Source organism: Tachypleus tridentatus, chromosome 6 (assembly GCF_004210375.1).
Source record: "Tachypleus tridentatus isolate NWPU-2018 chromosome 6, ASM421037v1, whole genome shotgun sequence".
Lineage (NCBI taxonomy): Eukaryota > Metazoa > Arthropoda > Merostomata > Xiphosura > Limulidae > Tachypleus > Tachypleus tridentatus.
Window position 1 is genome coordinate 121,052,602 of NC_134830.1, and position 72,089 is coordinate 121,124,690.

A 72,089-nucleotide genomic window follows, 5' to 3' on the forward strand; every position below is an offset into this window, starting at 1 on the left:
GGACAAGGTGACTATATAAGGTGTTTTTATCAGGGACAAGGTGACTATATAAGATGTTATCAGGGACAAGGTGACTATATAAGACGTTGTTATTAGAGACCAGGTGACTATATAAGATGTTGTTATCAGGGACAAGGTGACTATATAAGGTGTTGTTATCAAAGACAGGGTGACTATATAAGGTGTTGTTCCCAGGGAAAAGGTGACTATATAAGGTGTTTTTATCAGGGACAAGGTGACTATATAAGATGTTATCAGGGACAAGATGACTATATAAAATGTTATCAGGGACAAGGTGACTATATAAGACGTTGTTATTAGAGACCAGGTGACTATATAAGATGTTGTTATCAGGAACAAGGTGACTATAAAAGGTGTTGTTATCAAAGACAGGGTGACTATATAAGGTGTTATCAGGGACAGGGTGATTATATAAGGTGTTGTTATCAGGGACAAGGTGAATATATAAGGTGTTGTTATTAGGGACAAGGTGACTGTATAATGTGTTGTTATCAGGGACAAGGTGACTATATAAGACGTTGTTAACAGAGACAAGGTGACTAAATACGGTGTTGTTATCATTGAAAAGGTGACTATATAAGGTGTTATTTGAGACAAGGTGACTATATAAGATGTTATGAGGGACAAGGTGACTATTTAAGATGCTTTTTTGAGGGACAAGGTGACTATATAAGATGTTGTTATCAGGGACAAGGTGACTATATAAGATGTTATCAGGGACAAGGTGACTATATAAGACGTGTTTATTAGAGACCAGGTTACTATATAAGATGTTCTTATCAGGGACAAGGTGACCATATAAGATGTTCTTATCAGGGACAAGGTGACCATATAAGATGTTGTTATAAGCAGGCCAGGTGACTATATAAGACGTTGTTATTAAACATTAGGTGTCTATATAAGACGTTGTTATTAAACACCAGGTGTCTATATAAGATGTTGTTATCAGGGACAAGGTGACTATATAAGGTGTTGTTTTCAGGAACAAGGTGATTACATAAGGTGTTGTTATCAGACACAAGGTGACTATATAAGATGTTGTAATCAGGGACAAGATGACTATATAAGACGTTGTTATTAAAGATCACGTGGCTATATAAGATGTTGCTATCAGGGACAAGGTGACTATATAAGATGTTGTTATCAGAGACACGGTGACTATATAAGGTGTTGTTATCAGGGATAAGGTGACTATATAAGGTGTTTTTATCAGGGACAAGGTGACTATATAAGGTGTTGTTATCAAGGATAAGGTGACTATATAAGGTGTTGTTATCAGGGACAAGGTGACTATATAAGGTGTTGTTATCAGGATAAGGTGACTATATAAGGTGTTGTTATCAGGGTCAAGGTGACTATATAAGGTGTTGTTATCAGAGACAAGGTAACTGTATAAGATGTTATTAGAGACAAGGTGACCATATAAGATGTTGTTATCAGGTTCAAGGTGATTATATAAGGTGTTGTTATCAGGGGCAAGGTGACTATATAAGGTGTTATTAGAGACAAGGTGACTATATAAAATATAATTATCAGGGAGAGGTGACTATATAAGATGTTGTTATCAGGGACAAGGTGACTATATAAGATTTAGTTATCAGGGAGAGGTGACTATATAAGATGTTTTTATCAGGGACAATTTGACTATATAAGATGTTATTAGAGACAAGGTGAGTATATAACATGTTATTATAGACAAAGTGACTGTAAGATATTGTTATTGGAGACAAGGTGACGACATAAGATGTTATTAGAGACGAGATCATTATATGAGATGTTATATGGTGTTTTTATCAGGGACAAGGTGACTATATAAGGTGTTGTTATCAAGGACAAGGTGTCTATATAAGGTGTTTTTCTCAGGGACAAGGTGACTATATAAGGTGTTGTTTTGAGGAACAAGGTGACGATATAAGATGTTGTTATCAGGGACAAGGTGCCTATATAAGGTGTTGTTATCATGGACAAGGTGACTATATAAGATGTTATCAGGGACAAGGTGACTATATAAGACGTTGTTATTAGAGACCAGGTGACTATATAAAATGTTGTTATCAGGGAAAAGGTGACCATATAAGATGTTGTTCTCAGGGACAAGGTGACTATATAAGGTGTTGTTATCAGGGACAGAGTGACTATATTAGGTGTTGTTATTAGACACAAGTTGACGAAATAAGATTTGTTATTAGAGACAAGGTGACGGAATAAGATTTGTTATTAGAGTCAAGGTGACGAAATAAGATTTGTTATCAGGGACAAGGTGACTATATAAGATGTTATCAGGCACAAGTTGACTATATAAGATGTTGTTATCAGGGACAAAATGACTATATAAGATTTAGTTATCAAAGAGAGGTGACTATATAAGATGTAGTTATCAGGGAGAGATGACTATATAAGATGTTGTATTCAGGGACAAGGTGACGACATAAGATGTTGTTATCAGCAACAAGGTGACTGTATAAGTTGTTGTTATCAGGAACAAGGTGACTATATAAGGTGTTGTTATCAAGGACAAGGTGACTATATAAGGTGTTGTTACCATGGAAAAGGTGACTATATAAGGTGTTCTTATCAGGGACAATGTGACTCTATAAGATGTTATCAGGGACAAGGTGACTATATAAGACGTTGTTATTAGAGACCAAGTGACTATATAAGATGTTGTTATCAAGAACAAGGTGACTATAAAAGGTGTTGTTATCAAAGACAGGGTGACTATATAAAATGTTGTTATCAGGGACAAGGTGACTATATAAGGTGTTGTTATCAGGGACAAGGTGACTATATAAGGTGTTGTTATCAGGGACAAGGTGACTATATAAGGTGTTGTTATCAGGGACAAGGTGACTATATAAGGTGTTGTTATCAGGGACAAGGTGACTATATAAGATGTTGTTATCAGGGAAAAGGTGTTGCTATCAGGGACAATGTGACTATATAAGATGTTATAAGATGTTGTTATCAGGGACAAGGTGACTATATAAGGATGTTGTTATCAGACAAGGTGACAAGGTGACTATATAAGATGTTGTTATCAGGGACAAGGTGACTATATAAGATGTTATTAGAGACAAGGTGACCATATAAGATGGTTGTTCAAGGTGATTATATAAGGTGTTGTTATCAGGGGCAAGGTGACTATATAAGGTGTTATTAGAGACAAGGTGACTATATAAAATATAGTTATCAGGGAGAGGTGACTATATAAGATGTTTTTATCAGGGGCAAGGTGACTATATAAGGTTTTATTAGAGACAAGGTGACTATATAAAATATAGTTATCAGGGAGAGGTGACTATATAAGATGTTTTATCAGGGACAAGGTGACTATATAAGATATAGTTATCAGGGAGAGGTGACTATATAAGATGTTTTTATCAGGGACAAGGTGACTATATAAGATATAGTTATCAGGGAGAGGTGACTATATAAGATGTTTTTATCAGGGACAATTTGACTATATAAGATGTTATTAGAGACAAGGTGAGTATATAACATGTTATTATAGACAAAGTGACTGTAAGATATTGTTATTGGGGACAAGGTGACGACATAAGATGTTATTAGAGACGAGATCATTATATGAGATGTTATATGGTGTTGTTATCAGGGACAAGGTGACTATATAAGGTGTTGTTATCAGGGACAAGGTGTCTATATAAGGTGTTGTTATTAGAGACAAGGTGACTGTGTAAGATGTTGTCATCAGAGACAAAATGACTATATAAGATGTTATTAAAGACAAGTGGACAATATGACATGTTATCAGGGACAGGGTGACTATATAAGACGATTTTATTAGAGACCAGGTGACTATATTAAATGTTGCTATCAGGAACAATGTGACTATATAAGATGTTATTAGAGACAAGTTGACTATATAAGATGTTGTTATCAGGGACAAGGTCACAATATAAGATGTTATTAGAGACAAGGTGACCATATAAGATGTTGTTATCAGGGACAAGGTGATTATATAAGGTGTTATTAGAGACAAGTTGACTATATAAAATTTTAATACGGACAAGGTGACTATATAAAACGTTGTTATTAGAGACTGACTATATAAGATGTTGTTATCAGGAAAAAGGTGACTATATAAGATGTTATCCGGGACAAGGTGACTTTATAAGATGTTATTAGAGACATGTTTACTCTATAAGATGTTGTTATCAGGGACAAGGTGGACAAGGTGAGTATATAACGTGTTGTTATCAGAGACAAGATGACTATATAAGGTGTTGTTATTAGAGACAAGGTGACTGTGTAAGATGTTGTCATCAGAGACAAAATGACTATATAAGATGTTTTAATCAGTGACAAGGTGAGTATATAAGGTGTTATCAGGGACTAGGTGACTATATAAGATGTTATCACGGACAAGGTGACTATATAAGATGTTATTATCAGGGACAAGGTGTTGATATCATTGACAAGGTGACTATATAAGATGTTATTAGAGACAAGTTGACTATATAAGATGTTAATAGGGACAAGGTGACTATATAAAACGTTGTTATTAGAGACTGACTATATAAGATGTTATTAGAGACAAGGTGACCATATAAGATGTTATTATCAGGGACAAGGTGATTATATAAGGTGTTGTTATCAGGGACAAGGTGAATATATGAGGTGTTGTTATTAGGGACAAGGTGACTATATAAGGTGTTGTTATCAGGGACAAGGTGACTATATGAGGTGTTGTTATCAGAGACAGGGTGACTGTATAAGGTGTTGTTATCAGGGATAAGGTGACTATATAAGGTGTTGTTACCAGGGACAAGGTGTTGTTATCAGGGACAAGGTGATTATATAAGATGTTGTTATTAGAGACAAGGTGACTATATACGATGTTGTTTTCAGTGACAAGGTGACTATATAAGATGTTTTTATCATAGACAAGGTGACTATATAAGACGTTGTTATCAGGGCAAGGTGACTATATAAGATGTTCTAATTTGAGACAAGGTGACTATATAAGATGTTGTTATCAGGCACAAGGTGACTATATAAGATGCTTTTATCAGGGACAAGGTGACTATATAAGACGGTTTTATTAAAGACCAGGTGGCTATATAAGATGTTGCTATTAGGGACAAGGTGACTATATAGGATGTTGTTACTAGAGACTGACTATATAAGATGTTGTTATCAGGGACAAGGTCACTATATAAGATGTTATTAGAGACAAGGTGAATATATAAGGTGTTGTTATCAGGGGCAAGGTGACCATATAAGGTATTGTTATCTGGGACAAGGTGACCATATAAGATGTTGTTATCAGGGACAAGGTGACTATATAAGGTGTTGTTATCAGGGACAAGGTGACTATATAAGATGTTGTTATCAGGGACAAGGTGACTATATAAGGTGTTGTTATCAGGGACAAGGTGATTATATAAGAGGTGTTGTTATTAGAGACAAGGTGACTATATAAGTTGTTGTTGTCAGAGACAAGGTGACTATATAAGATGTTTTTATCAGAGACAAGGTGACTATATAAGACGTTGTTATCAGGGCAAGGTGACTATATAAGATGTTCTTATTGGAGACAAGGTGACTATATAAGATGTTATTATCAGGCACAAGGTGACTATATAAGATGTTGCTATCAGGGACAAGGTGACTATATAGGATGTTGTTATTAGAGACATGGTGACTATATAAGATGTTGCTATCAGGGACAAGGTGACTATATAAGATGTTGTTATTAGAGACAAGGTGATTATATAAAACATTGTTATCAGAGACAAGGTGACTATATAAGATGTTGTTATTAGAGACAAGGTGACTATATAAGATGTTGTTATCAGGGACAAGGTGACTATATAAGATGTTGTTATCAGGGACAAGGTGACTATATAAGATGTTGTTATCAGGGACAAGGTGACTATATAAGATGTTATTATCAGGGACAAGGTGACTATATAAGATGTTGTTATCAGGGACAAGGTGACTATATAAGATGTTGTTATCAGAGACAAGGTGACTATATAAGATGTTGTTATTAGAGACAAGGTGACTATATAAGATGTTGTTATCAGGGACAAGGTGACTATATAAGATGTTGTTATCAGGGACAAGGTGACTATATAAGATGTTGTTATCAGGGACAAGGTGACTATATAAGATGTTATCAGGGACAAGGTGACTATATAAGATGTTATCAGGGACAATGTGACTATATAAGATGTTATCAGGGACAAGGTGACTATATAAGATGTTATTAGAGACAAGGTGACTATATTAGATGTTATTTAGACCAAGGTGACTATATAAGATGTTGTTATTAGAGACCAGTTGACATATAAGATGTTGTTACCAGGGTGATAACAAGGTGTTGTTATCAGGGACATGGTGACTATATAAGGTGTTGTTATCAGGAACAAGGTGACTATATAAGATGTTGTTATTAGAGACAAGGTGACTATATAAGATGTTGTTATCTACAGTACACCTAGTGTGAAAACTTGTTATGGAGTGATTTATATTAACTACATTTTGCTTCCAATAAAAACACCAACAATATTGTATAAATCTTTATGAAAGTACATATTAGTAACAAGGTTCAACAAAATTCTAACACAATAATAGTGTTGCTGTAAACACAGTAATAGAGAATGGCATATAGTGTGCCTGATTTATAGTGTCGCAATATAAGATGCTATTAGAGACAAGGTGACAATATAAGATGTTGTTATCAGGGACAAGGTGATTATATAAGGTGTTGTTGTCAGGGGCAATGTGACCATATAAGGTGTTGTTATCAGGAACAAGGTGACCATATAAGTTGTTGTTATCAGGGTCAAGGTGAGTATTTCAGATTTTGTTATCAGAGACAATGTGACTACATAAGATGTTATTAGAGACATGTTTACTATATAAGATGTTATTATAGACCAAGTGACTATAATATGTTGTTATTAGAGACAAGGTGACGATATAAGATGTTGTTACCAAGGGGATAACAAGGTGTTGTTATCAGGGACATGGTGATTATATAAGGTTTTGTTATCAGGAACAAGGTGACTATATAAAGTGTTGTTATCAGGGACAAGGTGACTATAAAAGATGTTATCAGGGACTAGGTGACTATATAAGATGTTATCAGGGACAAGGTGACTATATAAGATGTTATCATCAGGGACAATGTGACTATATAAGGTGTTATCAGGGACAAGGTGACTATATAAGATGTTATCAGGGACAAGGTGACTATATAAGATGTTATTAGAGACATGTTTACTATATTAGATGTTATTATAGACCAAGTGACTATAATATGTTGTTATTAGAGACAAGGTGACTATATAAGATGTTGTTATCAAGGTGACAAGGTGACTATAGGGACATGGTGATTATATAAGGTTTTGTTATCAGGAACAAGGTGACTATATAAGATGTTGTTATCAGAGACAAGGTGACTATATAAGATGTTGTTATTAGAGACAAGGTGACTATATAAGATGTTGTTATCAACAGTACACCTGGTGTGAAAACTTGTTATGGAGTCATTTATATTAACTACATTTTGCTTCTAATAAAAACACCAACAATATTGTATAACTCTTTATGAAAGTACATTTTAGTAACAAGGTTCAACAAAATTCTAACACAATAATAGTGTTGCTGTAAACACAGTAATAGAGAATGGCATATAGTGTGCCTGAATTATAGTGTTTTGTACTTATAGTTTAGGAACACATTAAATACACAGAAGGATTCAGAGCCACTGTGTCTCCTAACCTGTAAAAACTGATATAATTTCACTTTTTATGTAATGCATTCCGTCTAATTAGAGACACTATTTTGCAGTTAGACTCAGTTTCTTTCTACTCTTACCACGAAAGATATTTCTTCATCAATAAGATTTACTTATATAAATATATCAGGGACGTATGTAACAGACCACATTCGTCAGATCTGTAAAAAGATTTCCAAAAGCTTAACATAGATCAAAAAATAGAAAGGAAGAGAGCACTGAATTTATTTTATTCTTTGAACTTTGACTTAAATGATAAAATAAACAACTTGTTAGTGGTGAAAAATGTTATACGACCAATTAAATTTTGTAAGATCCTATGTCTTAGAAATTGTTGGTATGTTTTCCTACAGATGTATTACAAATAGTCAGCCATCATAATAATTCATCTTGTGAAATTATTGACTGTAATACAGACTTTATATTATCAATGGAAAATATATGGGTGTGTAGAATTCTCTAAATATCCCACTTCTTACTGGAATACTTTTTATAAATTTTTATGTATCGAAACTACAAATTATCCACTAATATTTTACTCTGACAAACCTTCCTTATTCATTTTCATTCCTAAAAGTCATATGTTTAGTTTCTTCTCCAATAAAGTTTTCCTCACATTTTCTGGGAATCTAGCGACCTCTTGAGGCATGGAACTGCAGATTTGCACGATCTCCTGTTGAGATTGGAACTTTACTACAATCGCCATCTTTTAGATCAACAATTCTCTGACGACGAGATAAAGAGCAGTATATCTTGGTAAATCCATTTTAAAGTATTAACAATGTTTCCTAATCACTCTAACACTTGATAACATTCCATCTTTTTCAGTAATTATTTTAAAGTGTTAACAACGTTTTCTAATCACTCTAACTCTTAATAATATTCCATCTTTGTCAGTAATCTTCTACCTTAATCTTTTAATTAAATATATTTTAACCGTTCATGCATCAAAGTGAATTCTTTTCACATAACATTGACAAATATTAGAGCATTATTGTGTCTGATAAATAGTTCTCAGGTTACCTAGCTAAAGTATTAAACAATATTGTATACAATAAATAGTTTTCATTTTAACTTGTTAAATACATCAATAATATTATATCTCTTGCATAATTTTCACGTTACTTTAGTCAGGACTTTAATAGTATTGTCGTTAATCAGTAGTTCTCACGTTACCTTGGTAAGGACAAGTTCATGACGAAGTTACCACCTGATCTACGAGACTGCAGCTAACAGTTTCCACGTATACCACCAACATAGTTCATCAGTTTCTTTTTCTTTTCTTTTTTTCTTTCCTTTCTCTTCCCAGCTACTTCCGGGCACGGTCTGGGTAGATTATCCGGCGCCCAGGCCGTGAAAGTGGGTTTTCTCGGGGTACTCCCGTTTCCCCCCACAGCAAGATCTCTGGCATCGGACCTGTAGGTCCCAGCCTCATTCTGAAAAGGGCCGTTTACCTAGTCACAGGGTATCTAATCAATCATAGTAAATTTTAAAAATCAATTCGCCAGCCGCCAGTGTACTCGGTCCTCGAGCCAAGGTCTGGCTCACTTCACTTTCTCTGCTCTCGTCCAGTTCTCCCGTCCTTCCTCTCACTCACAAATACCCCACTCCATTTTTGAAATATTAAAAAATAAAGTAAAAATTCCACGGATATTTTAAAAATTTATCATGTAAGGGTACGAAGAGGAACTACAACGTTCCTGAACACCCCAGTTGGAGAGAGAACTCTTCTGATTTCTCTCTCTCTAAACTAAACCCCTGCCACGTTAGTTTGCGTTTTTGGTAAGGACTTTAAGAGTATTGTAGCTAACAAATATTTCTCATGTTACGATAATATAAGAAACTGGTAAATTAGTTTCACTCAATTAAAACTTTGATAAGGATACAGCTATCAGATACAGCTTACAAACTACCACTGGGTAGGAATAGTCGTTTGATGTGAAAATATAATTTTCTCAAACCTCTCAGCCTCTGTGAAATTAATTATTTCTATATTTTACCAAAAAAGCCACCAAAATTGTCCAAATACAACTTTTGTTCACTATTATCTGTTTAGTTACGATCCAACTTCTATTCTTGCAAGCTGGGACGTCATTATCATTCCTACTAATCTGTTTGTTATAGGAGGGGGGTGAACCTGTCGTCCCTAATGGAACAGCCGCCAGAGCACCAAGAGCCATATGATCGGAAAATTTTTGACATTTACGAAGGTAAGTAAAGAAAGACGTCTAAAAACACAGCGATCACAGTTTAGCTATTTCGTACAATATTGAGGTGTGTATTTAGAGTTAGCTTTTATATTGTTCTAGTTTAATGCTTTTCGCCGTGAGTTCATCTGTGTGTGTGTGTGTGTGTATATATATATAATATATACATGACGTAAGTAGATGTTATTGTAGTATATGTCTTCTGAATTCACTAGTCAAGGAGTAAAAATTATTTGTTTTATTTTCAGGAATATGAGCATTGTTTAACAATGGTAAACGAAATCTTAAGATAGGTATATAACTGATGAGAATTTTGGTTTTTAAAAAAGTCATATTGAGTTTACTTGAATAACGAAAGAAGGTAAATTCCGACAGACCGACAGGTTTATAGTAAAACCTTTCTTTTTCTGTCATAGGTCAGTTTTTCAACAGAAAATGCAGCAACAGTAAGTTTGATGAGTATATTACATAATTACTTAATATTGCATCCTTATTCGGACGATTCCGTTACATCCTGAGATCTGTAATAAGTTCTGAGGTATAACCATATTCATCAGATCTGTAATGGGTTATGTAATATTACCACATTCGTCAAATCTATAAAAGATTTCCTATCTGTTAACATCTATGGATTGTTTTTATAAAACCCCTAAATAGCTATTGGATTGCATGTTTGTTATTGTTCTAAAAGCAACTGTTTGTAGATGTCAACGTTAATATATTTAGTCCTAACAAGTTCTATTTATTTTCACTGTAGACCCTATAAACATGCCATACATATCTCAATTAATGACGTCACCTACGCTGACCATTACGCCCTCTTTTTCTTTTCTCACGACGGAATATTTTACGAACGTCTCTTACGAGCAGCTAATGGTGAAAGTGTGGGCATTCGGCCAAAACTGTCAGACAGAAGTTCGAATAGATGACAAATACGGACCTTCCAGGTTTGTATAATTTTCGAAGTGGTTTCAGCAGTTAATCAATAGTTAGTGTGATATTATATCGTATTTTTTACTGTGCTTATACTACAGGTTGTAATGAGTTTGTTTATTTGTTTTGCATTTCGCGCAAAGCTACACGAGGGTTATCTGCGCTAGTCGTCCTTCATTTTGCACTGTAACACTAGAGGGAAGGCAGATAGCCATCACCACCCACTGCCAACTCATGGATATTCTTTTAACAACGAATAGTGGAATTGACTGTCACGTTACAACTCTCCTACGGCTTAAAGGGCGAGCATGTTTGGTGTGACGGGGATTCGAACTCGTGATCCTCAGATTAAGAGTCGGGTTCTTAACCATCTGGCCATCCTTGGCTGGTTCTAATGAGAAGAATAATCATAATTGCAAATTAACTACACACCACAGCAGAAAAGGCCTTTCGTTCAATACCCCAGTCCATCATGTTGGAATATAACAAAAAGGTTTGGTCAAAAACGTATTTACATTTATAGTATTTCGATTAAGCTACTAAAATTTCTAAAAAATTATATATTAGCAAGACTGATTCAATATATATATTGGAATACTTCAATATCATTTCATTACATTTTTAAAATGTCCTTCAAGAGTCAAGGGGTGCCTTTACACTACAATGTATTGAATATTAAAAATAAGTTCAAACTGCAAGTTCCAATAAGGTCGGCTTTCGACATGTCTTTTCGAGACAACCTTTCTTTTCATATGTTTTTAAGTGAAATACACTATCCTCGAGTCTCCATAATAGCTAGTACTAAGATCTACCTCCTGAAAGTCAATTAAGTATATATCAATGAAGACACATTCTCAGCATCATTAATTAACCAGTTACCAACATCCTGTGATTCTGATATTACATTTTTATGTTTAGCTTTCAACTGATGTTTATTTGTTTCCGTTATAGGCCTACTAATTACACCCTTTGTTTAATATTTATGTTTCTGTTATAGGCCTATTAATTACACCCTTTGTTTAATATTTATACGTTTCCGTTGTAGGCCTACTAATTACACCCTTTGTTTAATATTTATGTTTCTGTTATAGGCCTATTAATTACACCCTTTGTTTAATATTTATACGTTTCCGTTGTAGGCCTACTAATTACACCCTTTGTTTAATGTTTCTGTTTCTGTTATAGGCCTACTAATTACACCCTTTGTTTAATGTTTATGTTTCTGTCATAGGTCTACTAATTACACCCTTTGTTTAATGTTTATGTTTCTGTTATAGGCCTACTAATTACACCCTTTGATTAATCTTTATATGTGTTTCCGTTATAGGCCTAATAAATGCATCCTTTGGTTAATGTTCATATATGTTTCTGTTATAGGCCTACTAATTACACCCTTGGATTAGGTCCTAACAAGATCTCGTTCCTGGTCGTGGACATTTCTCATACGGAGCCATGGGTGGTCAATACGTACACGTTATTGATCTATCGACTGGCGATCACACATAATGAAACACCTTTCAATCCGATCCTTCAACACAAAGTGTGTAGTCTGAAGCAGGTTCGTGCTTAAGGTTCCGTATCGATGATTTTGTCACCTTCGGAATGTTTGCTTTTAATCAACAGATAATTTAGCTAATCTAAAAATCCATACGTCCTAGGCCTCAACTTCTCAAGCGTGATTTCAATATAGGACTGTATTTAATAAAAGCTTGACTTTTAAATTATAAAATTTCAATGGAAAAAAGAAACTGCTTTGCGTTTTATCACTATTTTTTACTAATTTTGTGCATCCCAATTCCTTGTTATACAGTTAGGCCCTAATAAGGCTCATAGCGATATATACTATGTCATTATCATATAGAAAAGTTACAATAAAACCTATTGCGAAGAATTTCATCTCATTTTCATTACAAAAAACATAATAAGACGTATTGCGATGGAGACCATGTCATTACCATATAGAAAGGCCATAGCAAGCCATATTTAAATAAATTACGTGTTATTATTATATGAAAAGGGACACTACCCGATGAATTCCATCCAATTATCATTGAGGATTAAGTGATATCACGGGTTCGAATTCTAGCTAAGTTCAGTTTTTATTTCTTCTGAAGCTAAGTTACTCTCAACTTATGATAGTTACTGTTCAATTAGTTCATATACAATCACTAACTTAAGTAAAAACAAAATGTTGATGAGTCACCATTAGTTACATGTACTAATGTTATGTATTTTTATGTTCGTTTATCCACAGGAGTGTGATCTTCAAGTTTTTCCCAACGAACCTTGCGGGCTTCAGGAAGAGCTTGCCTCGAACTGGATTACATATAAGGATCAAATAGCAAATTTTCCGTCTTGTGACGTCGGTGACGCCCCAGGTAGGTAATAAAAATATGTAAAATATCCCTCTTATTAAAATTATTGAATCCTCTGTTTCAAATAGAAGAGATGTACAAAAAATACCTCTAATTATATGCCAATTTTCCACGTGAACATGCGACACTACAATTGGTTAGTCATACCGATGACATCATAAACATTCTTTCAGTCTGTGACATCACAATGAAGCACATATCCCATAATGACCAAATCTTACAGTCTAAAATACTCGCCCTTCTCGGAAGGACAATTGATGGTTGTGTTTAATTTTTAATCTAATTTTTCTATTACTTGTTTCAAAACTGAATAAGAATAAAGGCGACATCTGTCTTGTTGTTCACTAACAGCGTTACGATATGTAGTATGAAAACGTGTTCCCCTTTTTTTGTTCCCAGTACTAATTTTATTTTATAAGCCAGGCCAACCGTTTGTTTATTCACACACAACATTATAACTATGCATACAATTCTTTTGTATGTGAGGTTAAATATATAATGTATTAGTAGATGTAATATATAACTAAAGAAGCCTATCTATTCTGATGCTAATAAAAAATACAGTTTCCGGGTCCAACCGACCTTCCACCTCATGCAAGCGTTCTACGAAGTACACGAACTTTAATTGTATTGCACACAATAAGTATTATAACTTAAGCCTTACTCTTTTCACATAATCTATTTTATTGCAGGTGACATAATTGTATTTTATAGGTTAAGCCAGTTGATGCCAGTCAACAACTAGGTTTCCTATTGTCAAGTTTAAGGATGCCAGTCAACGGCTAAGTTGTCTGTTGCCAATCTTTAAAGATGAACATCAACATCTAGGATTTCTAATGCCAGTCTTTAAGAATGCCAGTCAACAACTAGGTTTTCTATTGTCAATCTTTAAATACAACAGTAAACAACTAGGTTTTCTATCGTCAATCTTTAAATACAACAGTAAACAACTAGGTTTTCTATCGTCAATCTTTAAGGATGCCAGTCAACAACTAGGTTTTCTATTGTCAATCTTTAAATACAACAGTAAACAACTAGGTTTTCTATTGTCAATCTTTAAATGCAACAGTAAACAACTAGGTTTCTATCGTCAATCTTTAAATACAACAGTAAACAACTAGGTTTTCCATCGTCAATCTTTAAGGATGCCAATCAACAACTAGGTTTTGTATTGTCAATTTCAGTAAATAAAGTTATTAAATTTAACCGGTGGCCCAGGGAAAAGCTTGCTAGCTTACAACTCTAAAATTTACGGTTTGATACTTTGTGGCGACAGCTAAGATAAGCTCATTTTACAGCTTTTTATTTAACAACAAGTACTCCGGTGAGACTGCGGCAAGTCTTTAGATTTACAACGCTGAAATCAAGGGTTTGATTTCTTTTGGTGGACATAGCAGATAGCTCGATATGGTTTTGCTATAATAAACACACACACATTCATTTAACAATAAGAAAACCGTTTTACTGCTTTTGGATAATTATTAAAATCTAGAAAAATAAAATTCGTCGAAAGACACTTCTCTTCATGTGTTCAAAGAACCAATCAAAAGTAAGAAGACAGATTACTCTATGTTATATATTATATTCTAGCTTCAAAAGTAGTTAAAGCGTGACATTTCATTGCGGGAGATCTCTTGGGGAAAAGTGGTTTTGTGTTATTTTTCAGTGATATCGATTCACCCTGTAAACCCTTACAATATAACTCATTTGGTGTAAATATTATACACAATTTATTTTATTCATTAATCACATAAATATTCAGAACACATCTTTTCTCATTGTAAATAGACTGAACGCTCAAACAAACTATTTACACACCCATGACAACATCAAACTTTTGAGGTTATTTTTATATGATACCAATGAATAGCTTCTGGCTAAAATCTATCAACAGAATTGCACACGAGTTTGTTTAGTGTGAGGTCACGTCTAAATGGTGAAAGAATTTAAGTTCGAATCGCAAAACTTTGCTGTTGGTCTTTTAAACTGACTGTTGCATAATGAAGGAGAATCATATTTCTAACTTAAAATGTAAAAGTATTGATATTATTGGCTCGTTATTCTGTAGAACGTTTAAGTACAGTTTACTCTCCTACTGAATATTTGTTGTGGATATTAATCTGTTCAATGCCGTAGATGAAATAACTTGTCCAAGTCGATCGGTAACACAGTGCCACGAACGAGTTAATTCGTTCTCAATAATACCTAAATTGGACGCTAGATGTCAGCACCATAGATGCATTTGACCTACTTACAAATTGTTTCACTTTTGATCCAAAATGGCGTCACGGAAAAAGGTACAAAATTAAGAAGCATTAGAGTTGTATTTTGAACTTGGTTTGGAGTTTGAAGATAGCAGTGGCGATTCAGAAGATTCGTATTTTGAAGATTCTTTGAAAAATACGGAAATACAAGGTTCAGATGTTATTGACGATGATGATAACTGGCCATCAACCAGCACTGGTAAACGGACGATAACACCAGGGAGTTGTATTGACCCCTGCTTCAAAACATTTCACACGAAAGGGAATTATTAAATGTGTCATGTATTTCAATACCCAAACATGACATTTTGTGCATTATTGTTTCATGTTCTGCACATATTTCTTCATTTTGTGTACTACTATAAGTTTGGCTTAGAGAAAAAATAGTATTTGTTGCTTATTTCCTTTGTTTTAAAAATTACTCAATTTTGCTTTTAAAAAAAACCGGCATAGGAGCTGCCGTAGCAGCTGAAATACTTGGCAGTCAAAAGGTTAACGACCACAGATTGATTGAATGTATGGATTGACAGGTAGATCGAAAACACCGTACAAGTCTTGTTCTAATTATCAGTCATTATTCCAGTTGTTTTTATAACCACTGTACACGTCTTGCTCTAATTATCTGTAATTACTCTAGTTGTTTCATAAACACTTTACAAGTCTTACGTTAATTACCTGACATTATTCTAGTTGTTTTTATAACCACTGTACACGTCTTGCTCTAATTATCTGTAATTACTCTAGTTGTTTCATAAACACTTTATAAGTCTTACGTTAATTACCTGACATTATTCTACTTGTTTTTATAAACACTGTACACGTCTTGCTCTAATTACGTGTCATTATTCCAATTGTTTCATCAACATTGTACACATCTTGCGCTAATAATCTGTCATTATTCTAGTTGTTTTATAATCACTGTACAAGTCTTGCTCTAATTACACTATGTAACACAAATGTTGTTCCTGGATAGTATGTATTATTTCTTAATTGCTTATTTCGTAAAAGTATAGAAAATGGCCATTATTCCCTTCAAACTTTGCTTTTGTGACCTGGATAATGAAATTTAGAAATTAACCTATTTTCTGTGTAAAAATAGGCAAATTTGCACATTGTCATTTACATAAGGTCTGAATAAAACAACATATGAATCAAGATTTACGTGTATTTATACTAAGGTTATGCAAAAATGTTTAGAAGTGACTAGTTTTTCGAGATTTGCGACTGTAATATAAATCACTTTCACGTATCAGTCCCCAAATATAGTCTCCCACTTTTCCATTTACTTCAGGCATGAGTAATTGGGAAGTCACCCTTTCTGCCCAGGAACAAGAAAAAGTAAAAATTTTGTTATGTAGTGTAATTGATCTGAGTTGATTTCATATTTATGGGTATATAATCACAATGAAAACAGACTAGTTTCTTTCCATAGGGTATATGTTTTTAATGTTACATATGATGGTGAAAAGTTGAAAGTAACTCGTGTGAATTAAAAAAAATAATTGATAAAGCCGCCTTACCTTTCTAACAGAATCGCGCGATTTCCCGTGACTGGGAGCCGATGACGTTGCAACCATATTTTCAGCTGAGTATTTAAATGTTGATCTATATCTTCATAATAAAATGTGGCTTCTGAAAAATTCTCTTCCAATAATTTTGTTTTCAAAAACGACCCTGCGTGTGCCATTCTGTCAGCCAAACAGCCTTTTTGTTTGCCCGTGCATTCTGGATCCACGTGCGATCGCTTCGTGAAATAGCACTCACATCATCGAGCTCTGACGTCAGCAGACCCCTAACCGTGATAAGGCCTATTCTACATGAATTTCTTCTGTGTGTGTGACGTTAAATGTATGATGTATTAATTGACGTATAATTAATAATCTATAACTAAATAGGCCTATATATTCTAACGCTATATTCTAAAATTACCAAAAAATGTCAAGTCTGTGTGGAATTATAACCACGTAAAACACAATAACGATAAAATGAATGGTTCAGCTAGCTGATGATAGACGTGCACATCAACAAAAGTTGTCGTGTTGCGCACTTTCATGTGAGGGAAGTGTGACCAACACAGTGAACTCGGCGGACAAACAAACAGAGAAATCTTGAGTTTTTTATATAAATTCCACCATAAAAAGATTTACTAAGTTTCAAATAGCTGTAGCAATAATAACCTGAGAATTTTCATTTAAAATTTACTTACCTTCCTGCTTTAGTGATACATAATGCTTTTATACCTAGTTTTATGTTAACAAAGTATAGAAACGAAATTTATTCAAGTCATTTAATATAAAGAATGGTTGAGAAAGATATTACTTAATGTACAAAATATGAAATTAATCATCAACTAATAAAACAAAATATCAAATCAGACAAACCAGAATTAGTATAGCTGCTAACAACTGTTACATCAGACAAACCAGGAATTAGTATCAGCTGCTAACAACTGTTACATCAGACAAAGCAGAATTAGTATCAGCTGCTAACAACTGTTACATCAGACAGAGCAGAATTAGTATCAGTTAGTAACAATAATTGTCACATCAGACAAACCTGGAAGTAGAATCAGTTGGTAACAATAACTGTCACATTGGACAAATCAGCTGGTAATAACAACTGTCATATCTGACAAACCTGGAAGTAGATCATCAGTGGACAAACCTGGAATCAACTGGCAATAACTGTCACATTGGACAAATCAGCATAACAACTGGACAAACCTGGAAGTAGAATCAGTTGGTAGCAATTACTGTCACATTGGACAAACCTGGAAGTAGAATCAACTGGTAACAATAACTGTTACATCTGACAAACTAGCTGGTAACAACAACTGTTACATTGGGCAAACCTGTAACTAGCCTTAGCTATTAAACCTTATCACCTGTATAAATGTACAGAGTTTTAGGTATACCACCTATTTCAGTAAACCCCATCTGCGTAATTGTATAAAGTTTCAAGTATACCACCAGTTTCAGTACATTTCACATAAGTAAATATGCAGTTTCATTTGTACTACTGTGTAAATATGCGTAGTTTCAGGTATATTACCTATTTCAGTAAACTTCAACTGTAAAAGTGTGGTTTGTTAACTTGACTTTCTCAAAGTAAACAGTAATAATTTATTTGTTCACTTTATCTTTTCACAAGATTTCATTTTTTGAATGTTTAGTCAGGCTACTTTTAGTTGTTCAGTGAACACCATTACAATGTTAAATAAATAACTGCGTATAACTGAAAGAGAAAGCCTCTATATTTTGTGTTCCATTTCAATAAACTCAACACGTGTATACAATGACTACCAGTAACATAAAAACAATTTTGGAATGGAAGGTGAAGATCATAAATACTTCAGTATGTATTTTGGTTATTCTTATTGGTGGATAACTTTTCTTAACGTATGTTTATTGGTGAGTATTTTTATAGACATATTCGTATATGTGGATTACTTTTTATGAACATGTGCTTATTGGTTGTTAGGCCGATGGATTCTTCCGTGCGGGTCTTGTAGTAGCCGCCATTCCTGTTTCTGGAGAGAAGCACTGTGGAACCCCTTTCGGTGTCGTCATGTAACATTATCACAGGATCTCTTATCTCAGTGTCTTGCTAAGAAGAAGGTAGGAGTAATTTTTCTTGTTATTATGACAAGACTTCAAAATATCTTGTGGCACGAAAAGCATATTGAGTAGTTATAATTGCAAAACAAGTGGTCGAATCGATGTAAGTAACAGTTTACTTTCGTATTTATGAACAGTTAAGCTTAATTAAAATAAACCCAATTTTCCCCTTTATGTTTTTGTGTTTTAGTCTGTTGTAATGCACAAGAGTTTAGGGCAAATATTCCTAGACAAAGATGAATTTGTGGCAATGTTAAACTGCCCTAATAAACCTTTAAACACTTATAATTTACCAGTTGATAACAACATCGATAACCTAGATTAATTAGGCTTAACTATTAATTATTGTAAAGCATTAATAACTGTTCTAATTCTTTAAAAATATTTTTAGAGAAAGCAAGTAACAGCTGATTTTGTGTATGTGTGTGCGTACGTGGCATTGCATTGAAATTTCTTATTGCCGATTTAGATAATGGTTACATATGACTATAAAACAACCAGATGTTCAGCACATGTATCTCGTGTATAATTAGATGCTTATTAATATATAATTTTAATACATTTGAAAAGAGCTTAATAAAAGTAATGCCTGAAGAATTTGGTTTGGTTTGTTTAAATTTCGCGTAAAGGTACTCGAGGGCTATCTGCATTATTCATCCCTAATGTAACAGTGTAAGACTAGAGGGATGGCATCTAGTCATCACTACCTACCGCCAACTGTTGGGCTACTCTTTTACCAACGAATAGTGGGATTGACTGTCACATTATAACGCCACTACGGCTGAAAGGGTGAGCATGTTCGGTGTGACGGGGATTCGAACCCACGACCCTCAGATAACGAGTCGAGTGCCTTAACTACCTGGCTGTACCGGGCCTTGTGAATGAAGAAATGTCTTTTTTAATGGAACTTTGGATGTACGAGAATAAATTTGTATCTCTTACTGGATTGGTCTTTGTTGTTTTCTGTGTAAAGCCAATAAATAACAGATTTTTTACTTGTTAAATAGTACCTTTTTCGACAAGGTGATAAGTTATCAGAAACATTTACATCTAAACTATTATAATTATATAAATTATTTTTCTTTTTTTATATTTTTCTCTCTCTTTTGTTTTACATAATATCTTTATTAAATACGTATGTACAATATAAAGAGTAAAATCTCAGTTTAAATGCCGAAGACTGACGAAGCATTGAAAATCAGTAGGCCTAACATCTGAATATGTAATCAACCAGATCATCTAAGGTATTACAGTTTATTTTTCTTCCACAGTGCCTTAATTTGTCCATTTCAAATTTCAAATCACACCTAAATTTTATCAATTAAAATCTTTGACGAGAAGTTATTTTTTTTAGTTAATAAAACAACTCGTCAGCTAGGCTGAATACATACGTAATTTGCATGGTGCTTTATCAATAAATGTTAAAAGTAAACGTAAAGTTGGTTTAAATACGGTTGTTTGATAATGAAGACAGTTGATTAAACACAAAACGTTTATTTACAAGGTTGGAACGTTTCGGAACAGACTAATTCCATTTTTAGCAACATGATTATTAACTGAACTCTTATATTATAATCACTAGTTTACTTAGTTATTAAGCGAAGTGCTGAACAGAAGGATAAAACGAAAATTGTAGAAACATTGATTTCTAAGTGTGAAAATTTAAAACAGTTTCAGATCTAAAGAGCTTTGTATGTCATGAGCTGTAAGTAAACTTCCTTTAAAGGAAGTTTAGAGTTCAAGGTGTGAAGGTCCTGTGGTAAGGACACAGAAATCGTTAAATAAGATGTTATGACCTGTGGTTTCATAATGTGTAGGAAGTGATATGCAGCTGGTTTAAGTAGTGGAAGGTTGGCTATGTTAGACACTCCTAAATGTTTACAGACTCTAGTTTTCAAAGGGCGTTTTGTTTTATCAATGTAAGTGACCTTACAGTCACTAAATTTGTTTTATCAATGTAAGTGACCTTACAGTAACTAAATTTGTTTTATCAATGTAAGTGACCTTACAGTAACTAAATTTGTTTTATCAATGTAAGTGACCTTACAGTAACTAAATTTGTTTTATCAATGTAAGTGACCTTACAGTAACTAAATTTGTTTTATTAATGTAAGTGACCTTACAGTAACTAAATTTATTTTATCAATGTACGTGACCTTAAAATCACTAAATTTCATTTCCCCATCATAAATGCGGTGGTTAGTTATGCGTATTAACAGTTTTACTAATAAAGCAGAGAACAACGTTTTGACCTTCCTAGGTCATCTTCAGGTTCTTAACCATACCAGCCGTTCTGAGATATATTTTTACTTCAAGTGGATTTCTCCTCATCACGTAATACTGTGGTTACTTAGAAATATAAGACACATTGGTCGTACATGTTTTACGTACTGGTTATTTTAGACTTTACGTAACCTATTATTTCATCAAAATGTTTGACAAATTAGATTTACCTTCAATCTGTTTTATTAAGAGAAAATCACTTTAAATGCATATCTTCTAATCGACCTGTGACTTTTTCTTGGGTCTCTTTTTTTCTAGTTGTTGTTCATTGGGGATTCCACCAATAGGGGGATTATGCATTACGTTATGGAACGAGTTAACGGAACTTTGACTGAGTGGGACAAGACTCACGACATCCGGGTCTACAACAACTTGAACAACGGCCAAACAAGTGTCAGTTTTGCTTATTATCCTCAGTTCTGGCTTCCAACCAATCAAAGGCCGGTATTCGATAAAAGTGTTTATCAACTTTTACAACGGTAAGTAACCAGTTCGTGTAATATGGACAACGTTGTTCACGGTGAAACCAAGCAATGATATTTGATATTATGATAAAAACTTTATGTAACTATCAACGTTTAAAGATGTTTTACGAAAGATTCATTGAAACTTGACGATAAAATATTCAAGTTAACAAATGTGTGAAGAAAGTAGCTTCCTTTATAAATTAACAATTAGTTACCATCCAAGAGATCGTAGATATAATTTAGCCCTGCCAAAATAAAACATACATCTGTATTTAATTAATAGGAAACATAACATGATCTTATTCACTGAGCTTTCATTCACAGCTCTCTATCTCCGCTAATATCTGTTGGAAATACGAACAAACAATAACCGTTAATTTCTCAGTGAAGCAGGTTTAACAGAAGTTGTGAAAAGCTACATTATTAAATTTGAACGTAGACCTGGTTTAAGTGGTGGAAGATTGGATATGTTAGACACTCCTAAATGTTTACAGACTCTAGTTTTCAAAGGGCGTTTTATTTTATCAATGTGACCTCACAGTCACGAAATTTGTTTTATCAATGTAAGAGGGTATGTGGAACGAGCACTGTCGATAACATAAGTGGTCGAGGAAGAAACCTAAATATCCTCAAGGGTGATGTTAAACATCTTTACTAGAAGGAGGATAGTCGAGGACAGATCTTAACAAATTAGCTGTTAATACAGGTGTTAACGTTACCTCGGGAACAGTAACATATGGTAGCAAAAGTTGTCTCAATGGACGTATATCTGTAAAACAAGAGACTGGAATGGGGGTTGAACTACAAATAATTGAACAAGAAACGCTGGATACATGTGTTATTTACAAATAAATCAGAATTACAAAATCAATTAGAGTCGCAGAGAAAAAGGATATCTTAGTCCAGGAAAGGATAACACTATCATTGTTAGAGAGAAAAGAACGGTATTGTAGAGTAGAAAAGGATAAACAGTAACACAGTCCAGGAAGGATAAAGAGTAACACAGTCCAGGAAGGATAAACAGTAACACAGTCCAGGAAGGATAACTTTGTCATATTCATTATACTACATCTTGAGAGAAGCATGTTGAGGTATCAGTAAGCGTCTGAAGCTACGTTTCAGCCAACACCAAACTGATGGCACCCTGACTGTTCACAAGCACAGGCAATTCCTTGTTCATGCCATTCCCCCAGAAAAATAAATGATCAAGCAGGGACTCAGCTTCCAGCAATACAACGATACTGAGCACACAGAAGATAAGTGTAACAATAGATGACTGATAGTATTGGACTGCCCTTCTCAAAGTACTCATAGGGATTTTAGTTCCCTCCCACCATGAGCCAGCCTACAGAAAAATATGTCTTAAACCAATATTCTATTCATAATTTTCGGAAATTTTTGAGGTTCTATGGCAAAAATATTAAAAATTCACATTTTTGCTAAGAAAAATGGCAACCAATGCACAAAGTCATACCATTAAAGTGACAGGGCTAGATCTGAAAACTCCTTACTTTTCATATGGTCAGTGAACAAGACTAAGATAACCAATAAATCTGTTTATTTTGACCCAGGAAGATTTTAATCTTCTCTCTCAAGAACCAATCAGAGTATCAACTAACACTGAGACTGTAGAGGTGTATTAATGATAGTAAAAAGTAAAGTAACTGTAACACTAATACTGTAATATGGACTACAGTAGGTGGGAAATAACGTAGTTATAAAGTAAGTTGTATGAGAATAAAAGTATGGATATAAATATACACTTGATTTATTTTATTAGTTCATACTCTTAGTTGAATCTTATGTTTTCAGATATTACTCCAGCTTATTATTAAATAAGTACTTGTTGATTGATTCCCTTCTTATAGCTCAAGACCTTTGGAAAACAACACCAACACCATCGTGATTGTAGGTGGTGTCCACTGGTTAGCCACCCAGCACCTACACACGCTCTTGCGAACTTTAAGAGGGTAAGTGGGTTTCGGATCTGGATTATTCAACAAACCAAGGGTTTATTAAAGAGTCATGATGACTCATAACTCTTAATTATAAAGATTTAATCCTTCATATATATAACGTTAAAGCCCCCCAAGTGGCACAGTGGTATGTCTGTAGACTTACAATGCTAGAAACTGGGTTTCAATACCTGTGGTGAACAGAGCTGATAGCCCATTGTGTAGCTTTGTGCTTCGCTATAAACAAAACTAAACAAATTGTAAAGTTAAAAATGTGAGTCTTCTTGGAAAAACGGTTGATGAACAAAACAGAAATCAAATGGACACATATATAGGTCAGGGTATGGACACATATATAGGTCGGGGTATGGATACATAAATAGGTCAGGGTATGGACACATATATAGGTCAGGGTATAAATTTAAACATTGCCCCTTTAACTTTGATCACTAATCATTTTTCTGTTTATTTTAAATTTATGTCAATATACACACACCGCAGTACTAATATTTAACTTTAATTTGTTATATATATAGCAAGACCAGCTGAAACTATTTCTCTTGATGTTTGACGTCACAGTAAAATGGAAGATATAGTCTTACATCATTTCTCCTGAAGGAGAATATCACAGATTGTAATTAAAGTGCTTGTTCTTCTAATCACTAAGTTTTTCGTATTTTTTCCCCATTAAATTCAGAGAACAACTACAGGGAATCCGGCTAGTGATAAAAACACTCGGAGCAGGGTTTCACCAACCAGTGGACGAAATCCACAGTCTTTCCATGGTAAGTAGTAGCAGGGAGATGTGTCAGTAGCCTTTCCATGGTTAGTAGTGGCAAAGGATGCCAATAGTCTTTCCTTCATAAGTAGTAGCAGAGGATGTCAGTAGCCTTTCCACGGTGAGTAATGGCAGGGGAAGTCAGTAGCCTTTCCACGGTGAGTAGTGGCAGGGGATTTCAGTAACCTTTTCATGAAAAGTAGTGGCAGGGGATGTCAGTAGCTTTTCCATGATTAGTTGTGCCAGGGGATGCCAATAGCCTTTTCATGGTTAGTATCAGCAGGGAGATGTGTTAGTAGCCTTTCCATGGTAAGCAGAGATGCCAACCATTACGATTTTGATGTATACATTACGACTATACGTTCATACAGACAAATATTACGACTTGTTGCAACTCCCAAATTATTATATATTATATAGGCCTATACAATAAAGTGATAAATTGTTCCCCCAGGGCTTAAAAGGAGTGAAAAGAAAATTTCTAGTGAGACACAAATAAATTTTGATAATAAATAAAAGACATAGTCCAAATGGCCACATGCGATAATCATGTTTGTGCCTGAAATAATAAAAAAATATTTGTATCTTCGACGTCTGCCAATAGTTTGAGTGCAGTGCTTCACCATGGTTACGTCATCAGAGCTTGTCAGCCAATCAGCGCTCGTGTAGATTGGTATTTCTCGTTTTCTAAGAGGCATAGAAATACCTCTTAGAGAGCGTTCACAAGATGGAAAAAAAGAGGCTTCTTTCACCATATTGTCTTGTTTCTGGCAAATCTAAAAGGACTAAAACTGTGAATCAAAAATTTAGGAAAGAGTATAGTGCAAAATATCCGGTCATTGCATCGAAAATTAGTGACAGTCATGCGTTTTGTACAGTTTGTCACATCGATTTTTCTGTGGCGCATGAAGGGATAACCGATTGTTACAGACACACAAAATCGGCATCTCACCAACAAAAGGCTGAGGCGAAGACAAAAACGATGCAGATAACGACATTTATGAGTAAGAATTCAGAATATGAAACCATAAATGCAGAAGTGATGTTTACGCAATTCGTCGTTGCTCATAATTTACCCCTAGCTGAAGCCAATCATGCAGGACATCTATTCAGAAATGTTTCCAGACTCTGATATAGTGAAAAAATATGGCTGTGCTATAACCAAAACTACAGCCATTGTACAAATGTTGGGTTGTGAAGATGACAAAATGATTTCAAGCACACTTACTAACAGTGTTTACAGTTTAGCCACAGATGGATCCACAGACATGGATGACTCAAAACTGTATCCAGTGGTTGTACGATATCTTGACCCTTTGCTTGGAAAAATTGTTTGTTCTCTTTTGACAATGGTGGAATGGAAAGAAGCTTCAACGGGAGAGAATATTTTCAAGCTTTTGGACCACGATCTGACAAAAAGGAAAATTCCATGGGAAAACTGTCTTAGTTTTTTCAGACAATGCCTCAGTTATGTCTGGTATAGGTAAAGGTGTAATGGGACACATCTCAAGACGACAGCCTAGCATTTACTTCATGGGCTGTGCCTGTCACCTCATGAATATTGCTGCCCAGAAAACTGCCCTGCCCAGTTTCTGATATATTGATAGACATCTACTATTTTCTGGACAAAAGTGCTAGCAGAAAACAACATTTCAAAGAGTTTCAAGGATTGTATGACAAAGAAACAAGAAAAATTCTACAACTTGTAAACACAAGATGGCTATCACTTGGGATGTGCCTCAACAGAATATTGGACATGTGGAAGCCATTGAAGAAGTATTTCCACTGTGAAAAGGAAAAACTAGATTCAGAAGGATCTAAACATGCAGCTCAGTCAGGCAGCAAGACTTTAACAGTCAGGAATATCCTCTCAGCCACACGGGGACACGGTCAAGACACCCTCCCAGCCACACAGGGACACAGTCAAGACATCCTCTCAGCCACACAGGGACACAAGACAATAGTCTCCAAAGGCAGACAAAGAAACATTTGATATAACTCAATATATGTTTAGGCAGTCTGACCTTGAACTAAAGAAGAGACAATCAATGAAAAAAAGAAGAAAACGAAAGCTAGCAAGGAAGTAACCAAGAAAAGTTATGCGCAGAGCAAGTTAGATAAGTTAACAGTTTTCTTGGACAACAAAATGAACTTGTTATTTTCTCTTTTTTCTTCAGTCTGCAATTCCTCTATTTGAGCAAGCCAATCTGATATTGCAAAGAGAAGAACCTTGTATACACATTATGCATAGAACTCTGATTACACAAGTTAAAAATATACTTGTCAGATACATCAAGCCAGAGTATCTTGAAGGCAACATCACTGAACTTGACTACAACAATGAATCCTTACACAAATCTGATGAGGCAGTTTCTATTGGAAATGTGGCCAAGGAATACATTGTTAAATATGAAAAGGACCTGGACCTGATCAGCTTCTACACCAGTGTTAAGAAATACTGTATTGCAGCTACAAATTACATGATGAAACATTTCCCTCTAAATGATGAACTTCTGATTCACGCAGAGGTTGCTGATCCAAAACTGAAAGTCAGCAAAGATTTCTCTTCTCTACGCTTCTTCACAGACAGGTATCCTGTCCTTGTCAATACACATGAGCACGACAATATTGACAAGTTGGAAGGGCAATATTTGAACTATCAGAATGATACTTTCTCAGAAACTGTCCTTCAGTTGAATGTTGACAAGTTTTGGGTTCAGCTGTCTATAGTTAAGGATGGAAGTGGCAACCAGAAGTATGACATTCTGTGTAGGGTTATGCTTGGAGTTCTTACAATCTTCCATTCTAATGCTGACAGTGAAAGGATATTTAGTTTAGTGACTAAAAACAAAAGCAAGTTCAGACTAAACTTGAGCACCTCAGTTTTAAGCAGTATTATAACACACAAGATGTCTATGCAGTCAAATGGACAATGTTGTTATAGTTCCCAACCATCCAGAGACATTCTCATGAAAGTAAAGGCTGCAACAGCTGCAAAACTATTACAACAAGTGTCATAAACATGATATAAACTAGTCCTTACACAAAGGCTTTTTCTGCTTACTGTTTGTGCATGTTCAATGTTGTTTTACCAGTATGTTTGTTACTCTGAACTAAGTAAAAGACATAATTTCAAAAGAATTTTTTTTATTAAATAAACAAAACACAGTCATAAATGAGTAATCTATAGCAATAATAAATAATAATATAATAATAAACAGCTTAGAGACATTGGTCAGGCCTAGTAGCCGCAAATGATAAAGGCTACAATCATTACGCTCAGTCATTTGAAATAGTTGACATCTCTGGGTAAGTAATGGCAGGGATGCCAGTAGCCTTTCCATGTTTAGTAGTATCAGGGAATGTCAGTAACCCTTCCATGGTTAGTAGTAGCAGGGAGATGTGTCAGTAGCTTTTCCATAGAAAGTAGTTGCAAGGGATGTCAGTAACCTTTCCATGGAAAGTAGTTGCAAGGAATGTCAGTAACCTTTCCATAGTTAGTAGTAGCAGGGGATATCAGTTACCTTTCTATGGTAAGTAGTGGCAAAGGATGTCAATAACGTTTCCATAGTAAGTATATGCAAAGGATGTCAGTAGCCTTTCTGTGCTAAGTAGTGGCAGGGGGATGTGCCAGTAGCTTTTCCATCGTAAGTCGCCTTTCCATGTCAGAAGCCTTTCTAAGGTTAGTAGTGGCAGTGGGATGTTTGCTATTATTTTTTAGAAAACTTCGTGATCGAAATAGAGAATGCGACTTATCTGAGTGACAGTAAAATATGTTGAAGTTCACTTCTTGTCATCAACTTTATATTTTCCATTTAAATACAGCTCTGTCTTGTATGTCAACTCTCGTGCACGTGCATCTCCATCGCTAACAGATTACAATTTACCATTATTTATATTTAAAAAAGTAATTACTTATGACAGTCTCTTTGGATACAAAATCTCCAAGATATATGATTCATTTGAAATAATTTAAAAAATTAAACTTTGCTTTATAGTTAAAAATATGTTGTAATCAGGGGTTATCTTTGCCAATAGTGAGTACAAGATAACTAGAAGTTATTTAAGCAGTTTTGTCTTTTTTTTTTTTTTCGTTTACCAGTATATTTTTTGTTGTTTTTGTTTTCCTCTTTCAGAAATAGGTCCACTTCACCCATCTTAGTGACTCTACTTTTTTTGTTTTGAGAATTTCACTCCTGATGGAATTTAGGGTTTAGCTTATAAGAATTAATGTTTAAACAGAGAATGAATCGAGCTATGAGATAATCCTTATTAAAACGTCTAAAATTAAAATAATGTTTAACAACTTATTGGATTTTTCTGTTTTTTATCTCTCTCTTCAGGCAGAACACCAGAAACTTTTTTCTCACAATTTAGGCCTATCAGATTTTGCGAAACACTATAATTTCGAGGTAATCGATACGTTTAACGTTACTATTGCTCGTTATAAGGACTTTGTACAAGGTAAATGTGCCTGCCACTTTCATAAGGTATGTATGAGTTACTTCTTTGTTCGTGTTTCACTTTTCTAAGCAGCTTCTATCTATGTGGGCTTGGTGTAGCCCAGTGCTTAGCGTGCCCAGATTATGAATCCGAAAAAATATTCTCTTCTCTTTTGGGCCATGGGTGTGTTACAAGAGTGACGGTAAAATCCCACCAATCAGAAAGACAAGAACTATAGGTGGGTGCTGTTAATTGGTTCTCCTTCCTTTAGTCTATCATTTTAAAATCATTTGGTTATGCGCAAATGGTCCTTGTGAGGCTTAGTACGAAATTATGAAACAAATGGTTCATTTTTTGTTCTATATCTCAACTTAAGAGACGTTTTTTGGGTGTTATGAGGAAGTTTATGATTTTGAACAGTAACGCAATGTCTGTTATTTTAGTACTGACGATTTCTCTCTACCAGCAGAAGCCATGGATTTAAACATCATTCAGTTTTTTAGATACAGGATTTAAAGACTGAAACCACCACTTAGAGTTTAAAAAAATCCTCAGACTGGTATGACGAAAGATGTAAGATTAATTCTTCTGATTACAAGCTCGTGCCTGTCAGACTGGTATGACGAAAGATGTAAGATTAATTCTTCTAACTAACAGATTAGGTGGATCCAAAAACGTTAACCGTGGAATATACCTCACTGATGTTTCTGTCACCCTGGACGACACAGCATGGCTAGGTGTTTAAGGCACTCAACTCGTAATCTGAGGGTCGCGGGTTCGAATCCCTCTCACACCAATCATGCTTTCTCTTCAGCTTTGGGGACTATAATGTGACGGTCAACCCCACTATTCGTTGGTAAAAGAGTAGCCCAAGAGTTGGCGGTGGGTAGTGATAACTGGCTGCCTTCCCTCTAGTTTTACACAGTTAATTTAGGGACGGCTAGAGCAGATAGCTCTCGTGTAGCTTTGCGCGAATTTCAAAAAAACAAACAAACAATCTATCCTCCTTGTGGATAAGCAGTAAGCTTATGGGCTTGCATCGCCAGATATTGGCTCGGCATGGCCAAGCATGTTAAGGCATTCGCCTCGTAATCCGAGGGTCGCGGGTTCGAGTCCCATTCGAACCAAACGTGCTCGCCCTTTCAGCCGTGGGGGCGTTATAATGTTACGGTCAATCCCACTATTCGTTGGTAAAAGAGTAGCCCAAGAGTTGGCGGTGGGTGGTGATGACTAGCTGCCTTCCTTCTAGTCTTACACTGCTAAATTAGGGATCGCTAGCGCAGATAGCCCTCGAGTAGCTTTGCGCGAGATTCAAAAACAAAACAAGCATAACTAGAATCGAGTTCAGTTCCCCGAGTTAAACACAACAGGTAATAGAGTGTCTCTGTGCTCAGAAAAACAACCAAATAAACAGTCGATTTTCCTTGACTGGTACAATTATTATCTGATATTTTTATTAAATCTTGTTCTGTCTCCTCACAGGTCAAATTTAATTTTCCTTCTGGCTCCAAATTAAGATTCAACCTTACCCTTATGTACTTACAGTCCTAAAATCCGAGGTTGTATTCCCTGCGAACACAACATACAGTCTAAGTCTAATGCTGCTTTGTACTGAAAACAAACAATTTTATCCTCAAAATTAACGCAAAAATCTTCTTTCCTTAACTCATTTTAGTGAAATAAATAACTAGACATAAATTGTGCTTTCTTTAGTAGGCCCAACATGGCCAGGTGGGGTAAGGCGTTCGACTCGTAATCTGAGGGTTGCGGGTTCTAATACCAGTCGCACCAAACATGCTCGCCCTTTCAGCCATGGAGGCGTTATATTATGACGATCAATCCCACTATTCGTTGATAAAAGAGTAGCTCAAACGTTGGCAGTGGGTGGTGATGACTAACTGTCTTTTCTCTAGTTTTACACTGCTAAATTAGGGACGGCAAGCGCAGACAGCCCTTGTGTAGCTTTGCGCGAAATTCAAAAACAAACAAAAGTTTCTTAGGTATCTCCTTCTGGCGGACGTTTTTGATTGCAGCACATTACAACGCTCGTCAGTGGTTTGTTTCATGGTGTCGGCGCCCATCTTTTGTTTTTGTTTAGCTTCATATTAGAGATGTACTTTAATGACTAAATGAAACACATATAAGGATCCAGATAAAGTATTGATAAATTTCAAGTATCCTTGGAAAAGTCGGGCCTGAAATTTATAATTTTTGTTTAATTCAAACAAATAACTCATTTGAACGATAGTGTTAGTAGTTGTAAATGAATAAGCCTCTCTAATGAAATAAACAATTTTCGTGGTTATCTTGTGTTGAAGTTTGTGTGTTATTCAATAAAAGTTTCCATGAATCTCGTGTTGTACTCTTGTCTTTATAGGTGGACCTTCTGGGTTTTTCGTGGCTATTATCCTCGAGCTATATGTGTTAGGTGTGAAAATTGCGTACAGTCAATAGTGATGTGTGCCCGACGTCAGGTTTGTCAACTTAGTGTGGAATCTAAACCATCATTTGATAGAAGTTTATGTTTCTGCTTATAATTGGCTAACCGCTGAACCAGTTGTGACCAAATCTGATATATACCCTTAGGGTGCACTGGGGACTGGTTTATTGTGTCAGAGCTCAACTCTAAACCCTTTATGTCATTCATGAGTGTTTCTATTTCTCGCTCATAACTAAGAATCACTGAACCGATTGTCACCCAAACTCTCATAGACCCTTCTGTAAGTGTCATAACTAGTTCAGCATTCGTATCTTCCCCATTATGTCACCTTCTGGAGCCCCTGTATCTTACCAGTGCGTTAAATCATTAGGTCAGCAATTATTCAACTAAACACAGTCAATTTTGATTAAGTTAAAACAACTTATGAATAATCAATTTTATTCCATCGGCATTCAGAAAATTTATGTTTCTAGAATAGTTTAATACACCTTTGAATATATATAGTTCAGTACTGATGTGAGTTTCCAAGCCTCAACAACCATGTCTGCCTCACAATTAGAAGTCTGACTTACCTTCTTTAGGAATAGCATAACTAAACAACAATGTTGCTTAGGTAAAGTCAAATAAATAAATACAAAATTATGTTTAAGTGTTATCACATCTAATTCAACGTATAGAAAAGTCCTCTTTGGAAGATTTGTTTGATTCGGATATTAACGCAAGAATACCCACATGTAATAGTCGTTTCTAATTTTGACTTGATATAGACCACTAGGATGACAACTAGTTAACACCTCACCAACTCTTGGGCTATTCTAATCGAGTAATTGTATTTGACCGTCACTCTTATGACCTCAAAGCGTGGAACATGATTTTCTCAACGAGAGGCGAACTATGAATTTTAAGACTCGCTGTCCGGCGCGCTAAACGTTGGGCCCATCTTGTGTGTAAGCAGTGCCTTGCATCTTATGGCCACGCCTTCATTCCAATCATAAAATCTGGAAGACAAAACTTTAATCAGTACATTCAGCTTCCATTAAAAGTTATTATTTTTATTGCATTATCGTTATATGTGTGGATGCTTGCAATTTGTCTGTATTCTTCTGATGATTTGGGAGCTAATTATTATAAATATATATATATATATATGTATGATATTTATTGTTATTCCATTAACTATAGTCACAAATAGAGTAAAATATGCCAGTGATTTAAGAAATCAAATACACCTGAGTTGCTTAAGTAATTCTGTAAAACGTTTGCTATAAATTATAATATTAATTTTACTACCAATAAATTTATTTATACACCGAACTAAAAAAACCTTTGTTTTATTAGGTAGTTGAATTAGAGAAAGAAGTCAACCCGATGAAGAGACAGTCACGCTTTCATGTTGAGGGTGCGATCAACGCCATCTATAGTGAGATTTTACTGAGCAGACTTTGTAGCAATATTTTTACGAAACGGTAATGAGTATAAGATAAGATTGGATTAAAATGTCCGGTTGGCAGAAAACAATGTCATTACATATTGCTGCAAAATGCAAACGTGGTAATAGAAAGGTTTCATTAAACGTTTTGGTATCCTCACAGCTCCATTACCCGCCCTCAAATTCACCTGAAATTTATTACAAAACCTAATCTAGACTGACGTTTATTTTCTGGTACCAAGATCGTTTGCCAACTGGTCCCGTTGTTCATGTCTCTTCTCTACATACACATGTATTGGTGAAGCCAAACGACACCTTAAAGTACCAGCATATGAATACATTGAAAGAAAGGTTATAAACCCTCACAACTCGGCTGTCTATAACCACAATACAGAAACATCCAATTTCTCTCTCCATCTTTAAAATTTTCTCAACAGCTAAACACAATACTGGACTTCTTATAAAAGAAACATTATATATGAAAACTTTTCCTCATTCCTAAAATCTTCACTGGCTTTACTTCTTTCAACTTAACGAATTCATTTGTGCCACAGTTTCGTCTTATACTTGTATATACGTACATCGTATATCATACTTCTGTTGCAATTACAAATATTATTTGTTTATTTTCTGCCTCTATGTTACTAATAACGTGAGGTTTCCGAAACGTTTAATAAATTCTTCTATCATTATTTTATCATTGAATTACTATTTTTCCGAAAATTGGCCTGACAACAATATATAAATTATTAAGAGAAGAATAAATTAGTGAACAGTCATGGCCTTCGACTGGTTTACCGAGCTCGAGAATGTAAACTAATAAGACGAGGCAACGTCCAACAACACTATATACGAACGTTACGGTAGTATAGAAGTGTTGTGCTTCATTGAGTAATAGATTAATGCGAGATTAAAAGTTGAACATGGTAATTATTAGTGTACGTTGTTATATTAATATAACTCAATTTGTAGAATAGTGTTAGCGGATTATGATTCGAGTTTCTGCTGCATATTTCCTAATATGGAATCACCAGTCAGCACACAGCTGAAAAGCTTCTTGTCATCTTACCAAAAAGCGTCATCTAGTGTTTGTATTTGTAAATACCTGATTCTTAGACAGATACCAATCAAATTGTAACAATCTTTCGTGGAACATACCCATCCTTATCTATATTGTTTAAAGAAGAACTGAGATAGTGTTCATAATATTTCGTCTTTGGAACGGCCTGACATATGTCTAAAAAATTATCCTATTTTTAAATTTTACCACCAGGGGCGCTATATTTTCCTATTTTCGAAAAATTACTTTTATTTAAAATTAAAAATTCTCTAGAGCTGTAAATAGATTGTTATTTAATGTGAAATGCGCATTTTATTTTCGCTTAAAAAGTAATTTAAGTTATTTATGTTGTTTATGTTTTCTAATAAAGCTAAAATACCCCCATAAAAAATCCGGCGTCAGTAGTAATTTTTGTATAAGACATTATTTTGTTACATTTGTATACCTCTGCTCTATGTAACGTTTCGGATTGTTTAAAAGCTAAGAAAACATAAAACTTTACACAGATAAAACACAAAGTTCTCACTTATTGCCATGATAACGTAAACATACACAGAGCTACCATAAGCTTGAATTACCTCAATAAAATAGAAGTTTCCTAAATTATATGCTCGACCTTTCAGCCGTAGTGATATTATAATGTTATTGTTAATTCCACTATTCGTTGATAAAAAAGAGACCAAAAGTTAGAGGTGTATGATGTGAACTAACTGCTTTCCTTTTATTGTTTCAAAACTAAAGACGGCTAGTGCAGATAGCATTCAGATTTAACAAACAAACTTAACTCATAAAACTTTCAGTTCAGTGAAATCTGAACACTCAAAAGAAATCAACAGAGAAAATAATAATAATGTAATAAAGAGTCGCCAGCTGGAGTCCAACCCACAAATTGTACACATTTGGAAATTTCCTTATTTTCTTCTCTGCTATCTTGAAATTCGATGTTGTGTTTCACTACTGTATAATTTTTTAAATCATTGTATTTTTATTAAAATAAAAAGTTACAAGAAACTTAAAACATGGTGTACTTTGTAAATGTTGTTGCTACTTCGAACTCAGTCAAAGAACATTATGTTACCAAAACGTTTACAATGTCCCAGTTTAAGGCTTAACGTTTATTGAACTAATAGTAGTTTTCATAGTTTGACAGAAATTCACCAAACTGCAGTACTTTACTAAACATATTCCATCAGTGTTTCTAATAAAAGAACTATTATTTATTAGAACTTATTACGACATGAATATATGAAAACATTGAAAATTGTAACACAAATAACCTCATTGATACTTGAAAGAAAGAAAGTTTTTGTTTGTTATACCTTACGATGTGCTGTTTTGTTCTACATTGAAGCATTATATTATGTTTAAAGAAACGTAACTGACAATCATGCCTTTGAATTAAATTAAAGTAAGCAGTCTCATTCTCACGTGACCTTAATGGCACAGTTGTATCTCTGCGTGTTAGTAGTCGACTTTCTATACCCCTGATGAGAAGAGCCTTTGTGCCTAACTAGAAACAAACATCCTCACGCCCTCACATAAACACCGCTATGGAAAGGACGCCTCGTAAGATAACTAACATTTGTTTTTACTTTTCGCGAACCGTATTTTTCCTTCCTACGTTTTTGGATTACATTTTTCACTTAATTAATTTCATTAGATAATGATAAGTTCTAATATTGTATTTATTATTACTATGTACCAGGAATCAAAACTCTTATACATTTAAGTATTTCATATAATGATTTTTGTTTTATTTTATGAGCTATTTCTCATCAAACGTTTAAAATCAATAAATAAAAATATACAGATATAAAAGCATAAAAACATGTTTTGTTTCTCCAACAATAATATTCAGTTTATTTTAAATAAATAATTAAAAGCAATTATGAACACTTTCATTGTAACTGGTGTTGATAGAGCCCTGAATTTCAGTGATGTCAAGTGAGACTTTAATCCGTGCTATACAACAGAAAACTCCCCTTACATTTAAACTTCTGGTACTCTAACAGGTGACAGTCAATCCTTTAGCATAAATCAAGGGTAATAAGGTACTTCTTTCTGGTTGACTTCTCTCTGGTCAATAGTTCGACATCAGAGAAGACGGTAAATCATCTTAGTTAATTTACCATAAATACGAATTAAAACGTTTCGTTATACATACTTTTTTTCAGGCTTCATGCAACTTAAGATATTTGTGTTAAACAACTACGTATCTACGGCAATCCCTGAGTGTTAGTGAAACATTTCAAACACCCTATATAACCCTGCTAATTATTTATTTAATGTTAATCAAACACCCTATATGACCCTGCTAATTCTTAGTTTTCTATAGCTCTGTAAATGAAGACATGCAATCATGTCACAGTCAACCTGCCAGGTAGTGCTGAAGAGCAGGAATCTCTCCAATCATGTCACAGTCAGCCTGCCAGGTAGTGCTGAAGAGCAGGAATCTCTCCAATCATGTCACAGTCAGCCTGCCAGGTAGTGCTGAAGAGCAGGAATCTCTCCAATCATGTCACAGTCAAAGTGCTGAAGAGCAGGAATCTCTCCAATCATGTCACAGTCAGCCTGCCTGGTAGTGCTGAAGAGCAGGAATCTCTCCAATCATGTCACAGTCAACCTGCCAGGTAGTGCTGAAGAGCAGGAATCTCTCCAATCATGTCACAGTCAACCTGCCAGGTAGTGCTGAAGAGCAGGAATCTCTCCAATCATGTCACAGTCAGCCTGCCAGGTAGTGCTGAAGAGCAGGAATCTCTCCAATCATGTCACAGTCAACCTGCCAGGTAGTGCTGAAGAGCAGGAATCTCTCCAATCATGTCACAGTCAGCCTGCCTGGTAGTGCTGAAGAGCAGGAATCTCTCCAATCATGTCACAGTCAACCTGCCAGGTAGTGCTGAAGAGCAGGAATCTCTCCAATCATGTCACAGTCAACCTGCCAGGTAGTGCTGAAGAGCAGGAATCTCTCGATACTTCAAAGGACCAAGGACGTTAATGCACATCTAATAGGAGTTACTTTATCAAATTCAGTCAAATTCAAGTCTGTTCCAAAACGTCTTTCATCAGACTTGAAAACGAATATTTCTTTTAATAGAAAAATTTGAGACTCCCACTCATTGGTGGTTGGCTCTTCACCTACAGAAAGATTGAACAGATTTTTAAGAAAGCGAATGGTGTTGTTTGTTTAAGAAATAAAAGTCGTCTTTATTGTTAAGCGTAAGGCTACACAATGGATTCGGGGATACCGAAACACGAATTTTGGCGACATAAACAACCTCCAAGCTTACAGCTGAACCAGGGGCTGTCATATTGTTTGAAACAACTTTCTGAAAGTAAATTTGGTACTAAAATATTTGTGTATGACTATTACGATAATTTTCCGAGTTATTTTTTATGGTTTGTTTGGGATTTATATAGATATAGATATAATATATTTGACGTGGCGATTGAACTCAGAAATGTATTGTTATGAGCCCTAAATCTAAGCCACCGGGTGGCTATTCTATTAAAAAGTACCATCTTTCTCTGTTACCTGTAAGATTAGCTTATTGTTAATATACATTTTGTATTAAAGTTGTCTTAAACAATATATTGTAACTTTCACAAATATTATTCGCGTATTTAAATAGTTAAATTACATTAAAACATTTTATGCAGTATCGTAGCTGGCATGGGACTGTGATAATGTTATGGACTTACAACGCTAAAAGCGAAGTTCAGTCTCAGTGTACACAGAAGATAGCCCAATGTGGCTCTTTCCTCTAAAACAAACACAAAAAAGTTAACTTTCAGTTTCAATTACTGTTTAACTGAGTTAATTCTGGCGCATACAATGACAAGTAGCAAATACAATTTTTTTAATACTTAATGATTCTAACGTTAGGTGTTTGGATCCCATTGTTGAATATTACATCTTATTAAATGTTGCGTAAAATGATGTTTTTCACAGTTCAAATAATTTTGTAAAAAATGTGAAAACAAAAATCCAGACTTGACGGACTCAATATATCGTTTGTTTGCTTTTTTGAATTTCGCGCATGCTACTTGAGGAGCATCTGTAATGTAAGACTAGATGGAAGGAAGCTAGTCATCACCACCCACCGCCAAATCTTGGACTACTCTTTTATCAACAAATAGTGGAAATGAGAGTCACGTAATAACGTTTCCACGAACATGGTTGGTGTGATGGAGATTCGAACCCGCGATTCTCAGTTTACGAGTGACGCACCCTCACTACCTGGTCATGACTCGACATGAACACGTTATTGTAATCAGGTATTATAAGTCATATCACGTTAAGGTAAGTGTTGTTTTCTGTACACACTTAATTCAAATCTGCGGAACACACTTTTTACTAACACGAAATAACTAGAAAGAACGGACCTTTTACCGAGATGTAAATGAAGACAGGATTCACGAACCACCTCATATTTTGTATCCACATTGCAAAATCCTTTCACTAAAGCCTTTAAGACACGAAAAGCTTGGAAAATCTTTATGAATATGAAACTGGATTAAAGATCAGTCGTGTCACGTTTGTCTTGGAAAACATAAGCCTATATCTCGATAGCATCTTTAAAAGTCAGGGAAAAAAGTTACATAGATCAATTCTGTTACCATAGTAACTAATACCAAGAATGTTTTGGTTATCAGGTTTCCAAAAACGTACACAGAGGGACAAGCAGAATCCCACCTTACCAATAACTCTTTACACAGCGAAATGGTTGTTTTTTTTAATATAGTACTATATATTTTTACACATATGATGGACGTGCACATGTTAATATGTTGAATATATACGATGGGCATTTGTGTGGTTAATGCGCCCTCTGAATAACAGTTAAATTTAAACTCCTGGTAACTAGGTAGTTTTGATAGTTTTAATGCTATTACTAACTGAGAACGAATACTAGTTTTTCTTTTTATTAAGATACATTTGCAGTTATAACGCTTCATATAATTCTACCAAGACATTTAATTTACGTTTCTATTATATGAACATAATTCAGTGGTAATATTTCCAGATTTTATTTTTTTACTTACAAATATTAAACATTGAAACTATTTAAAATGGTAATGTCATTATGAAAATTTAATAAAGCATGATACTGACAGATAAAGGTTAAAATATTTCTTTCGTCCTTCTTCAAACGCTATCCATTATTAAATGAACGAAACAGAATTAAAAGCAAAAACAAGAAACTAAAAAGGAAAACAGCCTAATAAATGGTGAACTTTTCCAGAAAATGCAGACGAAATTGAAATTTTCAAACGATCATGAAATTTTGAGGATTAATGCCTGAAAAAAATAAAAACACCCTTGAAAATATTTTACTTTGTTTTATTTTAATATTAAATGCCATATTTCTGTGTTCAAATTCCGCATTTAACATTCCGTAGAAATAGATGAAAAAGGTTGTTTGTTTTTAATTTCGCAAAAAGCTACTCGAGGGCTATCTGTGCTAGCCATTCCTAATTTGGCAATGTAAGACTAGAGGGAAGGCAGTCAGTCATCATCACCCACCGCCAACTCTTGGGCTACTCTTTTACCAACGAATAGTGGGTTTGACCGTTATATCATAATGCCTCCACGGCTGACAGGGTGAGCATGTTTGGTGCGACCGGGATTCGAACCCGCGACCCTCGGATTACAAGTCGAATGCCTTAACCCACCTGGCCATGTCAGGCCTTTTATTTAGTAAAGTAAGTTTATTATCAACTTAATAAATTTATAAAATTATAAAATGTGGTTTATTTTCTCCTTGAAATACAGTGTAACAATAATGTCTTGATCAGGGAAGGAGTGCCACTAAGCCTACCATACGTACTTATTTACATATGCCTCACAGAGTTTAAAACATTAAGCGTGTGTCGCATACATCTCGTACATCCAAAGCTCCATTACGAAAGACATTTCTTCATTCACATGGCCCGGTATGGCCAGGTAGTTAAGGCACTCGACTCGTTATTTGAGGGTCGTAGGTTCTAATCCCCGTCACACCGAACATGTTCACCCTTTCAGTTGTAGGGGCGTTATAATGTGACTGTCAATCCCACTATTCGTTGGTAAAAGAGTAGTGTGTGGTAATGACTAATCGCTTTCCCTTTAGTATTATACTGCTAAATTTGGGACGGCTAGTGTAGATAGCTCTCAAGTAGCTTTGCGCGAAATTCAAAAACAAACAATTAAAAGCTAACAAACGAAATAATACAATGTAACGCCATCTGTTGAATATCGCCACAAACAAATATTTCACACTTTAGATGTTCAAGCTTTAGACGAGTATCAAAATAACTGTGGTTTATGAAACAAACACTTATTTATAACAGAATACAATTTTGAATAAAAGTATTCTCTCCACACCAAGAATACGATGTTCACTAGGACGTAATGGTTTGATTATACCTTTACTGATGTCATTTGTAAATATTGAGCAAAACTGATGTTCTTAAAAAATGTTATTAGCCGCGGCTTAACAGCTCAAAAAATGGCTCTGAGCTTTTGGTTTTTTGTGTTTTTCAAGCACAAATTTTTAGCTCAAAGTTCTGTCATCTCTTGACCGATTTAAGATCTAATTACAGTTTTCGGTTCAGGAGGTCAAACCATTTCGATTTATGTATTTTACCAAGGTATCTTATATTAATTTACTGTAATCCTGCTAGAAGAATTTCAATTGCAGTTTAGGCTTGTGGAGGTACAGATGAGTCATAAAATCGAATCGAGTGTACACTCGATTTATGTTTGGTATTGGTGGCGCACAAAAAATACAGCCAATAAGAAAATAAAATAAAACGTATCATATATTGATTTACTCTAATCCTGTCTCAAAAAAGTGCTGCAGCTATTCAGAGTTCCCTCTTGTTTTTTAATAAAGATTCCACTTTTAATATATAAAAACATTACGATTTATATCAGGACAATCAGAACATTTTTCCCATTCAATAATTCCAAGGAGGGTAAAAATATCACAAACAGCCGTCAGTATGGCAAGATTTGTGCTAATATTAATGTTAATTTGTATGTTAGCTAGAGGATTCGTGATGTTAAGAAAGGATTAGAATGTATAGAAAGTTGTAAACTGATATCAAGCTTTCTCGTACATTCGAAGCTAAGTTATAAACATGAGTTATTTGTTTCAAGGGTAAAATGAGTTGAAGGACCGTAAATGATATGATTAATAGAGTGTAGAGTTATATGAAGATAGTGAGTTTTTCAGAAAGACAGCAGAGTGAATTACGTCAATGAGAAGCTCAGATATAATTTCTAGCATGGGCCTACAACAACTTATGGCCGTGCACAAATGTTCAAGCTTTTATAAAAGTCAAAGGAGGAAACAAACTAATTCGTTATAGTTTATGTCAAACGGGCTTTGAATTATTTTAACCAAATAATTAAAAAGAACACCAGTACAATATGAATAGCATTAAAATGCTGTTCATCTAGTATCTAGTTTTGTTGATATTTAGGAATATGGCTGGAGAAAACTAGAGAAAAAATAATAATTAATAACATTTGATACTTTACTGTATTGGCGAGTAAACATCATATTTCTTTCGAAAATATTTCCAGTACATATTTAAGTATTTTCCAATTCTTTGCTTGGTAGAAACGAAAGAGAATAACACCACCATAAAACGTAAACTATATTAGGTTAACTTTGAAAGTCGCCATATTTCACTTTGTACAAAGCCTACAAAACTGTTCTTTATGAGAATGTAAACTCTTAAAATTTAAGAAATTCACTCAATCTAAGTCTTAGGGATTTTTCAAGTGAACAAGCTTTTACGATCTGTTTGTTTGTTTAGAATTAAGCATAAAGCTACACAATTATCTGTGCTCTGCCCACCGCGGGTAACGAAACGTGGTTTTTAGTGTGTGAGTCCACAAAATACCACTGTGCCACTAGGGGGCGGCTTTTATGATGTTAAAACATTGTTCTTCATTTTAGTGGGTTCTTTTAAATTATTTTCAGAGAATAATTCGAAGTCAAGTGCACTTAACGATAACAAATTAATTATTTCGAATTATTCTCTGTTTCTACGTGCTTGTGTGCTACTGTAATTTATAGGCCTACGTTTTCACATGTCGATCAAATGGAAATATCATGTTTACTGTATACACTAACGGAAATATAAGCTTACTTGTACAATTTCACAGTTGATCATCAAGTAACTGGAATATATATAATAATTAACACTGATCCATATTCTTCATTGGTACTAGTACTACCTTTACAAAACAAAAGGGATTAGCTAAGCTAACTAGCTGGCCTATACAAAGTTATATTTCTCTTTTAGATATTCTTCGAAATTAATAGATTTTCATGAAGTTAAATTATATCTCTACAGTAACTCTAAGTCTACTTTTATAAACTTTTCGATCTTAACATAATGCCAATATCTAAATGAAAACATTGAAAATATAGCTTATAAAAAGACTTACATGAGGTTTGAGCTAGATTGTTCTTATATGTAGTGTCTAAGAAAAAGAAATATTATAGATTAAACAATTGCTTTCTGTTACATAAAAATATTTTATTGACTAGTTGATATTTTTATAATTTTGTTTTAACTCATTGCTCATGCTTGATTTTTAACTAGGAGCTTGTTTCCCAGTGACTTGACTGGTTGATGTCCACTATGTTGAAACTTCGCTTCTAAACAAGAAAGTTTACTTAAATGTTTGTTTTATTTTAAAACTTAGCTTTGACTAAAAGGTAACTGATTACTTATAGTATTCGACCTAATTTTGGATAAGTTCATCATGTTAATTTTTCCTCTTTTTACTTCGCTTAATTATAGCTTTTTTCTTTCTCTTTTAAATACGTTACATTTGTGTATTTTAAGGCTATTTTTAGGGCAAGGGATAGCGCTAGTTTTACTATAGTGTAATTTTGGGATTCGTGTCAATTGGGTAAAAGAAGACGGGAATTTCACATCGTGTCAATGTGTTTTCAAATAATTGCTTATAATATTCTGCACACTACACACTTAAATATAATTTTAGGGACTAGTAATTGTTCAGATCTTTATTTATTTGTTTCGTTTTTACTATTAGATTTATGTAACTTCAAGATCATTAATATTTATAATCAACGCTCCTGTCGCGCCCTGTAGTAAGTTAAGTAACCTGTTATTTCAAAATGGAGCTATTGAATTACAGTTAACATTCGCTAAAAGTACAATTGGCCCAAACTTTTTAAAACACTAATATTAGTAGAAGTAATATTATCTCATTAATAGTTATGAACTGAAATTAAATATAAAATCAGCTATGTCCAACAGATATTTTGCAGGCCTAACTTAGACTTAAACTAAATATTTTGTCTAGGCTTACGAGAGTTAGTGAGATAACACCCATAATGCATCTAATAAATTACAGTTCTACTGCGCTAAACATTCTTGCAAATATTTAAAGTTGAAATATAAATATTATTGATATTTATTTAAATAAATTTATATTTGTGTGTACGTCATTCAATCAGGTTTTATCATTATAAATATGAATACTTAGAGAATTAAAATTATTAATTGCAACTTATATTAAATCTAATGGTTTAGGCCGAGAGTTGAAACAACGGAACACGTATTGGTATAGACCACTTAATTAGTAGGCCAAACGTGTTAAGGCGTGCGACTCGTAATCTAAGGGTCGCGGGTTCGCATCCCCGTCGTTCCAAACATGCTCGCCCTTTCAGCTGTGGGGCGTTTATAATGTTACAGTCAATTCCACTATTCGTTGACAAAAGAGTAGCCCAAGAGTTAGCGGTGGGTGGTGATGAATAACTGCCTTCCCTCTAGTCTTACACTACTAAATTAGGGACGGCTAGCACAGATAGCCCTCGAGTAGCTTGTGCGAAATTCTAAAAACAAACAAACAACTTAATTAGTAAAACCTAATCATCATGAAGTTTTATAAGACTGGTGTTTTTGCATATTTACATTTTTACTTCAGTTATAAATCTTAACTACTTAAAAATATGTTTTATGAGTTTCAAACAATCCTAATTATAAGTATATTCAGACCAAACATATTCAGAGAACAATCCTACACTATTTCATACATGGACATGCTAAAATGTATTGTAAATATTAGACCTAAACATAGATTATCTGGTCACTATCTGCTATTTATACACAGTACTGTACACAAATTTTATAGAATAATTTACTTATTTTAGGAGTTATAAATAATTTTAAAAGCTTTGAAAAATATGTTTTTAGGTGGTATACAATAATGTAAATTAATTTATAAGGCCTTAGTATAATGGTTATTAATGATATGGTTTTACGTATTTTCAATGCAACCTCTTAGTGTTTAAGAATATTTTTATATTACTTTTATATTCTTTATTTGCTATTGAGATGTGTTACTGTTAAACCTACCCCTTCTATCATGCCATGTAGGTAGACTATTTTATATTCCGTTTCTTAAAGTTCCAGAACGTGAATTACGTCACTACTTTTGGAAAAGATTTTAAAGCACCAGTAAGAACTAGGGTAGCTTGTTTCACAGCTTTACAGGACGACAAAAATGAACCCTGGTGGAATAGTGGTAAATTTACAAACTTACAACACTAAAATGTCGATGATTTGTCATTCTGAATCTATCAGATAAAGCGAAAATCAAAGGTTGACAGATGTTATCTCTCAACAAGTTGTATCATTTGTTGTGGGTATAGAAATACGGTTTTTAATATTGTGAGCTTTCATAATTACTACCGAGCTACTGGAACTATAAAACTAGCTTACTTTTATAAAATGTCTTAACCTACAAGACAGAAACTTAATGTAGCTGAAGAAAGGAACAGTATTTCATTATTTTGTTGTTTTGTTAGTTACATTAGTTACACCACTCTTTCGGGACTGACAACATTTAAGGAGCTACAAGAACTATTTCTATATAAGATTTGATAGTTGAGAACAAAGCTACACAGTGAGAAATATGTACTATTCTCACCACGAATATCTAAATCCGAATATCTAATGTTATAAGGCTACATACTACCCACTGATTCACTAGTGGGCGTTGTTTATAAACTAGTCATAACTTGAAGTTTAGAAATTAACTGGTATCAGCATATAATTAGTGTCATTACTTTTAATAGCATTTATTAAGTCTTTGATTTGTTTTTTGTATCAAACATTGGTTAATAAAACACAGCTATCGATACAGCTTTTTCGGGATACTGGGTAAAGGAATAACAGATGGACCTGCTTACCTTACGACAACTCCAGAATGATGAATGGATTTTGAAGATGGACTTGCATAACCTTTTGGAAAACATACCTGTCCTCTGGTACAATGTTCGCTGTTGTCGAGATCCTGCGCTTGAATTAGATATTTCTTTACTACTTGCTTGGACTTTTACTGTAAACACTTTTCCACCAACTTCAGAACTCTACTGTAAGTATATCGAACAAGATGAGTACTTTAACTTTTTAAAGATTTACTCTTTGTATATGAACCATGTGGAACCTACTAAACTTACAGATGTTAGTGGGACTATTATACATCCACAAGCATACGCATTTACCATCTGGTTTAGAAAACTATCTTCTATGGTTCAGTTAACTTGGTCTGCTTCAATACACATGCCCAATGTTTGGACAGTCCTAAACAGTCATCGTGACAACGGTACGAGTGAAACTAACAAATACAACTGTCTTCTTGACCTTTATCTTCTTTACCCTCAAAACCCATCCTCATCAGGCACAAATCAAGCCTGTCTTCCACTCGTCAAGGAACGTGAATTTCAAAATCTTGTTAAGGAATGGCTTCCAGTAATAAGTTGGTGGAAACTGATTAGAAGTGACTTGGCACCACTGCACGTGGAAATTAAATATCTGCTATCAAATACTAGCGGTAACTTGAACGAAACAGAAATATTAAGTATAGAATCTGTTCTAAATAAAGTTAGTTGTTTTTGTGAGAAATATGGATTTGTAAATACTGGAAAATTTTCTCGCTGCTCACAGGTTCGAATAAATGAAGAATGTTCTTACTATCCTAATGAAATAAAAGTTAAACAAATCATCTTAAAAACATCAGATGAACCTGTTTCTCTTCAAGATTTCGTGGAAAGCTTATTAGCTCTTATTATAAATTCAGTGAGTGTTCTAATAAAATACATTCACGATTTAAGATTGAACCACAATAAAAAATTTGAAAAGCTAAAGCAGGCGAACATAGTTTCTCCTCTGGAAATCAAAGACCACATTAAAAAATTTCTTTCAATAGCACCATCGAGTCTTGGATTAGAATTAGACTTTTTAATACAAGATCTTTATCAGGCCATCGTGAGCTCTGCTGATCATATTCTTAAAAAGACATTTCATAAAAGATATTCATTTACAGTCGAAACAAATAATGCAAACGAAATAAGAAAGAAAGTTTATAGCCGCGCGAAATCATTCATTCTGTCTATTATGAAAAATGCCATAGAAAAAGTCCTAACAATAGTTTGTAAAAGCGTTCCTACAAGACTCGTGGTGCATTAATACGTCTTATGAGTGAGCTTGTCGGATACCTGACAAACTGTAGCATGGAAAAGGTACAAAGTAGATTTGCTCAACAGTCAGAGTCTCTAAGCTTAAAACAAAGAAAAAGTAACACAGCATTTGACATGAAAAGTCTAAAAAATAATCCATCAGTCTGTTTATCGGAAGATACAGTGGATGGTTTAATAAACTGTCTGGCAGCTACCATTTTTGAAGTGAGTCATCATATATTTCTAGTTCAAACTTCTCTTCCAGAGATTACTTTAATTCCTCGTTCGATGGTACTCCATGATTTCAGACACTTTATAAATTGTTTTCCCCAACTTCTTCTGGTTAAACCAGAAATTATCCCAGATTTCGATACTCTTACTGGAGGTCTTCTGGTTCAATTGATGAGAGATATTTTCATCCAGTTTTCCCAAGTAAAAGAAGACACAACCAACATGGTTCACAATACTGTTATTTATGTTGCACGGTTAAAGAAAAGAATAGCTAAGCTCAGGAATTAAAATTGAATATTTAAACTAAATATTTAAAAGCAGAATAACCTAATCAGTGTGTATTTATTGTTAAAATATGTGTCCAATATCTATCGCTAATTCTAAATAACATAATGATGTGTATACTTGAATTTTTACACTTATTACTAAACAAACTGAAAAGAAAAAACTTGCTATGTAATGTGGACTTAAGTTTAGTTAATTAATCATTCTTTTCACGGTTCTCTCGCCCCCGTAGCTTAGTGATAAGTTTGAAACTTACGACCTTAAAAATCGGGTTTTGATGCCCGTGGTAGGGAGAACACCTAACATTTTTCATAACTTTGTGATTAACAACAACAAACTAACTCTTAATAGCTTTAAGATTAAGTTTGGTTTTCTTTATCTTTACTCCATAGAAAATTGTAACATTGATGTACTGATGAAAATACACTTAAAATTATATTAGTTCAGAGTCAGAGAACAACGGTTAGTCAACTACATCTATTCAACAACGATAATTACACTGCATGTAATTAAAGATTACACTACGATGTATCAGTTTAAATGGATAACAATATTATTCAACTTATAGGCTATTTCTGTCGTTACGCTTAAAACAGATAAACATTCAAAGTTATTTTAATCAGAAATTCCGTGCTTATTTTTGGTTGTATTGTTACACGCTACACAGTATAAAACATCATACAATGTATTATACTTTTGTGTTTTGGGCAAATATTTTAAGTTAATAAATAGTACGTACAAACAATATTACTTTTTTAAACAAGATGAAATATTTACATCACATGACAATTCAAACATTTAACATGGACTATCTGTGATATGTACACCGTAGGTGTCGAAACTTGTTTTTGAACGTTGTAATTCTGCAGACTTACCGTTGATCCACTAGGGGAAACAAGTAATTGGATAGAGGGTTGTTTTGTTTTGTTTTCTCAGCTATATTATAAACTTCTAACACAACCACACTAATAACGTGATTTAGTTACATCTAGTGTTTAGTAATTACACATATGTGCAAAAGTAAAGGGGCATCCTGGTGAGATGTGATTTAAATTTATATTTTCAGTAAAAAATAAATTAGCCACTCGAGAAATTTTGTTCATCTACTTACTTCACATTTAAGCCACTAAACAAGTTTTTTACAAGTACGTATGTAGTTCACATTTAAACAACGGGTTTTTTACAGGTACATGGTTCACACTGAAGCCACTCAGCATTTTTGAATGAATAATTTATTAACACTTAACCCATTCAATCAGGTTCTGCCGATGTACAATAAATTAATTACTGTTCATGTGTTTACTGTCAGCATTAGGTTTACTTTATCACATACTTTGCTATCACTTAACTTCCTCAACTAGCTTGGCAAGAAAATACTGCTAAGTTGTTATTATACCGTTAATACTGAAATGTGTTCATTTATGTATTTCCGCACAATATGTTAACTTGTATTGTTGTATGGTACGTGTTGTTTATGTATTGTTGCTCGGGTCGCGTTGATATGCACTGTTTAACTTATATTTCAGACATAGTTTCCCTATTTAAGAACCACTGTTTTGCACTATTTCTTCAAGTGTTCATCATAATATCTCTTACTAAATATATTATTCAATTTATAAAAATTGTGCATTTGGTTACTTTATTTTCAAATGATATGTATTTTCTTTAATACAATATTGATTTCCAATATTTATGCGTAGCATTACCTGGTTCGATGAAGGTTGTGTATCCTGATATTTATATCCTACATGAACTACCTAATGAGACTTTGCTGTCATCTAGTGTGTAAAACTTGAGTTAACTTAGCTTGTTTGAACGCTGTATTTTAATAGATTGATAAAATGTTATAATTATTTGCTATGAAAAATTACTGTTATAAAATCAATAATAAATTTACGTTCGCATTTACAATAAATTATCTAAACTTCGTTGTACAAGTTTCAATCAGTTTTAAACAGCAAGAAGTACATGTGCCTTTCATTATAATAAAACAAATCTTAACAACGATTCTTGATGACAAGAAACCCACTTGAAATAAAGATGTATCTCAGAACAACTGGTATGGGTATTAACACTTTTATTGATAAGCAGAGAACAACGTTTCGACCTTCCTCGGTCAGATGCAAGTTAACAAAGAGTAATTTAAGTTTCTTCGTTTCGTTAGAACTGCACGAGAGTGTACGGTTAACAATAGCGTAATGTCGGTAAGTTCAGGCATAATGGAGTTTAATTAACAGATAACACAGTACGCAAAGAAACACAAAAGACTTACACTTCTCGTATAATCGCCGTGGTAAAGTAATTCTTTGTTAACCTGAAGATGACCTAGGAAGGTCAAAACGTTGTTCTCTGCCTATCAATAAAAGTGTTAATACTTATACCAGCCGTTCTGAGATACAAAATCTTAACATCGCTGCCAACGGTTGTAAGCGAGGAGATCCAGCGATAAGTAAAGCCAACTCTTGGTTTTAAACGGTCAAAATTTATAAATTAATTACGAAAAGTAAGGGGGAATTTTCTTGAAAAATCGATGAAAAAAACAACAAAGTAAATTAACAACACTTTTAGCTAGATGGCAGGAGTTGCATTTTTATTCAAACTATTCCGACTTATGTTCTCATAGATGGGTCGATGTTTCTCCTTTTATTGTGACCCTTCGGCAGTATGGAAGCCGAATTTCCACCATACCTACGCTGCTTAAAATACTCTTGACACAATAAAACTCCACCACGCTCGCACTGCTTATAATACCCTTTAAACAATAAAACTCCAATAAGAAAAATTCGTCATTTGACATAAGATGAAACAATGGAAAATGTATAAAATATGCTGATGGTTTTCAGGATCCTAACTTATCATTTTAAATGTTATGATTCATTTTTAATTTTATTTTGAATTGCGCGCAAAGCTACACGAGGGCTATTTGCACTAACCGTTTTTAATTTAGTAGTATACAATTAGAGGGAAGGCAGCTAGTCACCACTACCCACCGCCAACTCTTGGGATACTCTTTTACCAACAAATAGTGGAATTGATCGTGACATTATAACGCCTCCCCCCCCCGGCTGGAAGGGCAAGCATATTTGGTGTGACGGGGATTCGAACCCACGATGCTCAAATTGTGAGGCGAGCGTCCTAACTACTTAGCCATATACCGTAGTGCATTAACTTGTCAGGCTGCGTATCCGAAACCTCAAAGCTCGAAACTCAGTATACAACTAAGCACACTTCTCTTTTTCAACAGTGAGGTTTTGTTGACGTGTTTATCTTCATCCGCAGCACGTATAAATTATGAGGGTTTGTGTGTCACACAAATTTCAGGTTGATAGTTTCTGTTACCATATTAAGCGCTTTATAAACAAAAATTGAGTAACTTGGGGAATTTCCGAGGGTATACTGACGCGGTAAGCCAGAAAGGTTGGGGTAATAAGCTACATATTTTTCATAAATTTGTCTGTTTTTGTTTGTTTGTTTGTTTGTTTGGAAATTTCGCACAAAGCTACTCGAGGGCTATCTGTGCTAGCCGTCCCTAATTTAGCAGTGTAAGACTAGAGGGAAGGCAGCTAGTCATCACCACCCACCGCCAACTCTTGGGCTACTCTTTACCAACGAATAGTGGGATTGACCGTCACATTATACACCCCCACGGCTGAAAGGGCGAGCAGGTTTGGTGTAACGTGAATTCGAACCCGCGATCCTTAGTTTACGAGTAGAACGCTCTAACCACCTTCCAATGTTGGGATAAATCAGTGTTGAAAAACTAAGTGTTTGAGACTTTCATTGGTTACTACATTTAACGCTTTTATTCACACATATATTATTAAGATTTAATTTTTGTATGATCTGAAAGTTTAAAATCTTTTACGTTGACGGTTTTTAAGTTACTTTATCTTTCTTAAGCATTATTTGAACATACGGTCAACCTAAATGTAAGTAGGAAATTATGTTCATTACTTATAAATGAAATAATATGAACATATAGAGAATTATATATAGACTCCTCTTTAATGAAACTATCAACACATAAATAAGGAATTAATTGTTGATTATTTATTAATAAAACTATGTAACACGTAAATAAGAAATTAATTGTTGATTATATATTAATGAAACTACATAAACACATAAATAAGAAATTAATTGTTGATTATATATTAATGAAACTATAGAAGCACATAAATAAAGAATTAATTGTTGATTATTTATTAGTAAAATTATATAAGCACATTAATAAGGAATTAGTTGTTGATCAATTATTAATGAAACTATATCAGCATATAAATAAAAAATTAATTGTTGATTATATATTAATGAAACTACATAAACACATAAATAAGAAATTAATTGTTGATTATATATTAATGAAACTACATGAACACATAAATAAGAAATTAATTGCTGATTATATATTAATGAAACTACATAAACACATAAATAAGGAATTAATTGTTGATTATTTATTAGTAAAGCTACAGAAGCACATAAATAAGAAACTAATGGTTGACTGTTTATTAATGAAACTATATAAAACACATAAATAAGGAATTAATTGTTGATTATATATTAATGAAACTACGTAAACACATAAATAAAGAATTAATTGTTGATTATTTATTAGTAAAATTATATAAGCACATTAATAAGGAATTAGTTGTTGATCAATTATTAATGAAACTATGTCAGCATATAAATAAAAAATTAATTGTTGATTATATATTAATGAAACTACATAAACACATAAATAAGGAATTAATTGTTGATTATTTATTAGTAAAGCTACAGAAGCACATAAATAAGAAACTAATGGTTGACTGTTTATTAATGAAACTATATAAAACACATAAATAAGGAATTAATTGTTGATTATATATTAATGAAACTACGTAAACACATAAATAAAGAATTAATTGTTGATTATTTATTAGTAAAATTATATAAGCACATTAATAAGGAATTAGTTGTTGATCAATTATTAATGAAACTATGTCAGCATATAAATAAAAAATTAATTGTTGATTATATATTAATGAAACTACATAAACACATAAATAAGAAATTAATTGTTGATTATATATTAATGAAACTACATGAACACATATTAATAAGAAATTAATTGTTGATTATATATTAATGAAACTACATAGACACATAAATAAGGAATTAATTGTTGATTATTTATTAGTAAAGCTACAGAAGCACATAAATAAGAAACTAATGGTTGACTGTTTATTAATGAAACTATATAAAACACATAAATAAGGAATTAAATGTTGATTATTTATTAGTAAAATTATATAAGCACATTAATAAGGAATTAGTTGTTGATCAATTATTAATGAAGCTATGTCAGCATATAAATAAAAAATTAATTGTTGATTATATATTAATGAAACTACATAAACACATAAATAAGAAATTAATTGTTGATTATATATTAATGAAACTACATGAACACATATTAATAAGAAATTAATTGTTGATTATATATTAATGAAACTACATAAACACATAAATAAGGAATTAATTGTTGATTATTTATTAGTAAAGCTACAGAAGCACATAAATGAGAAACTAATGGTTGACTGTTTATTAATGAAACTATATAAACACATAAATAAGGAATTAATTGTTCATCATATGTTAATGAAACTACATAAACACATAAATAAGAAATTAATTGTTGATTATATATTAATGAAACTATATACACACATAAATAAGAAGTTAATTGTTGATTATTTATTAATGAAACTATATCAACACATAAATAAGAAATTAATAATTTGTTATTTATTAACGAAGCTCTGTTAACACATAACTAAGGAATTAATAATTGATTCTTTATTAACTAAATTGTTTCAACACATAACTAAGGAACTAATTGTTTATTATGTGTTAATGAAACTATGAAATCGAAATATTGAAGTATCATAAATTTTATCTATTTCATTAATTGTTTTTTCTACGATCACGACTTATCTTTAATACTGTTCTTGATTTTAAAAACATATTTATATAATTATGTGTGTGTTGGAGAGTGTTTTACTTATCACAAAGTCACATCAGGCTATCTGCTGAGTCCATATATAATTATGAACGAAATAAAGTGAATATTTCTCTGAAAACAACAATCGGTAATAACATTCCAAAACAACGCCTGTTCTCAGTTTATTATAACCGCTTTATTTATTTTTATTTTTTTATTACTTAGATCCATTGATATTGAACAACAACATTTCTTTAAACATAAGAATCTAAAATAAATAATTTCAGCAATACCGATTCTGACATACAAAACATGCTAAGCCTAACTTATAAAAATATAATTTCCGCAACTGAGAATTTTCTGTTTCTTTCGTATATTCACGCAAGACTATACAAGGACGATTTGAGATAATTTTGAACTATTAGTTGTAAGTCAGCTAGTCAAAAGTGGCCAACGCCAGCTTTTCGACAGTTTGGAGCTGACAGTTATTATTATAACGCATACACGGCCCCAAAGCACAGATTGAGATATTTTTGCTTCATTTTTTATAACGTCAAAAGTTTGATATTATTCATGTGGTTTGCACATACCAGATAATCTATCAAACAGCGTTGTGTTAGAAAAAAAAATCACTTAACACAGAAATCAGCTGCCCCCCGCTAATACAGCAGTAAGTCTACGGATTTACAGCGCTAAAATTAGGGGTTCGATTCCCCTCGTTGGGCTCAGCAGATAGCCCAATGTGGCTTTGCTATAAGAAATACACACAGAGAGAAATCGCCTAGCGGAAGTAGTGTAAAACTTATTATTCTAATCGGATATTATAGCTATGTTTCAAAAGTTTTGCTGCTCATGTTCGGTGAGATTTAAATGAATTTCTCTACTGTAAATCTAAGACACAGCAATTTGCCAACAAAAGCATCGAACATTTCCGCGCGTTTCATACTATAATTCCAACAACGTAAAATTGTAAAATGGTCGTGGTAAAGGAAGAACCAAGTACAAAAACCAAACTCAGTAGTTGTTTGTGTTATTATGTGAAATGTAGTAAGAAAATGTGGAAAGTCTGAACATATAAAAATACGCTTACAGCATAATTTTATCAGCACGTTAGGAAGTGTAGTGTATATCAATATTTTAACAATATCCATACCATAGACAGTGTTACGTACGGTAGTGTATCTCATTTTAATATCCATACTATACACACTGTTAAGTACCATAGTGTATGTCATTATTTTAACAATATCCGGATTATAGACACTGTTAAGTACTATAATGTACGTCACTATTTTAAAAATATCCATACTATAGACACTGTTAGGTACTGTAGTGTATGTCATTATTTTAACAATATAAATACTATAGCCACTGTTAGGTACTATAGTGTACGTCATGATTTTAACAATATAAATACTATAGCCACTGTTAGGTACTATAGTGTACGTCATGATTTTAAGAATATCCATACTATAGACATTATTATATACTGTAGTATATATACAGTGTAACTATACACCTAGTTGAAACAAATTATTGAAACATCATATACAATGTGTGTACTCAAAGCTGACGTTTTCTCTTTTCTCTCTCTAGTTTTTTTTCTTTTTCTTCCTGCTGAACATTACCAAGTGATTGGTGAACTCTCTCTTTAAGTGTGAGGACTCAAAGCTGACGTTTTCTCTTTCTTCTGAGGATTCATAGTTCATAAATTGTTGCTAACTTATAGATGTAATACAAATTTGGGATGAAACTCCACTCTTTAGTCAGATAACAGTAATCCTAAGAGATATTCTTCATTAGTGGCCTTGCCTTGAATCCGCTATTTCAAAATTAGGGTTAGCTTTGCGGAAATATCCTTTTGTACAGGTTTGTGCAAAATATCTAAAAGATCTGGATTTTGTGACTGTTCTTTCCGTAGGAAGTGGTAAAATATACATTTGTCTTTTTTCTAAGTAACACTAATGTTCTTCCTTTCACTTTTCCTATCCTGTATGAATGTACATTTAACCACGTGCAAACTTCCTGTTTTCCATTGCATGGCCATGAATTGAAAAGATCTATCCATATATTCAACTTTTTTTCCTGAAAATGACTTGAAGTGGTTATTAAGTAGCGTGGTGGTCTGTGAATACAAATGTTCTAGGTTCGTTTCACCATGATGGTGAATCTTCTTCGAACGTTTAAGCTTGAGAACGTTATAAAATGTCAATAAATCCTGGACTTAAAACCAGAAAAAAGGTCATGTGAGGGCTAGTCCTGCTGATCAACGGCCTTCCCTCTGTTCAGTAGCTCACAATTATTGACAGTTATACTTGATTCCTAGGGGTCATTGACGTAGTCTTTTATCCAGCATTGGCAGTTATACCTGATTCCTAGAGGTCATTGACCTGGGCGTTTATCCAGCATTGACAGCTATACCTAATCCATAAGGATCATTGATTTGACCCGTTAAACGTGATTCCTATGAGGCATTGACCTGGCCGTTTATATAGCACTGAGTGTTAGCATCTATAACTGATCTACAAAGGTCATTGACCTAGTCCTATGCATTGATGTTCAAGTTCTAAATTTCAGTACCAGTTATCTAGCGTTACTAACCATACTAAGTTTCAAACATTGCTTGTTTTTGAAGTTAACCAATGGAAACAAAACAATGACTTCTCAATCCACATGTTGTCAGTTATAGAACAAAACACTAAACAGATCTACGGCATCATTCTTATTTCTATCAAAACAAAACAGTTAATTGCACTCGCTTTGATTACCTTGATTACGCACTATTTTCCATAACCGCAGTAATCATTGTAGTGACCCTCAGTAAGATCCATCACAGACCAACTAACCATTGAAGCAGCATCAGAGACATGACAAGCAATTGTAGTTCAATGAATTGCTGTGGTTCCATCTTCTCCGATTGTCTTTCTCGTAGAATAAAAAAAGAAGATTTTATTGAGATGTGGCTTTGACCTTAGGTGTCTTTGTCAAATTATTTCTTATTATTTTGTTAACGACGCCATGGGTCCAAGAGTTTTATTTTGTATCCACAGCATTCATTCTGCGTTTGAGAGTAATCTTCCATATCGAGTTTTAATATAGGAACTACCGAAGAACTAAAATGTCTGACGTACAGATTCTGCCAATTCCACTGTTTCCAAACTGTATATAAATATTTCAGAAAAGAAATGTTTGTGACTAATTCCTCCAACCGTAATTAACCTGGAGCGCATTATACCGTCGAGTAATCGCCTCAACTAAATATCCAGGTGTCGTTCATTACACGTTGACCATTAGTGTTAAGTAGGGCCCGATATGATATAGTAGTTGGTAAATGGTTACCATCCTGTTGTCAGAAAATCGCCCTCCTACCTTTTAGGGTCGTGGGTGCATCATAAGAGTGGCAATCAAATGTTACTGCTAGATTAAAGTAGCTCACGAGTTGGTGATGTGTGCTGCCGACTATCTGCTTTGCTTTTAGTTCAAGATACTTTCATTAATTCTCAAAAATATTGTATCAGCAGAGAACCCAGTAAATAAATAGACTCCTCACTACACGACTGGCAATATTCAGTGTAAGATGACACATTATACTGTTTTGTTAGTTTTAGCGCAAAGTTGCACAACGTGATTGGCCCGCTACGGGAATTAAATCCTAAATTCTATCGTTATAAGCCCCAAGTTTACTACTGAGCCACTAGTGATCAACAGTACATTGAAATGTTTCCAGATACGATCAGAGGGACGTCATCTGGTTAAGCTTATATTTGTACATTCCTCCCCATGCTTCCTTCTTCCCGTTCATTCCCATCAATAACTCCATCACGTATCACCTCGATTCAGTTTAAAGATGAGATATACCTTTCTTCTGTTTCTGACTAAGTGAATAATAACATTAACGTAAAGTATACGAACCTTGGACTGTGTTTGTGTTATAAGAGAAGATTCTGTAAAGTGTGTTTCTGTTTTCATTTTATTAATCATTAAAAATGGAAGTTGGTAAGCCTATTTATTGAGTACATATCCAATTCATTCTCAAGATTTAGTTTATTTCTTTTAATGATTTAATTTGGCACCAATGATAAATGGGTTCAAATCCCTTTCGTTTCTGTAGGACTTAGTTTCTAAGGGCTGAACTTGGCGAAAATATCGAGCAGGTTCGAATCCCACCCAGTCATAGGTTTTATTTTGTCAGAAAATTTTATACTGTTAGTAATACGTGCTGCGTTTAACATTTCATTTGTCCATCATGAGCTAGATATAATAAAGAAAATCATCTTTTTCTGTGTGTAACAGATGCTGATGAACCACAAAAAATACACACTCTCAAATTGGAAAACAAAGTTAAGTTTTTATTCATATAACACTTTCGTCACGTGCACACACTACATCAAAACCCTTCCCTCTGTATCCAAACGGTATACATCATTAGAGAAATGACGAAAGTATACTAAATAAATATTTACGCGTACATAGGCTTGGGATGTAACTATGTTATGGTTTAAATCAACCGTTTAAAATGTCAGACCTGCTACGTTTTTTTAACGCTCGAGTTCCTGCGCATTTTACTGACTACCACCTTTATCTCGTTCTCCGACTTTCTGCACCCAAACTTACCTCTGACACCTCGAAATATGTTTTTAGTAATTAACTTGTTAGTGCTTTATTCAACTATATCTACTTCGTAGTTCAGTCTATCTAGTCTACGATCTTACTAGAAAACGATCATGACAAGACTTAACCTTGTGGGCGGAAATAATGCTGACGAAAGCAATCAGAGATCTGAGATATAGTGTAAGTAGTAAATACTGATCAGCATTCAGAGAACTAACAGAAAGGACAGAAATCAGAGATCTGACAATGTAAGTTGTGAAAATTGGTCAGAAACCAGAGATCTGACAGGTTAAGTAATAAATACCGGTCAAAAACCAGAGATCTGACAGTACAAGTAATAAATACTAGTCAGAAACCAGAGATCTGACAGTACAAGTAATAAATACTAGTCAGAAACCAGAGATCTGACAGTAAGTGTAAGAAATATAATGATACACTAATCATACATCTAAAACTTATTATTATTAATATTTACTTGTTAACGATCAGAGATCTGGGAATTGGTGTAAGAAAAATATACATTAAAAGACTGAAAATTATCGAATGAGTTACAGAGAGCTACGTGTATGACCTTACACAACTCGGTCTTCAATGTCAAAGGGTGCGTGTTCCATTAACAGGTGGTGGAGCATTATACGAAACATTCTCAGCTTATGTTCATTGTTTCCTACAGTTCACTTCAGTCGCTCTTGGAGTTTGAACGCTGGAATCGCGTTCCGGTGTCATGTAACGCGAGATAAACGTCTCAGTTGAAGTCATGTGCCTTTCTATCTATTTGGATTACTAGTCTAGATAGAGATTCTATTTATTGTTTCGTTTAATTTCTATAAAATGTTCAGTTTTAAAAATACAAACTTCCTTTACATTTGTAACTAAAGGTCCCTAGGCAGTGAGCGATTTGTGGAAAGAAAAAACCCGAAGTGATATTTTTACACTTATAATTTTGAAACGGAAATGGACAAAAATTAAAGATAAAAATAAAATTTTTGCAATTTATACAGTTGTTATTAAAACCTATAGGCTTATTGGTTTCTAACATTTCGCAAGTTTTCGAAGTTTAATTCGTAACTTTTATATTGTTAACAGTATTTCAAAATCTTTATTTCAACTGTTGTTTATTTAATAACATGCCTCTACATTTTATTCTTTCAATGTTATGTTTAATTTTAATTGTTCGTATTTCAATTATTATTTATCTAGTAGATAAGTCAGGCGTGGACTAATCGTTAACATATCCAGACTTAGAATCCAAGGATTCGTTGTTAATAGCTCATTACACAAAAAACCGTCCTCCATTGTATGGAAACGTGATTGTATTATAAGGGTAACAGTCAAGCACCTCTTAGTTAGAAAAGAGAAGCCCAAATGTAGGCTTTAAGTGATGTTGGCTTCCTCATTCTAATCTAGCAGTTCAAAATTAAGGAAGGCTTTGTGCAGATAGCGCTTTGGATGGATATTCTAAAATGTCAAGCAAAGTATTTGAGTACAGTCAGACAAAGGTTTTGTTTTCAATTTCTCAAAGGTGCCCCCCAGTAGCAAAGTACAACGATATGTCTGTAAGCTCACTCTGCTAGAAACAGGGTTTCGATACTTGTGGTGGGCAGAAAGAACACAGATATCCCATTGTGTAGCTTTATATGTAATTCCAAACAATCAATTATATAACTAATCTCAAAGGTAATTCTTATACATTGATATTTAAAATCCTCAGGTTATTCAATTCTGATCCACATATAACTACAGATTATCAAAACAAGCCTCAAACTTTTCAGTATTATTATGTATGTATGCCATCGTATATTATTAATAAAACCTTCCAAGGCTAATCTGTTTTAACCATTTCATTGGCTGAATACTTGACATTCCAAACACCAGTAAAAACAAACAAACTGTAAACACGTGATAATATAAAGTTCGTTCTTGTTTTTTAAAGTTTATACAAACATCGTGCTTATGCTTATGAGTTTACGCCTGAACATCAACTTATGCGACACGTGGACTAAACGACTCTTTCAAATACCAGTAACCTGAAATACAGCCATTTATCATCTTCTGATGAGAGGGAGGACATCCAATCAATTGCTCTCTCCACCGACATGGTCACTTTTCACTCAATATCGAAATTTATTGTTACTTTTATAACACTCCTACAGCAACATATCACGTGCTCGAACTTGGGCCTTTGGGTAAGCAGCCCAGCACGTTAATGCGACCAAGCAAGTCGCAATATGCTTTAAGCTTGAAATAAAATAAAACAGAATATCAGAAGTTGTCTTTGATCACGAACAGTTATCCTATTATTAGTAAAAGCATTTAAACGTCAAATATCTAGAAATTCTCTTTTTTTTCTTACTTTTCGTACTCAGGATTTAATGTTTGTTTGCTTTTGAATTTCTCACAAAGCTACACAAGAGCTATCTGCGCTAGCCGTCACTAATTTGATAGTGTAAGACTAGAGGGAAGGCAACTAGTCATCACCACCCACCGCTAGCACTTTGGCTACACTTTTACCAACGAATAGTGGGATTGACTATGCATTATAACGCCCTTACGACTTAAAGAGCGAGCATGTTTGGTACGACGGGGATTCAAACCCGCAACCTTCAGATTACGAGTCGAGCGTCTTAACCACCTGACTATGCCATACCAGCTTTAACGTATTAATTCTAAGAGGTAAGCCTTAAACTAAGACAGTACTTTCAAATTCCACTGGTCGTTATGATTTTGAATAAATATTGTTTTCTCAGAAAAATCAAACGAACGACGCACAAATAGCAACGTTTGATATTGTTTTAGCATTTTGAAGAATAACCTCAATATTTAACAAAAGTTCGCAAACAGGAATTTTACATACTAAAACAGGAATTTTACATACTAAAACAGGAATTTTACAAATTTCAGCAAATGTTTACAGAAGTATTTATACCTAAAAAACTTCTTTCAAAATATACAGAAATTATAATACTCTCTTTATTTCGCTTTTTTTCTTTCTTTTGTCAATTCTGAAGAGACGTTTGAACTTCTTCCGGTATTTAGAATCTTGACTGTTCTTCGGCGTGGCCGAATTTACACTAGCGTCCAGGCTATAAGAGAATACATTTCACATAAAACTTAGTAGTAGCCCGTTTGGTTGAACAATAGAAGATCTAATTTCTCAGCTCTATAAAGTCATTTCCTCCGCGGCTTTCGCTGCGAGTTCTGTAGATAGAAATGGCCGAGAAGACTAAAAGAAGCTCACTTGCTCACATCTAAGATGACTAAGAGCAGTACCTATCTAAACATGAACACTTCCACTGCTTTTCGCAAGAAGGGCACAGTCCGGCCAACACCCCTAAACTGGAAGTCTTGTGGTCGAACACTAGTGAAAGATAAGTTCCTTTGGCAGTAAAGTACGTTTTCTTTAGGGGATATCAAGTCTAGCCTTTTATCTAAGAATATTTGTTTATTCTAACTAACGAGAAATTTGTGGATGTCCAGTTTCTCAGATCAAAAGTCAAAGTACACGGTTTTTAATTAAAACTGTTAAGGTGTTAGTATATCTTTTACTTTCACATCAGAGACTTTGCTTAGATTATAAAAGTTAAAAATTAATAAACTGTCCACACGGCAAGCCACACAGTACAATGTAGGTTTGTTATTAAATAAGCCGCTAGAAGTTGTTTTTTTTCCTAGTTTTAGCACATGACTGCACATCAGGTTTTCTAAGCTTTGTAAGCCGCACCGTAGGAAATCGAATCCAGGATTTTGGTGTCGTAAGCACATAAACCTATCGCTGCCCCAACAGGATTATTTGTTTTGTTTGTCTGAAGTTGATCACAAAGCTACACAATGGACCATCTATGCTCTATCCACCACGGGAATCGAAACCCGGTTTTTATCGTTGAAAGTCCGCAGACACACTGCTGACCCACCAGGAAGTGCCACTAGCAGACAGCGAGTTTTAACTGCTCGGTCCAGACTTAAAGTCAAAATAAAGACCATACAAAGATGAACATGAGTTAGTTCGCTCAATTCACTTCAATATATAGTAAGGTTATCTTGTTATTAACTTCAGAAGACCGGCATTTTAAAATCCTACACTGTTTCGGTTATTTCACTAAGACTGAGTCATGAGTCATGCAACAATAACAATGTATAACCTCAAGCGAGTTGTCAGCACCCATTCATATTCCGTTCAACTTTTCTCCATCAAACAGATAAAAAAGCCCTTAGTGCCACCAACCTAACAGTCCACCGCCCAAACAAATTAAGTCCAAATTGCTACTATCCAACCAGATAAATTAAGAACTCCTTAGCAGTTCTAGTATGCTAGTTCTAACAGGCTAATTACTGTAAATCAGAAACATAGTTCGTTTTATGTAATAAAACTGACACGACCGACATAGTTTATCGTCTGCCTAGTATTTGAATACAAACAGAACCGCATCCGAAATGGACTAATCGAAGGAAAGAGATTGTATTGAATGTTTTTAAATACATTAACTTCTAAAGTAGTATCACTTCAAGTGTCTTTTATTATGAAATTACTAAAATATTCTACATATTTTTAATTAACAAGTTTCTTTTATTGTATAAATATAAAGCTATTTTATATTTTGATTGGTATAACACACCAATTTGAGCGACATCTACTGAGTTTCATTTATTTATTTGTTGTTGCGTGCAAAGCCACACAGTTTTACTAAATGCATGTTCTTCCCACAAGGTTTTTATCGTCGCAACCTTCCGTAAGCTAGGAAACGAGTTTCGTATTGTTAATGTTTTGTTGAACTACTGAGTACACACATTACTATACTATACTCCCCCCCCCCCATTACAACCACCCCCATTATAAATAGTAAAGTTGCACGGCCTTACTAATCAAAACTACGTTGAGTACACCACCAAAATAATTTGCGAAAGGTTGGAATTGATGGTGCAGAGATCGTTGCAGATACAAAATTATTAATTTAAAGAAATAAAAACTATGATTCAAAGAAACGAAAGGTGATGTAAAAAAGAGAGCGAGAGAGAAAAAGGTCAAAAAACATTGTGAAATATTTCAATGAACGTAAACCCCATCAAAATATATCGAAATAGCCTGCTGCTGTCATAAGCTGTACTAATAACTGATCATGCGCAGTTCACTCCTATTATTTTATCCAAGCGGAAAAAGACGCATGCTCAGAAAAAGTGAAAGCAGTGATAGTTATCAGTACAAACAGGATACGTTGTGACTTAAGTTCGACTTACGTTTAATTAATAGGAGCTCAAATGCAAATACTGCTAGATTTTTGAAAATATGGAGACTGGGCAGAAGAACAAATATAATATACAGCCAGCCGCATCTAATTAGTAGACGAATCTGGTTCGGGCTATCGATAAGGTGGTTTATAATTTTATGAAATCGTAATACACGCTATTTAACCTTATAGCTTAACGTTCTGCCTTTATTTCCTTTTTTTACTGTAGCACTTTCTATCGGTTAGTAACTACCACCTTTTTTTGATTCAGTAAACCGGAACCACGTGTTAATTGCACGTGCTATGCTGGTGTAAAAATACGGGAAATAAATGAAAACTGGCAACAAACTCGGAACATAGGTGACTTTTGCTAGGCTTAATGTCTAATAACCGTGATAGTCAGAAGAGAAGGAAGCACTCATTTTTCCGGAAATTCTACTTCCGGTGATGAAATCAAGTGGAAACTAAAGAAGCCATTCGTCCTGTCTAGTTGTTATTACTTCACATTTCCTGACATCTTACCAGCGTAAGACTGTTAAAAATTAAAATTTTGTATTTGTAACAAAGAAGCGGAAAGAGTAAGTTTCGTTTATTCTCCTAGTTATATTTAATTTTATTATAAATCTGTATTTGTTGTAGATTATAACGCCACCTGGTTTCGTTATAGTCTTACTGGTCGAGTCAAGTGATACACATATCAGCTCTAGTAGTAGTAGTAAAATATCAAATGTACTTGAATATTTAAAACGAGGGACAAATATTTGCTAACTGGTAACAAAATGAAAATGCAAATTATCAATCAATTTGGTAGTCAAAAAGTGAACGTACTGAATGGTTGTTTCTTGAGCAAGTGCTTTCATTTTTTTCCTTGTTATAAATCACGTAATCATTTATGCTTTTGAAAAGAGAACGAATGTGTGAATATACGAGAATCATAGTTTTGACGTAGTTTGTGGTCAGTCTAGTACTTAATTACCGACAGAACCGCAACCGAAAAGGACCTAATAAATTTGTGGTTTTAGCACACGTAGTTTCATGCTGTATAAAACACTATATCCAACCTTGCTGTTAGAAAACAAAAACTTCACTCCTCACCACGTTAACACCAAATACTTTCTTTATATCAAGCTTCTACTCGAGAAAACATTGTAATCAATAGATAAATTTTCTTAATAAATGCTGTGCGTTTGTTTGCGAGTTAAAATTCTTCCATATTGTTGTTTCACTTTTCAGTAAAGTTTTTGTATGTTGTTACAGTAATTAAAGTTGTCTACCAAGGGCTGTAAACCGTGGGTTAGATGGTCGTTGAAGGTTAGAGACTGTAGTTAACATACTTTACAAGCGATTACCTTAGTTTTCAGTTTATATTTGATATGTTTCATCGTATAGATTAGTACGTTAATACTATTCCAATTTATAAGAAAGGCCTTATATTTATCTGGTTGGAATTATAATATGGTATCAACAGGCAGCTTCGTATATAGTTAACATAGAATGACGTTCCCTAAATCGTACCAATCGGAGAACAATTACTATTAATACCCGTGATTTCAGTGCGTACCCTTACAATGGGGAAAAAAAAACCGTTTTTCAACGCCTTTTTCAGACTTATTTGAATTATCTTAAAATACCTTGGGTTTGTTACAGTAATGAGCGCTAAAGAGACTTTGGTATTGAACATTTTCAACCGAATCTAAATTCCAGGCAGTTTTCTTCCATCAGTGTGACGTACTCTTGCTGCCCAACCAGAAAATTTTCATAGTTGCAAGTCTGTTACCTATTCGTCTCACATTCTAGATCTATCACCAGCTTTGTTCAAGTAGTTTTGACCTTTTAGCTCAGAAAACTGCACAGCGTGTTGGTTATCTGTGCTATGCTCCACAGGAGTATCGAAACCCTGTTTTTAACGTTAAAATTCAACAAAAATAACTGAGGCGAGGCGTTTAGTTTCTCAAAAGTTGTTCCAAACTAAACTGTTTAAGTTTATTCTGTGTAATCAGCAAGTTGTTACCGTTTTGTTTGTTTGTGTGTATATGGTATTGTTATCAAACAAATCGATCATAAAGAAGCCCTAAAAACACTAAAAGCATGTTTGCGGTTCCTTATAGCTCGACTTCCCGGTGCCAGATGGTCCGTATATATTCTTATGAGCTTACGGAATTGTTATTTAGTATGTAAAACATATCTAATAATAATTTTATATTTTAGTATTATTTAACCAGTCACTTGTACCCAGTGATATGTGTGTGTATTAGGATATGTAACACTAAATCAATATTTGAGTGTCTTCATTAAACACTTGAAGCAACAACTTCCCGGATGTGAACTGTGTAACTGTTGTCTGAAAGAAAACGCCAGATAATCTATGCCAGTAGCTCCAAACATTCCTAAAATTTCTTACATTGATGTATTCCACTAATAACGAGTGAACCAGAAATTTGGTGAGCAATAATAAAATCGAGAAGCAAACCGTGATAAACACGATAAAAATGTAGAAATATAATATTCACGAGAGCTGTGCAAGTTGAAGAAAGTATCGTTCTGAAGGTAGATAACTCGTGTGGTACCAACCAAATACCTTGTTTCATCAGTATCTACCATACGCAAGTAAAGAACCAATAGAATTGCACCATATTTTCAGTTTAATCTTTTGTGTGTGCGTGTGGTAGTAGTTCTGTGGACGAGGTAGAAACCCTAACCTCCCGTCAACCCCTTTTTCTCTGTACCTATTATATATCAATGTACAAATATCAAACGCATCTAATTTGTGCTATATAAAAACCACCCTGTACAGCGCTGTAGGAAAACGACCATCAAATTATTAAATTACATCTCAGCTGGACATTGGTAACTTAAGATGGTCTTCCAAATGAATAAGAACAAATTTCATTTAATTCTCAAAATCGTGTTTCTACCTAACTAGCGATGAAGTGTTCGTGTCAATATCTAACAGTTTGCCCTCTTTTAAATTTTCATTGTTTTAATTAATTAACTTGTATAACTAAGCCTAAAACAGGGGTGGGCAACTCCATGGCCATTGTGGATAGCACAATGGTAACGAGCTCGAGTTTAGGAATCAACTCTTTCCATCATTTATTTTCTTATCGCAAATTTGGTAATCAGCAACTGCATTGCCTCACGTCATCGCTAATGTGACGTGCTTCATCACTGCCACAGACTCCTCCCATTTTGTAACGTCAGTCTAGTTAAGATGTTTGTCATCGTGTCAGTTGTTTTGCATGCGCTTGCAAACACATTTTAATTATGAAACTTTCAAGTGTTTAAGTGTAATTTGTTTTTAATCCCACAATATGGATAAGTGGATAATTCGAAAACAAAAGAATCGATGATAGTGAATACTCAGAAAATAAAGACAACTTAATTGGTTCTGTCATTACTGATGAAAATAGAATGATGTGTGACTGGAATAACGTGAAACAACAATTTAATGAAAGTTGAGAGTTGAAGTTTACAGTGATTGAAGTAAATAATAAATCAGTGTCTTTTGTGTAACAGTGTTTAAGAATAATAAAGTGTATACAACTTTAAGCAACACTTTAACAATTTTCACAACGAATTTGATGTAAAATTTCCAATTGATAGAAAATATCTTGTGAATGAAACTAGCCGTCTGAAAGCACAACTTCTTGAACAAACGTAGTCCTAAAAAGATTTTCATGATTGATAGAACAAGGCAAGTTAGTTTGCTATAAAGTAGCTTGGATTCTAGCTAAAAAAAAAACAAATTTTCTGATACTGAACTAGTAAAAATTGATTGTGATCATTGAAACTCTGTTGGAGAATGATGATTCTAAAAAGATATTCTTGAAAAGTAAATTTGCAATTAAGTCGAAGAATAATTGTTCGCAGAATGCTAGAGTTAGCGAAAGACACGAGTAACTTGTTTGAACAACTAAATTACTATTTTTCTTTAGTACTAGATGAGTCAACAAATGTTAGTGACGCTGCACAGTTGATATTTTGGGTTCGATATGTAACTTCTGATCTTCAAGTGAGGGAAGAAATGCTTGGCTTTTTGTGGATTACGAAATCAAACGTGTGGATAAAACATCCTAGAAAAAAATTTTAATGTCAAAATATTAAACCTGGATCTTAAAAACTGGTTTTTGTCACAACAGACGGAGCTCTCGCCATGACTGGGGGAAATTAATATTTGTTTCTCTTTTGAAGCAGCATTTAATTTAGAATAATATGAAGTCCACACTGCCATCTTTCCGTTGTATTTTGCATCAGGAAAATTTGTGTTCAGATGTCTAAAAGTGATGAGTTGAAAATTTTGATGGACACTGTTGTAAAAACTATGAATTATATTAGAAGTGGAAGCTCTCTCATCCATCGACAGTTTGTTGAGTCTTTGAACAAAAGCAGTCACTGTACTTTTGATGATCATTACTGATTTTTGCAAATGTTAGGTGGTTAAGTGGAGGAAAAGTCTTGGAACGATTTACTTCCTTATTTCCTCAAATAAAAGAGTATCTTGTTGAAAAAGGTAAGATTGAAAATTTCCCAGAAATTGAAAATTTGTCATGGTAGTGTGATTTGCACTTTATGTGCAACATGATGGCTCACGAGATTAATTTGAATACGAAGCTTCAAGGAAGAGCTAAAATAATAAGTGAGCAACTACAGTCTATTCACGAATTTCAATTAAAGCTAAGCCTCCTTGCGGAACAGTTACAAAAGAATGACTTGGCACATTTTGCAAAGTTGAATAGTTTTCTAGAAAATAATGACTGATTTCTCTGATGCTAAAGATGATCTCTATGTAAACTGGGTCAAAAATCTTTCTCAGAAATTTGAATCGCGTTTCTACGAATATAAAAAAAATGAAATTGATATTTGAATTTTTGCATGATCCATTTCAATTTGACTTAGGAAATTTCAGTAAGGAAATTAAATCTTCTTTGGATAAGTGTGGATTTGAAGACAAGATGCTTATCCTGCAATGTGTAGAACACATTAAAGGCAAACAAAAATATTCTATTGGAGAAATTTGGCTCACTATTCTGTTAAATGAGTGTTCAAAATTTAAACATAAGTAATTTCAAAATTATTTTCCATATTTCTATCCACATGGATGGGCTCGGCATGGCTGAGCATGTTAAGGCGTGCGACTCGTAATCTGAGGGTCGCGAGTTCGCGTCCCCGTCGCGCCAAACATGCTCGCCCTTTCAGCCGTGGGGGCGTTATAACGTGACGGTCAATCCCACTATTCGTTGGTAAGAGTAGCCAATCCCATTATTTTTATTACACAGACGAACTGAACCTTGTGAAGACTTTCCACATTCCCATTGTTGTTAGACGGTCACTACGTTTGGAAATTTGTTGTGCAACACGTTCAAGGCCACAAGAGGTTAACACCTGTCGTAACTAATGAGAAACGTAATAGAACAACAACTTTTAGTTGTATCTGTAAGTAGAATGCGTTGGTTGCATATTCATGTCAACAAATAACAAGAGATGCAGAATTGATTGTTTTTTATGTTTAATATTAGAAGGGCTCGCTAACAGTAGCAACATGATTTTCAAAGTAGACACATTCATAAAAACTGAATTATAGTTGTGATAGCATCGAAGCTTTCAGCCAAATTTTGTTTTATAATTCTCATAAAGTAGTAACTACATGTGTGTGTATCCCTAACATTGAACTGATACTTTATATAATTGCCTTTACCAATTGACCAAATATTCTAAAAACTAGTTGCTTCTTGGTGGCCCCTAGTGGCAGAATATTATGTATGCGGACTTGTACTGCTAGAAACTGGCTTTCGATTCTCGTGAGGGGAATAGCACAGATAGCCCATTGTGTCGCTTTATGCTTAACTACAAGCAAAACCCAATGTACTTTTTGGCTACGCCACCTGGCGAAGAGATTAAAATGTTATATCAATTTGAGAAAGCAAATATTTCGCTTATCAATAGTGAGAAATAAGTTGTTGTTTTTTCACCAAATTGCTCCTGTATTTAATTCTACGTCAAAAATATTTTAGGCTCAAAATAAGTGCGCATGTTTATCGTGACGGTCACAAGAGGTCTTCTAAATTATTTTAAATAGTCCGTTTTTATTTGATCGCAAACCTACAAAATTAGCTCCGACCCCAACGGAGAATCGAGCGCTGGATTTTAGCGCTCTAAGACTGTTGATATGCCGGTGAGGGTGGGGAGTTCAAGAACGAGCAGATAAAGCCAAAAATTTTAGTTTAAAATCCCTAGCACTAGTTCCAATCAATTATTTATCAAATTCAGGACGCATTCATAAAAATATTAACTTGTAATCTTTTCACTGAATAACCTTGCTATTAACACGCATTGTTTTCTGGATTTACAACGTTAGGGTCAGAGTTTTGATTTTCTGCGTTGGACACGTTTGTTTTGAATTTTCGCTCAAAGCTACGCAAGGGCTATCTGCACTAGCCGTCCCTAATTTAGCAGCGTAAGACTAGAGGGAAGACAGCTAGTCATCGCCACCCACCGCCAACTCTTGGGCTACTCTTTTTACCAACGAATAGTGGGATTGATCGTCACGTTATAACACCCCCACGGCTGAAAGGGCGAGCATGTTTGGTGCGACGGGAATGCGAACCCGCGATCGTTGGACACAACAGATAGCCGGACGTAACAGCTGTAACAGAACATAACTTTGTCTCTCGGTGTCTTTCTTATCACAGTTTTAATCTTTATATTTTTTATCTGAAACTTAAACAAAAACGTGGGCTCCTCTTATAAATAAACTTTTAAACCTTTACGTCAATGATTCTTTAACTATTTTATCGTGGATTTATTTATAACCGTCTCTCCCTTGTTTTAAATACAAATAACAGAAATAGTTGAATCGACATAATTAATGTATAGTTCATTGTACTGGTTCGGTGTTAAGATATATTTACTGACTGGAAGTTATCATGTTTATTTGACATTTTTATATATATTTCGGTGGATTCGATGTTAGCGTTTAACTTTTGTTGGTCACTTTTTGGGGAAAAAAAGTAGAAAATGTGGTCAAATATTCGATTACTTATTGTTTTGTTTTCAGGTTCAATATGTGAGTGCTGGCTGATTTGTTCTCAGTATATTTGTGTCAGTAAATAATTTTTGCGGTAATATTTTTTTTTTTTCGGAATTTTGAGGACCATTGCTTCATATAATAACACATGTAATTGGAATGGTCCCCGTTAATATTTTTTGACAAGCCTAATAAGGAAATGAAACGGAAACCAGCGACTGCGGTGCCACAATGATTGATTTATTAAGATCCTTTGTAAAAGAAGGTCGCGAGGTCGTTCATTCACGTACAGTCAAGAGCAATTGACGCGCGTTTTGGAGGTCTGTCCGAGTTCTTTTACGTGATTAATTACGTCAATTTTAGCAAGTTCACATCACCAGCAGTGGCGGATTTAAGGTTGTAAGGGCCCAGGAGCTAATAATTTTTGTGGGTCCTACATGCCACGTAATTTTACATAAAATTATCATTAGGCTCTCATTAAGACCATGGACTCTGGGGCTGATTTCCCTTTAGCCTTTACTTAAACAGGCCACTGATTACCAGTATAAAAACAGAGACGAGTAATAATTTCCTATACCAATAGATTTTGCAATAATTTAATGACATTTACTGAAGTAACTGGCTTAAAATCAACTGCTATATACGTCTCTGCATTCGTTATTTCAAGTAATCTTAAGTTACCTCGTTACTGTAAGCTCGCTTTGTATGGGGGGGTACTCCATTTGGCGTACAAAAAACACGAAGATTTCCCTATTCCATGCTAGAAAACAATGTTAAACCATAATGAAGCTTATGTTCATTAAATGTACGATTCAAAACTAAAAATTAAGTTTCGTTTTCTTGTTCTGAGAACATTGCGAAATATCCGACCTATAACATAAATATTTTAAGTATGAGAAAACAATGAGAATTTTAATATACTCGAATTAAATTGGAAAATAATCACTTGGACATATCCTCGAGTTTCTTCCATTCCTATAAGGTGATATTAATCCTGACAAGTGAGTTATTTAATTATTGGAATATTCAGGGGGCGTCTAATTTAATGTTCTCAACACTCTGGGAAATATATATTTAACCACCATATAATAAATAAGTCTGACAATTTATAACGCTTGAAATGTTTTATACTAGGCCCGGCATGGCCAAATGGTTAGGGCGCTCGACTCGCAAAGAGTCGCGGGTTCGAATCCCTGTCACACTAAACGTACTCGCCCTCTCAGTTGTGGGAGCGTTATAATGGCACAGTCAATCCAATTATTCGTTGGCAAAAGTGTAGCCCAAGGACTGGCGGTGGGTGGCGATGACTAGCTGCCTCCCCTCTAGTCTACCACTGCTAAATTTGGATCAGATAGTCCATAATATAGTTTGTGTTTATCATTCATGATCTCTTCACTGAATAACCTTTATCTTAATACACTGTTTTTTAAGGTAGAATATGCTAACGTTTCAGAATTGTACATGATTATTCAATGAACCTTTTCTATCTTCGTTGTACAATAGTATTTATATTTAACTCTAATATTAACCCTCTTTAAAAAAAGTTCTGTAATTATACATTTCTACTAGTTCACTACCGCTGAAATCCATACTCGAGATGTGTGTTTTGTAAAATATGTATTTATTTAATGGACCTTTTAAACCTAACCTGTACCAACAGCTGTTAACATTTTTCGTTACTCTGCTACTAGTGCTCTATATAAACAACTACTGACCGAATTTACTGTTTTTGCACCATGTTTACAGATGAGCACCCAAATTTTTCGCAAATTTTTGAACTAGTTTATTATTTGGGTTTGCAAGTTGCTTTTTGGGCATTTCCAATTAGCATGAAACATCAGGTATTCCAATGAAATCCAGAAATAGCGTTGAATTTACCTAGGCAGTATTGTAAGATCGGATTAATTTAAGCTGTAACATATGTTTTTGGAAAAAATGAAAATGACTTGTCCCTGCTGGACAAACATCAGGATCTAATGAAACTTCGCGAAGATCTAGAATAACTATTCTGATTAGCGTGTCGTACTATGAATTTAAGGGTTCATGGTTCGCGTACCATTAAAAACTAGCTACTTACAAATGAAGGCCGTGGATATTATTAGTGTGACGGTAAAATCTATCCACTAGTCTTAACGTTCGCAGTAAGTGATAATAAGTTCTCCTTAATCCAGGGGAGGCCCGGTATGGCCAGGTGGTTAA

At 34.1% G+C, this 72,089-nt stretch overlaps 2 protein-coding genes across 3 annotated transcripts in view; both read left to right on the forward strand.

Moving 5' to 3' along the window:
- Nucleotides 1–8,428: 8,428 nt before the first annotated feature.
- On the forward strand, nt 8,429–35,035 carry LOC143253465 (cadherin-like and PC-esterase domain-containing protein 1). Its single transcript, XM_076507432.1, has 12 exons — nt 8,429–8,545; nt 9,914–9,999; nt 10,413–10,442; nt 10,754–10,943; nt 12,307–12,487; nt 13,184–13,307; nt 19,049–19,185; nt 21,727–21,947; nt 23,804–23,905; nt 24,588–24,675; nt 29,012–29,158; nt 32,890–35,035. The coding sequence occupies exons 2-12, from the start codon at nt 9,939–9,941 to the stop codon at nt 33,019–33,021; spliced, it is 1,413 nt and encodes a 470-aa protein (XP_076363547.1). The 5' UTR covers nt 8,429–8,545; nt 9,914–9,938; the 3' UTR covers nt 33,022–35,035.
- A 27,800-nt stretch (nt 35,036–62,835) lies between these two features.
- LOC143253467 (protein trapped in endoderm-1-like) overlaps nt 62,836–72,089 on the forward strand; it is a 16,794-nt gene continuing 7,540 nt past the window's right edge. Inside the window, exons 1-2 of one of the 2 annotated variants that reach the window (XM_076507434.1) lie at nt 62,836–63,009; nt 63,138–63,444. The gene's annotated coding sequence lies outside the window, so the exon portion shown is untranslated. The remainder of the gene's footprint in view (nt 63,010–63,137; nt 63,445–72,089) is intronic. The other variant, XM_076507435.1, reaches the window with a different exon arrangement.

Excerpts from the sequence above, each read along its gene's own strand:
- LOC143253465 (XM_076507432.1), top strand. The coding sequence starts at position 9,939 with ATGGAACAGCCGCCAGAGCACCAAGAGCCATATGATCGGAAAATTTTT. Across the intron at positions 10,944-12,306 it reads GACAAATACGGACCTTCCAG|GCCTACTAATTACACCCTTG; the intron begins GTTTGTATAATT and ends TTTCTGTTATAG. Across the intron at positions 29,159-32,889 it reads GTGCCTGCCACTTTCATAAG|GTAGTTGAATTAGAGAAAGA; the intron begins GTATGTATGAGT and ends TTGTTTTATTAG.